This window comes from Pinus tabuliformis, chromosome 9 (assembly GCF_031772625.1).
Source record: "Pinus tabuliformis cultivar Carrire ecotype Pingquan chromosome 9, CPIR1, whole genome shotgun sequence".
NCBI classification, from domain to species: Eukaryota; Viridiplantae; Streptophyta; class Pinopsida; order Pinales; family Pinaceae; genus Pinus; species Pinus tabuliformis.
In genome coordinates this window covers 1,869,775,444-1,869,847,532 of record NC_142307.1, presented here as the reverse complement: position 1 = coordinate 1,869,847,532, position 72,089 = coordinate 1,869,775,444, and positions in this window count along the sequence as shown.

The following is a 72,089-nucleotide window of genomic DNA, read 5'->3' as shown; positions in this document are numbered from 1 at the left end:
AAAAAGGAGGACCAAATTTTCCAGTAGGTCATGGAGTCGGCCTACAAAAATAGACTCAAAAATTTAGATTTGAGTTTTAAATATTTATCATTTTGGAGCCAACTCAATCACCTTTGGAGGCCAACCATAACTCAATTTGCAAACCCATTTTACACTATAAATTCCATAAAATTAGGCTTACTAACCCATTAATCAAATATAATTTGAATATAATTTCTAAATATAACCAATCAAATAGTTTCCTTTCATCATTCAAAATGGAAACCATGAACACACTTTGGGGCTTCAACTTTGAGGTGGCACCTCTCCTCAACCAAGAGGAACCACGACATGTGCCACCTACCATTGGAATCAACACATTGATGAATATACAATGATGATTCTTTTTTTTACAAAGATAGTGAGATTCTCAACCAAATTCTTCATCAAATGTAGGGCAATATGATAACACCATAGATCTCCTTATCGTTCCAGGGCTTGTTGATGAATGAAGCTTCTAATTGATGCTTCCTTAGACAAATATTAAGAGCATTCAAGGATTATGTTAGCATCAATGAAAAAACCATTCAACATATCCATCATGCATTCATTGGGAATGAAATGAAAAATGTAATAAACATATCATTCAAAATCTACTTAAAATGAAAATTGAAACTAAAAATATTCTAACTTATCTCCATAATTTTTTGATATGTAGTATACATTTTTCATTTTTATATGTTTAATTAAATGTATCGATTCAATAGGTAAAACATTGTCTTATGAATTGCCCATTAATTGGAGAACCATATATTTCCTCTTCAAAATTTCTTAAAATAAAGAATTTTCTCCTTGAATTTTATCTATGATAAAAGGGCCTAACCATAGGATAGAAAATTTATTATGTTTACTTGGTTATTTTGTTTTTTTAATCCATTTAAGTACTAAATATTTGTTCAAATATTATGTCTCGAGCTCTCTTATCAAATATTTTTTTCATTTTTTGCTGATGTTTGTTTATCTTGTCAAGAGCTCTTCACAACATTGATAAATGTGAATAATTTGATTTATACCTATTTACAAGTCAATAGGTTCTTCATTAATTTCCTGTAACACTTTCATAGCTATAGAGCCTAAATTTATAGTAATGAACACTTTCATAACTGTTCGGTCCCTATAATACTAGTGATTACCCTATTACTATTGTAGTTATACCCCTTATTAATATTGTTGTGCCCCTATTGCCCCCATATTGTTATTATTGTGCCCCATATAATCCATCTATTGTTATTTTGGTGGCTTTATATTATTATTGTTAGGTCAACTGGATTATATTGTGACTCTTTAGACTCCTATATATAGAAAGGAGGTTTTGTCATTTGAATCATCCAAGAATTGTTCATTTATGTAATGTAAAGGAGGTTTCCCCCTCGAAGAGGCTGAATTCTAAGGCGTCGATCTATCTTTTCTATCTTTTCTTGAGTTGGTTTCATAACATTTGGTATCAAAGCTTTGGATTCTAGGGTTTCGCTGCTCCAAACAGGTCATTGTGGCATTTTCGCTATAACTTTTTTCTACGACGTTTCATAAGTTGCAAAAAAAACCCATTTGAGAATAAACCTCCCTGAACCTTGGGTCCAAATTTCAGAGCTTTTCGCACTATATTTGCAGAGATATGATCTGAAGAAGTTGGTCTTTTTGCAGACTCCTGAATTACATTCCAAACAGGTGACCTGGGGGAAATCGTCATAACTTTCTCTCTAGGGATCGGATTGAAATTTCGTAAGAAGGTACAAAAGAGGACGGACTGTAGTTTCTTGTATGCATTTGTCAGATCCAAAGGTTGAAACAGTGACTCGTGGCATGTCGTACAAGTTCGCTCTACTGAACTAGTCTATAATCAAGTCATTGTGGGAGATTTCTCATAACTCTTCCTTGGAGAGTCCAATTTGGGTCAGACTTATGGCATTAGAAAGAGGGCATAGAGGGCTAGTGCAGGTCAGAAATTTAGAACTAGATGATTGAAAATTATAGAGATACATCAGAGGCAATATCGAGCTCCTACAAAGTGAAAAAAGGTGTGTAGATTTCTTAAAATTTTGCTTAAGCTTGGTTTGAAAATTTATTTTGAATGAATTAAAAGGGCATAATAGAGCATTATTATCAATAACTGATGCCTCGAGGAAAGAAAATGCAAACACCTAGTAAAGAACCTGAAAGCTCTAGCATGACTCATGAAGAAAAAGAAGAAATGTTATATGATATATCAAAATTACAAGAACAAGTGCAACAAGTGTCACTTGCACAAAAAGCAACAGAATCTAAGATGGACGGTTTAAGGAAAGATGTAGAAGCTAAGATGGATGGTTTAAAGAAAGGCGTAGAAGCTAAGATGGATGGCATGGAAGCTAAGGTGAATGGCATGGACGCTAAAATTGATTGCATGGATGATAAGATGGAAGAATTGAAGATAAATATGAATAAGTTGCTACAAGAAATGGTCACTAAGGGTGAAAGGGTACTAAAGGAAACTCATGATGAGAACAAAATAAATGTTAATCATGATCCCATAGATTCTAATGTTGGATCGAAGACTCACCATGTTCCAAAATTCGATATGAGGAAGTTTGATGGCAAGGATCCTGCCACATGGATATTACAGATGGAGCAATTCTTCGATCTCAATAATGTGCAAAACACACAAAAGGTACATATGGCAACTTTATATTTGGAACCAAATCAGTTTGTATGGTATCAATGGCTTTGCTCTCGTAAACAATTTATCACTTGGGCAATTTTTACGGAAGAATTGATAGCACATTATGAGGATACAAAAAGCAACACTTTTTTTAGCCAATTGATAAGTCTCAAACAAAAGGGTTCAATAATGGAGCACATTGAGGAGTTCCAAAAATTGAACATAAGGGTAAAAGATATTCCAGAGGAGCATAGGATTGATGTGTTCATAGGGTCTTTAAAGGATAATATCCAACATGATGTTCGCCTTTGGGAACCTGATTCATTAGAGAAGGCATTCAGGTTAGCAAGAAAAATGGAAAGCAAAATTATGGCAACCAGGAAGCATACCACTCACAACTATAAAGACGGAAGTGTTGTTGCCCCTAGTCTTCCACAACCTATAAGGTTGACACCACAACAATTGGAAGAAAAAAAAGCAAAATGGATTTGTTACAGTTGTGATAGCAAATACACCAAAGGTCATAAGTGTGCTGAGAAGAAATTATTCTACATAGATTGTGAAGAGGAAGAAGAAAAGGAGCAAGAAAGGTCAAAAGAAGAGGATATACTCCAGGAACAAAGCCTAGATGAAGAACAAATAAATCCAACCATATCTTGTAATGCATTGGCAGGAATTACCACTCCTCAAACCATCAAGATAGAAGGACAAATCAAGAAGAAAAAGGTAATAGTGTTGATTGATTCAGGAAGCACCCACAATTTTATTCATTGTAAGGTAGCAAAAGAATTGAATTGCTTCCTATATCCAGCACCAGAGTGTCAAGTGATGATTGCAAATGGAGGAACAACAAATTTCTCTGGAAAGTGCCATAATATCAAGCTATCCATGGGAGAATATGTATTGACTAGCCCAATGCTTTCCATTCCAATGGGAGGTGCTGATGTTGTACTAGGAGTCTAATGGCTACAATCCTTGGGTACAATAGCTTTTAATTTTCAAGAACTTTTCATCAAATTTTCTACGGAAGGAAAGGAAGTTGAATTAAGGGTACTGCAGGGAAACGAGGAAAGATAATCAGCTCTAATGGTATGGCAAAGCTTCTAAAAAAGGAGCAAAGAGGTGTAATTGCACAATTATGTTTGCTAGATGTTTCCACATCAGAATCATCTATTTCTCCAGATCTCCAAAAAGTCTTGGACAATCATTCCAAGATATTTGAGACTCCCAAATGTCTCCCACCTATGCGTGATCATGATCATGCTATTCATCTGATTCCAGGAAGTGTTCCTCCAAATATCAGGCTGTACAGATATCCCTATGTCCAAAAGAGTGAAATTGAACGTATGGTTGCAAAAATGCTAGAGGCTGGTATAATTCAACCAAGTCAAAGTTCTTTCTCTGCTCCAGTAGTATTGGTGCACAAGAAGGATGGATCATGGCGCATATGTCCGGATTATAGGGAGCTCAACAAGCTCACTATTAAAGATAAGTTCCCCATTCCTGTCATTGATGAATTACTGGATTAATTGCATGGATAAATTTACTTCACCAAGTTGGATCTTCGTTCAGGATATCATCAAATCAGAATGAAGACTAAAGACATTTTGAAAACAACATTTAGAACTCATGAGGGTCATTATGAATTTTTGGTCATACCTTTTGGCCTTACCAATGCACCTTCAACATTTCAAGGTTTGATGAATTCAATTTTCAAACCATTCCTTAGAAAATTTGTGTTAGTATTTTTTGATGATATACTAATCTATAGCAAGTCTGGGAAGGATCATGTTGAACATGTTGACAGGGTGCTACAACTATTGGAGAAGAAACAATTATATGCAAAAAGATCCAAATGTTTCTTTGGAGTGTAGGAGGTGGAATATCTGGGTCATATCGTATCTCATGAAGGAGTTAAGGTAGACCCTAGCAAAATTAAAGCCATTAAGGAATGGAAAATCCCCACATCCATAAAGCATCTGCGAGGATTTCTCGAGTTGACAGGGTATTATCGCAAGTTTGTTAAGAATTACGTGAGAATAGCAGCACCTCTAACAACATTATTGAAGAAAGATGCATTTTCATGGACTCCGGAAGCAACAAAGGCCTTTGAACATCTTAAAGAGGCAATGTGCCAAGCACCGGTCTTAGCTACACCGGACTTCACAAAAACCTTTATTGTGGAATGTGATGCTTCAGGAAATGGAATTGGTGCTGTTCTAATGCAAGATGAAAGACCCATTTCTTTTGAAAGTCATCCAATCAAGGGAAAGTTTTTAAGCAAAGCTATTGATGAGAAGGAAATGTTGGCAATACTCCATGCACTTAAGAAATGGCGACCCTACCTAATGGGAAGACACTTCAAGGTAAAGACAGATCATGATAGCCTTAAATACTTTTTAGAACAAAGATGATCCTCTGAAGAGCAACAAAAGTGGGTCACAAAGATGTTGGGTTATGACTTTGAAATCATCTACAAAAAATGGAAGCAAAATGTGGTGGCAGATGCACTCTCAAGAAAAAATGAGGATGTGGAAGCATTGTTGTGCGCCATTTCTATTATCCAACCAGATTGGATAAACGAAGCAAGGGAGGAATGGAAGAATGATGAAGAAGTGTGGGAACTTATTCGGAAGTTACAATAAGATTCCAGTACATCTGATACATTTAGCTGGCAGAATGATTCGTTATGGTACAAAGATCGCTTATACCTCTGTAAGAATTCCCAGATAAAACAAAAGATTCTTATGGAATTGCACACTTCTCCCTTAGGAGGGCATTCATGATTTTTAAAAACTTACCACATGGTTAAGAAGAAATTCTTTTGGGATGGCCTTAAATCAAATATTCAAAATTTTGTGGTGGAATGTTTGGTTTGCCAACACAATAATGTTGAAACAATTTTGACACCGGGTCTATTACAACCTTTATCCATTCCAAGCCAACGTTGGGAGGAGGTTTCAATGGATTTTATCACAGGTTTACCCAAGTCTGAGGGAAAGAGTGTCATCATGGTGGTAGTTGACAGACTTACCAAGTATGCACACTTTTGTGCATTATCACATCCATTTAAAGCCAGTACAGTTTCTACTGCATTTATGGAAACAATTAAAAAGCTACATGGAAACCCAAAGATTATTATAAGTGACAGAGATCCCATTTTCACTGGAAATTTTTGGACAGAATTATTTTGTTGTCTTGGTACTCAGTTAGCTCATAGCTCATCTTATCATCCTCAATCTGATGGGAAAACTGAGATAGTAAACAAATGTTTGGAAGGATATCTTCGTTGCTTTGTATTTGATAAACAGACACAATGGGTCCAATGGTTGCCTCTGGCTGAATGGTGGTATAACACTTCCTTCCATACAGCAACAAAAATGACCCCATTTATGGCACTTTATGGGTATCAACCACCATCCATCACATCATATTTAAGAGAAAATTCAAAGGTTCAGGCAGTTGAACATCACATTGAACATCAACAACAATTCCTCCAACTCTTAAAGGATAACCTCGTGTTGGCACATAATAGAATGAAACAACAGGCAGATCAACATCGCAGTGAAAGAAGTTTTGATGTAGGTGATTGGGTATTCCTACGGCTACAACCATATAAGCAAATGTCCCTCAAGCAAGCTAAGAAGGATAATAAATTATCACCAAAGTATTATGGTCTGTACAAGGTGTTGCAAAAGATTGGTACTATGGCATACAAATTGGAGCTTCCTGCAGCTTCTCGATTGCACCCAGTTTTCCATGTTTCATGTTTAAAGAGGGTTATAGGCGACACGCTCCCAGTTCAAAAAATATTGCCAGAACTTGACGAGGAAGGAAAAATTATATTGGAAACGAAGCAGTCACAGAAACAAGAACTCGACAGCTATGAAATCGATCAATTTCAGAGTATCTTATCAAGTGGAAGAACTTATCCACTGAATATTCCACATGGGAGGATGAGAATTTTATGTAGAAGTATCCAGAACTACTCAAGCGTTGAGGACAACACTTTTTTGAAGGAGAGGGGCATGTTGGGTCCCTATAATACTAGTGATTACCCTATTACTATTGCAGTTATAGCCCTTATTAATATTGTTGTGCCCCTATTGCCCCCATATTGTTATTATTGTGCCCCATAGAATCAATCTATTGTTATTTTTGTGGCTTTATATTATTATTGTTAGGTTGGCTGGATTATATTGTGACTCCTTAGACTCCTATATATAGAAAGGAGGTTTTGTCATTTGAATCATCCAAGAATTGTTCATTTATGTAATGTAAAGGAGGTTGCCCCCTCGAAGAGGTTGAATTCTAAGGCGTTGATCTATCTTTTCTATCTTTTCTTGAGCTAGTTTCATAACAGTAACTATAGAGCCTAAATTTATAGTAATGAAATGCTCAACACCACACACTAGATGAAAAGGAGATGTTCTTATGGATCTTTTAGTTTTGATTCGATCAGTCAGGAGAGAATATTTTAGTTCGACGTGCCAATGTCATTTTCTAGTCCCCAAAGATTTTTTTATGGATTTTCATTATATTTTTATTTGAGGATTCATCCAACCTATTTCATTGTGGATAATAGGAAGTCAAACGTTTAAAGGCGACATTATAATTTTCGCAGAAATTCTACAAAGCTATAGAAGAGAAATTTATTTGTAATTATCCTTTGAGGACAACCAAATTAAGATAAAATATTTTCTTCAAGAAATTTAATTATTGTTTTATCATTCTTTTGTCTTCCAATATTTCCTCAACCCATTTTGTAAAGTAACCAGTAGTAGTCAAAATCCGCTGATGTTGACTACTAGAATAAGGATTTTTTGAAAGGTGCTTTGCTATGTATGGGTTTCAAAGGCAAAGCAAATTGATTTTTCTTACAAACAAAGATATAACATTAATGGGAGGCTCTTACCTTCTTGTTCACATTTATAAAGAATGTTGGCAAATATAAACCATATGTTGTAATTTAATGATTGGTTTCTTTCTAAGCATAATGACATCAACAAAATCTGCTACGGTATCTTGTAACTATGAAATCTATATCGTCTTGTAATACTTAGTTCAAAATAATCCCTACTCGATCTTTCTAATATAATTTATTATTTATTATACAATATTTAACATCTTTTAACTTTGAAGAGTGAGCTTGTGATTTGCTCAAATGAGTTAGATGTTACAAATTCTAAAGGTAGCTAATAATATTTGCATAACAACTACATGAAAGGAATATTTCATTTATGGGTGGAGCATTATGATTAGGAAATAACAACCCTAGAATTTTATCATTTTCTTTCCCTTTGAGGTGAGAAATTAGACTCACATTAGTTATTTGATTAATTCCTAAAGCTTCAAAATTTGTTTTAGTTCAAACTTTTAGATAACCCTTTCCCCTTCACAATTTTTGTGGGATTAAACTATGTTTGGTGTGTTTTATATTCTTTCCACGACTAGTTTCATGTGTGCGAGGGTCACAGGGGTGATGATAGCCTCCCCTGTTTGTTGCTTGGGACACATTAGGGGGGTCAGCATCCCCCCCTTATTCATTGCACCGGGTGCAACAAGGGGGTCATAGGGGGGGCGACATCCCCACTTGTTGAGGGGCTTGAAAGGGGGTAGTAGCCCCCTTACATGAGGTCCGGGGAAACAACCTGAGAATTTTTTTTTAGACCCTATAATAGGTGAGTGGACCTACCTATGGTTTTGTAGATGGGTTTTGCACATGGTTTTGGGCATGATGGTTTTTTTCCCATGATATTTTGTAGATCTGATCAAGGGAACTAAGGATATGTTATAATCCACAGTTAATGGATTGGGGTTATGAATGCTTCGACATGTATATATATATATATATATATATATATATATATATATATATATATATATATATATATATATATATATATATATATATGTATTGTAAAATTGAAAGGAATAGAATGACAAATCAATCTCGTAGTACTAGTTTTCGGATCCAGGGGAAAATATTTTTGTATATTTGTTTTATGTTCTCTCCATTGTTTATTTTTCTGTTTTAAGAATTCATTTGTAGGTAATTTTTGTACAAGATTAAAACCTACAAACTTTGTACCATACACTTGTATTTTTCCTATCCACTTTCCTCATTTCCCTTCCCTTTCATGTTGAATTAAACTTTCTTTTACAACAGGGTTAGGTAAATAAGCAATGGCTTTTGCAAAATATAATCTTTGAAAGCCTTTAAAGACTTAACTAGTGCATATGCTTGTTTTTAAATTTTATTACATTTCAATTCAAGTTATTGTAAAGTTTTACTAAAGACATCTATAGGTTTCTCAAATCCCTATTGGTTTGAAGGAAGACTGTTGAAATTCTATACTCAGATGAAAAATGAAATATAATAAAATAATTAGTATAATATGGACTTATTAAAATAGGAGCCTCTATTAAGGACTTCTTAATCTGAGAGAAGGAATTTTGAGTTGATTCAGTCCATTTCATTAGCTTCACTTTTTTCAACATATTGTAATTTCTTTAATTATTTCAGCAAAGTTCGTAATAAATTGCCTTAAAAATTTTATGCTTCCTAGAAAAGATAAATTTCTTTTTTATTTTTTGGAAGTCAAATATTTTTTATTGATTGAAACCTTTTAAGATATACCTGTACTCCCTGTTTAGAAACTATATGACCAATCATTTTCTCTTTAGTCATTGCAAAGAAATTTTTTTAAGGATTTAAAGAGAGACCATGTCTTTGACATTTATCAAACACTTATTTCAGGTTCTTCAAATGTTTGAATCTAATTTAGAAAACATGGTCATATCATCTAAATAAATAACTAGGAAATGATCTTTCTCATCTACAAAGGTTATAGCCATGGATCATTGGAAGGTTTCTCCAACATTCATTAGACAAAAGGGATTTTTTTAATACATAAAGGTTCCCCAGGGAGTGGTAAAAGTAGATTTATATCAGTAATCTTTTCAAAATTGTTATACTATCATACCCTTAAAAACCATCCATCCTTAAAATATTATGGGATCCAACTACCCTTCGTAAAATGTGAGTCTCTTTTACATAAGGACTCACATTTTAATGAGATTCTATTTAGTTTACTAAAATCAACACACAACCTAATTTCTCCATTTTTCTTGCTTACTAGTATTAAATTATCTACCCACTATTCATATATTATAGGTACAATAATCTTAGCTCTAGTAATTCCTTGACTTCCTTTTCAATTGAAAAAAGTAAAAGAGGATTGACTTGGCATACTTTTTGTTTGAAAAGTTTAATCCCATCTTTTCGAAGAATATGGTTTTCAATCATTCTGCTATCATAAGTTTTCAAATTATCATAACTCTAGGAAAAACATCCATGTGTTCCTTCCAAACAACAATATATTCATTCTTACTTTCTTCCAGCAAGGATTTGGATAAATCTACTAACTTTAAATTTTCAATTGTATTAATATTCACCTTCTCTACATCTTTATATAATGGTTTTAACATGGGACGGGATATAGTATCTTTTTTATCAAATAATTTCTCTAAAGGGACTAAGCCTCTAAGAATATAGTTGTTCTTAAGCTAAACGACATCATGATTAGAAATTGTTATCTTTAAAACAAAGACATCTCATTGTGTTCTTCTTCCTCATTAATGTAAAATATGTGAATTCACTAACCATTTCAACTAACATTTTTATTTGTTCATTATATTTAAATACCTACCAATGCTTGACATTGTCAGGTATTGAAAGTTTATATAAAACCTCAATTTCATATTTTAACCTGGTTTCCTCAAGTGGCCTAAAGGTTGTAGTAGTCATTGTTAAAGAATCAACTAACTTATTTTTATCTATTGAAACAATAGTAAAATTAAATGAAGAAAATAAATTTTCTATCAAATCCCATACTTGTTTTATATATACTCTTAGATGTGGATTTTGGTTTGACATTTTTCAATGACTTGTTTTATAACCAACATAGAATCTCCAAAAATTGGCAGGTTCTGAACATTTGGTTTATGAGCGGCTTTGATGCCTAAAATTAATGCTTTATACTCTGCCACATTATTGGTTGTTTCAAAATTTAACTTGAAAGGTAAAGTTTCTTTTAATTAGATAAATAAAGACCACAACAATACCAAATCCATTTCTAGATGAAGCCCCATGAAAAAAACTTTTTGCAAATTGCACTATCATTATATGCATTAGTTTTAAAATTAAATTTTTTCTCTTTTAAACTTCATTCTTCATTTTCCATTGTCAAAATAAAATTACAAAGATTATCATTCATTTAGTAACCAAGGAAGTTGTTTGGGTTTCACTCATTCCTCAAAATGCAAGCTAACCAAGGCTCCTAATATAGTTTGTGTGTCCTCCAAACATAAATATTGAGGCATAAGAAAAATCCAATTATATTATACATCCTGCTTTAACTCCCCAATATATTTAGCTCTCCAAGATCTTGACCAGAACATACCATAATTGATAAGAAGATCAACGACTACTACGTCCATTATCACACTCTTAACCAAAACCTTTGCTAGAACAACTACTAAATATTCTTGCGGGCAACTATTAGTAAATAAAATGAGCCCAAATATTTATATTCCTTTGGAATATACAATCCTAATTTATCCATTATTTCTTTGGGCCTCTGACTACGTGAAGATACCAAATCAACCAAAACTTGTGCTAGAACAACTACTAAATATTTAATTACTTACAAGCACTTAACTCTTCATAAATAAAATGAAGACAAATATTTATATTCCTTTGTATTATCCAATCCTAATTTATCCATTATTTCTTTGGGCTTTCGACTAAGTGAAGCTACCAAATCTAACATATAATTTTGCAAAGTTATATCATGATTTTTAAAATAATGTAGAAGAGAGGAATTAAATTATCCTATTTTTCCACATATTGCTCTTATGGTGTCCTTCACTTTAATACAAATTTATCCATTTCATTTGTGTATGTGGGAATTTTAACGATCTCAGTGAGTGGAATTGGAATTTTAAATTTATTAAATGCATTTTTTAAGTCAACGTCAAAGTTTTCTTTATTTTTTTACTCAAATTTTTTTTTTTTTTTCTAATGTAACCTTTTTTACCATTCATTTGATTATGGTTATTACCTTTGTATTTACAAAGATTTCTTTTTTTCTTTTTTCATATGTAAACGTCTTTTACCATTAATTTGATTATGGTTATTACCCTTTCTAACTTTTTTCACTTGTTCACTAGCATTACTTCTATTTGTTTAATCTCTTTCTAGGTCTCAAATCATATTTTTTTTGCATTTCAATTTTTGTAGCATCTACAAAATATATGTAGTGTGATACCTAAGAATATGTTCACTCTAGTAAATATTATCTCCAATTCACATATGGACCAATATTAATATGGGAAGAATCATCTTAAATGTTAATTACGTCACTGATTAACACATAGTGAGACTCTTATGGTGTCCTTCGCTTTAATACAAATTTATCCACTTCATTTGTGTGTTGGGAATTTTAAAAATCTCGCTGAGTGGAATTTGAATTTTAAATTTATTAAATGCATTTTGTAAGTCAACATTTTGTTATTTTTTACTCAATTTTTTTTTTTTTTTTTCCTTTTTCATACGTAACCCCTTTTTACCATTCATTCGATTATGGTTGTTATCCTTTGTAACTTTTTTCGCTTGCTCATTAACGTTACTTGTATTTGTTTAATCTCCTTTCTAGGTCTCAAATCATATGTTTTTTGCATTTCAAATTTTATAGAATCTAAAAAATATATGTACTATAATATCTAAGAATCATGTTTACTATAGTAAATATTATCTCGAAACTAATCCTCATTATACTGAGATTGAATTCGACTATTGCCTAGTCAATTTAACTTTGGATAATTATCTTCATCAAGTATCAACTTCAAATTGGATATTTCATCATCATATTCTTTTAATAGGTTTGTGTTGTTGCAAAGAGAAGGTTGAATAGGATGTTCTTCAACTCTTCGATTTCGTTATAAAATTTGAGGATTAAAAGGTCTCCTACATGGACCTTGATTTCTCATACATTCATTAGGATTTCTAATAGGTTGATTCTTAGGCAAAGAAATTCTCTATGGTGCTTGATTAGCAGGGATTGTCTCGATATCTTATTTCCCATTTCAATTTTTTAAATCTTATTAGATAAAAATTTAATGATTTTAGTCATTTATTCAATTTTTTGGTCTTGAGAACATTTAGAGGTTAAATCTTTTGGAGTGTTTTCAATAGACCTCTTTTTGCCATATTTTCTCGTCTTTTAACTTAATATTTCCAAAGGCTAACAAGTCATTACACATAGTGTTGTCATTGATGACAAAAATTGTAATTTATGTCAAATGGGATGTCTGAGACAACAGTAGTGCCACTCATGGGTCAAATAAAGTAGTATGATAGTTGGATATCTTGCATGCCATAATCAGGTGAAGTCAAAGAAAGCTTGAATTTTATTAAGTTTTTGAATTTTTTTTCTTTTTATGTCCTAATAGCCCTAAAAATAACATTGTTGGGTAGTCCACATCGATACCTTTCCAATAGTATGCCCCACTTTGAAAGATTCCTCTCGGATGAGAAGTTATGGTCAGTTGATTAGCATCAATTGAGGGTTCAAAACTATAGTGCAAAATCCCACTAAGATTAACTCATTAAATAGTGCACAACTTCTGGTGGATTCATGGTGGATGATGTCCAGACAAGCATGATGATCAATAGAGATAAAATTTGAGAATCTTGCTTTGATCATATGATGGATAAATACCAACATGTACACAAGTTAATCATAAGCACCCCCACCATAGTGGTCAATCTTGTTGTGGCACATGGCCCAATATGACTAGACATTGGTGAGCCAGTCTTAGTATGACACATGGAATTTTTCAATTAATAGGATATGATGATGTTAGTGACTGACGTGGCCCCTTCAGGGAATATTTCATGGCATGTCCCTATGGAAACATTCAGATGGTCAATCATAAAAAATAAGGTGACAAATAGCATCCTCACGAGCTAACATGTTGGATGATGATATCATTCTGACATCATCATGTAGAAGACCAATGACCTTTAGGACTCAGACACATGCATGGTCATATGGCAGCTTGGGGGCTAGGCCCTGTTGTACTATTCAAAAACCCCCCATTTATTGATTTAATAATTAATATTCTATTGATAAATGGGGAGCCTTTATAAAAAATCCTCCAAAAACTTAACACTTAAGTGCTTTCTTTTAGAATGCTTAGGAATAAATTTTTAAATAATATAAGGTATCAATCCAAATCCCTTATGACTAGCGATTCTCGCTTTATCGCAGATCATCAAATCATGTGTGTTAAAGGTTAATTAAGAATCGAGATTCGCGAATTGCGACAATACGGAATCACTGAAATAAACTTATGGTATCATTAAACTTTCCATTTAAAACTATGACTTATAGTATTTCTTGTAGAATAAAGTGCCTATCGCAATCACATATTGGGATTCATGAAAAGCACAACTAACAAAACCTTTGGAATGTAATAACTGCGATATTGTGACATAACAAAAACTCATTGCATCTTGGCACTTTACTCAAAGGTCAATCTTGTGAACTACGAAAATTTTGCGAAACACGATATGACCCGGACCCGATGGAATTAGTATGTGATAAATGTTATGAACATTGATGAATTCTGACACATAGTAAAAGGTCAAAAGTATGCAATAAATATCCATTCAAGAAAAATGCGCTTTAAACGATAAAAGGTACTTTTATCACATCGCATATCGCAAAATTTTAAACAAATTAGAAATAATGCATCATCGAAAATGCGATATTGCAATTTGCGAAAAATTTTATCGCAATCGCATAATCGGCATTGCTCACTTTAAACTCATTACCTTAAAGTTTTTCCTCACACGTTTGTGATGCGATGACTTAAATGGTTATTAAAGGCCATGATAAAAGATCTTAATGTGTATTTAATGAGTTTTAATGACATTTATGTTTAAAATGGCTCAACGTGATTTGATATATTTCATCTACATTTTCGAATAAAAGCTCCTTTCTTGTCACCTTTCAGAGTTAACTATATCATTGAATTTTCACTATCATTTTTGTTCTATATTTATCAAATAATCTCGATTGCTCCATTTCAGGGAACCTCCAAAGAAAACAACATTGAAAAAGATGGCGAAGAAGGGAAAAGTTACTGCATTTGAGAAATCAGACATGATACCACTTTTCTACGATACCACCTGCAACAAAGATGGAGGAACGACATCATGGGAAGCTATGTATAACCTACTAGAAGAAGAGAAACCCAGGCCACTAGTAACAAAGGCAACGATAGATGCCCAAGAATCATCTAATGCTTTTGAATATGAACTAGCATGTTTATCTTTACATAGAATGACAACAAGACCTAAGATTTTCCCATACATAGAAATGGTAAAATGGGTGATTGATGATGTAGATGTCTCAGACAGAAATTTTAGGACTAAAAAACATGAGGTCATGGGGTCTTTCACATTAGACAATCTGTGCCAGATGTACTAGCTACCAGAGCCTCAAAAGCTCTATAACAAATATTTCCTTGAGCATTTCACCAAAGAGAACGAGGAATCGTCGGATGTTACACAGACTTAGAGGTCGGGCAGAGGCAAATTCAAATGGGACAAATCTTGTATGTACTCGATTGCATCCCTCTCTACTCCACATAATTTCGCAGTTGCGATGATGTGTAGATTATTTGGTAAATCTAGTAGTACCAAATTCTCTATAGAGTGGCTTCCCTTAAGTGATGTAGCAGTTAATGCAATAATGATGAATTGGAGTCAGAATTTATCAGACAATTTATCAATGGCTATTAGGGAATATAAACAAAAGAGAAGTGTTTCCTTAAGAATTTTTCCACCTTTTTATATGAGTGCTTATGTTATGGATGCCATTTGTTTTTGTTCTCAATTTCCAAACGTGGGTTGGTAGTGGACTATATAGAACCCTATCCCCATCCATGCATACCATAAAACCTTGTTGTAATCCCAATTCCATCCCCATTTTTACAAAATATGCTAGGGTATTATGCTAGCTATTGATAAAACCATTTTTGATATAACAGACCCTAGGTTTTCTAAAAAAGCCAAGGTAGACATCTTTCTAGTTGCTAGATGGTCCGGTGAAGAGAAGTTCACTTACATCAGAGTTTTTGGAAGCATTTCTTCTCCACATGTCCTCCCATATTATGTCCCAGAAAAGCTATTGGCTAGAGAGATAGCTTACCAAACAACAGGGAAGGGTGGTTTAACCAAAGGCCTGAGGGAACATAATAAAGCCATTTGGCCAGCCTTCCGATTACGATGTGGCACTTTTGCACTACATGACTATGGGTACATAGTAAAATAACCAGAGATTATTATGTCTCTGAAATTGGCCACAGTTCCAATGAGACAATATGACCCAAATCATGTTGCTAAAGACTTTACCACTATGGTTAAATTCAAATAGTTTACTCATGAAGAGGATGCCTTTGATGACATCTTTCAAGGAGCTGAAATGTTTGCACACATCCTACATTTAGCATCATTACAGTTAAGCCCAAATGATATTAATCCGTTTCATGTGTATAGGAATAAAAGGTCATTGAAGGTCCCATTGGACCTATTACAAATTGAACCAATAAGAGAACCAACTCCTTGTGTAAGCTTGGAGGGAAGTTAAAAAGAAAATTTTGATTAGGAAACCAAAGAGAGGTTGACTCGCGAATCAGAACACTCAGAAAAAACAATCCCACAATGGAAATAGGGAGCCCTAATAAAGATTTTGAGAAAGATATAGGAGGAAATATTGAGGAAACGGTTGAACAGGCCTTGTCTAAGAAGTAGGCAGAGGTTGGTTCCACTTTAGCTCAATAAGGGAAGGTTCCAGTCATTGACCTTGAAAAGGAATGGGAGAAATTCAATAAGAAGCTCCAAATGGGCACAAATATTGAGGAAACATCTGATTTTCAGACCCCCAAACAGACTCGACACAAATCAAATCTAAATACAATAGAACAAGGGGCTAAAAATACTCAAGATATTGTGGTTATTCGTGCTTTTCCTACTTCCGAAATTGTCTTGAGAATTGAAGAGATACATCCATTAGATATATTCTACACTCCTACCCATAAGGCCACAATTAAAAGAAAAAGAAAGAAGGGGAAACTAGACACCACAACTATTGAAACTATAGAGAACAATCCAATGGATGTTGTGTGGAAGGACAAGCTATCACAGATTTTAGGAGCTTATGCCACAACAACCATCAATAAAGCAACGGAAGTCCAAATGTTGCTAAAAGAGAAAGAATAGAAAATTCTTCTACTTGAACATAAATTAGAACAAGAAAAAACTAATTAGCAAGTAGAACAACAGGTAGCTCAGCTTTAGAGGGAATTCGAGAAATTGAGGGTACAAAACTAGGCCAGGTTATCATAAGAGGATTCATAGATTCTCCAAATGAAAGCCATGGTGGATAGGTTTAAAGATAATCCTCAAAATGACGAATTCATCAAAGAAGCAATCAAGCTAAAATCCCTATTAGTACAGCAAGGAGAAATCTTCTGTTAGAAAATATCATAGATTAACCCTTACTGTGAGACAAGTGATAAATTAACAAACCAAGTGATTGATATGAGGTTTGAATATGAAGAAATCCATAAAAAAATTTCTGAATTTATTACGTGGCAGGAGTTAGATGAGAGAAGAAAGGCTAAACTACCAAAAATAGAAGAACCCCACAAAGATATTATGTTTATAGATTGGGGTACGTAGTTAAAACATGCAGAAAGGGCGACACTGACAGTAGCAGGTGTAGAAAACAGTATAATATAAGTCGTTAATGGAAACCTCCACATTGATAACCTTGTCAAAGAGTGGATACTAGGGTTTCTACCAAATATCAAACAACTGGAGCAACAATGGAAAGAGACAACGCAAAACAAGCAGGAAATAATTAAACAGCTAACCAAACTAGATTGGGAGACATACTAGCAGTTTCTAGTAAAACCACATAGTCAGTGGATGACTCTGCGATGTTTAACTACCTCTACACAAAAGATGGTGCCAGCTTTGTCAGATGCCATATTTGCTGGACAGTTAAAATCCACAATCAGCCAACCGCCTCAGCTCAAACCAATGATCGACATTTGCAATCTCAAAGATCAAGTTAGCCAACAAGGTTAGTTCAATTAGAAAGGATATTGCCATTTAGTTTAATTCTATTTTTAGTTTTATTTTTTCCCATTCTGAGGAAGGTTGTTTGAAACCTCCCCTCAGCTCGAACTAATGATCGACATTTTCAATCTCAAAGATCAAGTTATCCGACAAAGTTAGTTCAATTAGAAAGGAGATTGCCATTTAGTTTAATTCTATTTTTAGTTTTATTTTTTCCCACTCTGAGGAAGGTTGTTTGAAACCTCCTCAACTATTTTTGTAACAATCGATTTTTGAGGAATGTATTTTAGTATTTAAACCCCTCTCATGCATTTAGAGAGGGGTCTAGAATTTTATCAAAAACACTTTTCAAGATATTACACTTCTGTATTTTTGGGAAGGTTTTGATGAAATTAATTGAAAAAGATCTATTTTTCTTTGAATGTCGAGTATGCTCTACTAAAATTACACTTCTGTACTCTTAAAGTGTATTTGATTAGATGAAATTGGATCAATATTGTTGAGCCCATGAGAAAAACCTTTTATATATGGTACTTTTATCATATGACTGTGTTTTATTTATGTATTAGCAATACTCTTTCTATTGATTGTCTTATGTATGAAAATATGAGTTATAGTTCTGCATTATTGCACTTTTGTATGATGTTTTAGCTCTCATTCCGTTTTGAATATATGAAAAATTACTATATGCGATATAGTTTTCTTAATTGTTTTGTCTAACTATTTATCCAAAACAATTATCATTAAACGATTTCATTTCTTTTGGTAGTTGAATGATCTTTATTACCAATTTCTTTGAGACATCTTTGTAGATCGCATATCTTAGTTTATTCCTAGGTATATTTATAGTTAGATAATGTTATATTAATATATGTGCATGTGTTTATTATTTAGATTAGGTTATAGTTAGTTGAATCATTCCCTGTTACATCTTATATCATCTCATCAACGTTATAAAATCAATCCTCTCTAAGAAAATAGTCCCATTATCCCTAGTCGGAGCCACTATACCAAACGAAAAAGGATCTTCTTTTAAGTTCTGGAATGGGTGGTTATCCCCCATGTTGTCATAGCGAATCTCAAGGCTTTAACATTTTTTCACTAGAAGGAGGGCCACATCTGTGAATGGCAAGAAAATATAAATTAGAAAGCCATTCTAAGAGTAAAAATCCCTCACCATCACCTCCAACTTCTTGGTCACATTCCAAATCCCCAAATACTAAACATGAAGTTGTGAAGAAAGCTTTACAATCCGCTATTGTTTCTCCAAGGAAATCAGATCAACCATCTTTTGCAGAAACTCCCAAAGTTCAGTCTTTAATTCACAAGTTACAATGGATTTATCTATCTCAAGAAGAATCTGAATTATCCCAAGCTAGTGTTTCTTCTCATTTTCATTCCTCTCGAATATTAACTAAATCACAGAGTGAAAATTGTGGAATACCTCCATTTGAATTTCCTTTGCCTCCTCGAAGGAAAACTAAAAAAATAGAATCAGAAACTCATAGTGGGATTCTTTCATCATCACCAGAAACAACCTCATTCATTCCATCATCTTCATATCAAACCTAATCATCCACCTCATCATCTCAGATTGTGATTTACACAGGTACAATAACACAATCTTACTCTACCCAGTCACCTTCACCCATTGGTACATATTCTTCCACACAAATACCCATAATGGCTCAAAGGCCATGGACAAATCTGGGAGCTATTCAAATGGTAGGACCATTGCATCCATTACCTACTCATCCATTGAAATGGTTGCCAAAATTCAATCCCAATGATGGTCTTGCTTCTGAAGAACGCATAAATAACTTTATCTTGTCCATAAATCCAAATGGGGTTGTTGAAGAAGATGCAGTTGTATGATAATTCCCTTATACTTTACAACAATCAGTAGGATCCTGGTACTTTGTATTACCATCTGGTTCTATTGATAGTTGGAATGCATTTCAGGAATAGTTCCTAAACAAGTTTGGAGATGACTGCTCAAAGACTACTCTCCTTAACGATTTCTCCAACTTGAAGGTAGAATCTAAAGAGTCGATTAAGGACTTCAATTCCCGTTTTAACAAATTATTAAACAAAATTCCAGTGGCATCCAAGCCAAGCACTAAAGTTAAAAATGAATGGTATATTTCTGCTCTTCCCTCGAATACAACTATTTTTGTAGACAAAGCTGCCAAACCAACTTTGGTAGAAAACATGAAAGAAGACAGCTTAGGAAAAACACATCATAGATTTAGAAAGAAAGAATTCATTACAAGAAATAAAATCTAAGAAGGTCACTTTCAAGGATGAATCCAAGAAGAAAGCACCTAAAGATCCTTTCGATCTTGTAGGTCTGCAAAAGGTACTCAAAACCATGTCCAATGTAATGGTAGACATTAAAAAGCAGGTATTTGAGACTTCTTCAAGGAAAGCTTTTAGACCTTACAAAAGAAACCCTTCCTCTGATCCTAAACCTACAAATACAATATCAAATGTTAGATCAGATGTGGAGGAAGAAGGGTTGTCAACAACTAAAGAAAAAACCAATGACAAGGAGATAGTTGAACTACAAGGAATGTGGGATTTCATTCTTCCTTTGTCAGATAATGAAGAATCAGAAAAAGAATTACCTGTCATTACTAGAAGCAAGAAAACTATTGATTTGCCACAAACAAATCAAAAATAGAAATCATCAACTCCTTCTCCCAAAGATAAATCAGTAGGTAAGAAATCTTCTCCCAAATTCAATAAAATGCCTCCTCCTCAATCCAATTCATCACCTCCAGTGAAAACCTTGCTAGTATCTGATGAAATTGAATACAACATCGTCGAATACATGAAAAAGACTAGAGCTAATATCACGTTCCATGAGCTTAGTAAGCTAAAACATCAACAAAATATATTTCTCAAAGAATTAAAAGCAGTCCCCACTTCTCCTCTTCCTGATGCTGTAATTTTTCAGGCTGCTTAAGAAATGGGTAGGCCTCCTAGTAAATCATTAGAGAAAATGAATTCAACTGATATTGCTTTAATTGGTGGTAGATATAAATCCCATACACCTCGCTTTATTTTGACTTTTGAAGTCTTCAATAAGAATTTTCACAATTGTTTAGTAGATTTTGGAGCCTCATCCAACATTTTACCAAAAAATATATGTGTGAAATTGAATGTTGAACCCGAGAAATCTGTTGTTTTCATTGTTCAGTTAGATCAATCTCAAGTCAAGGTCATACAAGAAATCAATTAGGTTACCATCAGACTCTCATCAAACCCGAAAGTATGTCAAGTGATTGACGTTCTTGTGGCCGACATCCCTAAATTCTACAGTTTGATCCTCAGTAGAGATTGGTCTGAAAAGCTTCATGGCTATTTCGCAATAGACTGGTCCCATATGTGGCTTCCTTATAATGGTAAACCAAGTCAAATAAGGGTCAAACGTGAGAATAATTTAAAGTATATCATCACAGAACTGGAAGGAGAGAATGAGCTTATCACATACAGTAGTAATATCATTGGAAATTATTCAGTTGAATCATTTTTAGGCAATTTTAATGCAAATACTTCACCCTTTTTGGAAAATTATGTTGCATCACAAATCGAAAACTATTCTCAAACGGATTCTTCTAAATGTATCAATTTTGTAGATAAACCTGTAGTCAATTCTTTATTTTCGAAATTATTTTTTGATGGATATAAATCTAATGATGGAGCTGGGGTAGGTTGCATATTTTTTAGCCCTGAAAGAGGAAAAACTATGTTGGCATGTAGACTTGAATATGAATGCACAAATAACACTGTATAATATGAAGCATTAGTTCAAGGGTTGTATAAAGCCATTTGCCTTGATATTAAATACCTCCAAGTGTTTGGAGATTTCAAAATTGCAATCAAACATGTGAGGAATACTATTCATTGTTTTTCTGGACATTTGAAACATTATCAATCACTAGTCCATGCTCTCACCTCACATTTCACACATTCAACATTTCCCCAATTCCAAGACTTCAAAATGCAAGTGTCGATCTTTTGACTAATGTTGCATCCAAGCTCATACCACCAGGAGATTATAGTCCTGATTGGTTTTATATAGAATTAATTTTTAGACCTTCTATTCGCGATAACATCACCAATTGGCGAGTTTTTAATAATGATCCAGATAGCATAAATTTTATAACATCTTAAAGCTATTATGTTGACCAAATAATAGATGAAGATTAGCATGATAGCTAGCTTAAGAAGAAAACAAGTGCAAATCCCATACTTAAATATGTGGTTAAGTTGGAATATCTGTATGATCTTAAGGACAGATTCAAGAAACCTACTAAGTCAAAGCTTCAAAGTTGAACCTTAAGGTTTGAGTTAGTTAAGACTAGAAATGACCTTAAGCGTAAAAATATTAATCTGGGCCTTGGTCTTACACCCAATGAGAGATTAGACTTTATTCATTTATTGAAGAGATATAAAAATGTTTTTTCTTGGAATTATGAAGATTGTTGGGAATGGGATCCCCCCAAGGACAATTTTTGGGGCTAAAAGCCCATGTTGTGGGACAAGTTTTGTAATAAAGTTGTAAAGTCTCTGCAATTTGTGGTCACGAATCGCAAAGGTTTCATGAGTCATAAAGGGTTGCTTCCCCTTATTTTTTAAATTGTAAGGTCAGCTATAAAGATCCACCCATGATCCGTGGACCATGGGATTGTATAAAAAGAGCTAAGTGACTAAGCTCTAAGGGGGTCTTAAGTCTTTTACTAGAAGAAAAGTCTTGGAGTCTTGGTAAAAAAGTCTAAGTGTTTCAGGTCTTAACATAGGTAGAGGCTCTGTAGCTGAGTGTACAGAGGCCTAGGGTGGAAGTCCGCAAATTAGTGCACATACCCCTGCAATTGTGTGCACAGGATGGATAGAGTCTGTAATAATCTGAAGATATCAATAAAGAGAAGCATTCTACAAATTCTATGTCTTTATTTCTTGTTAATGCATTTGGTTATATTGCATTTTGGGTTTAATTTACAATGTTTATGTGATGAGCTAATATATGTGATTATATTGGTTAATTGAACACACGTAAGAATATCAATTTACGCGATGCTAATTGTGATTGTTTAGTAAGATAAGTAAACACTTAAGATAACTTTGGAACCTGTATAATATGCTATCATAGCTGTGTGAAAGTACTTGGACCATAGGTTAGGGTTGCGCGAAGGTCAATTGCACTCCTTCGCGGAGTTACTCAAGGGTGGAATAAAGGACTAGATTGACAGAGCCCTAGAACCTAACGACCTACATGAAAGCGGGAATAGAGGGTATAAACCAACATCATGACCATCTTCGAGTGTGGAAACTTGGTTCTAGCACCCCCCCATGCTACTTCGGGTGAGACTTCAGTCCGTGCTCTGCGAGTTGATGCCAAGAGGGGCAGTAGTGTAGGGATTTGTTTGGCTAACTAACAATGAACCTGTGTTAAGCCCCATATAACCAACAAATGGTTCCATTGCCGGGACCTGAATCTACATAAGAGATGTGTGATGTCCTACCATTAGAATCCAAATAAGAAAGAGGTTAAAGATTGTTTAGATGGGAAGATCCACAAATTCGCGGTGTGGGAGAATAGAAATCTGTGACTAACAAGGTAACAGTGGCTAGACAACTACCTATATATAGAAATCCACGAGAACTTTTTTTGTTCCTTTCGAGTTGTGAGTTATACAAGTGGATTGCGAAGCTAGCGGATAGCCAAGGAAGGTGGAGAATTGACGGTCCCAGAGTTAGTATAGAGACTGGAAGCCTCTGAGGATAAGATCACTCATGTTGTCGATCATTGGCTTGATCGCATCATAGGAGGATTTTTTATCGAATTCTCGGTCAATACCTCAGTTAGTTACAATGAGGAAGAGTGGCACTTTTTCAAAGGTCCATGAGGTAAGTACTTGAAGTATTTAAATACCTATATTAAGATGTTATTGTGCGAAAAATAGGTTATGCAACTACCTTGATGTTCAGAGCTATTCTAAGTGGAAAGACCTATAGAAACAAAGGAAGAAATGGTCTTTAGTATAGCCCACTGATCTTACTGCCATTGGGTGATGAAGACGGAGTAGTGCAGGCTTCTCCGTGAAGCGCAGTTTAGTTAATAAAATAGGGATTCCCATAACTGTCACCTCCACCTACACCACACTCATTTCCTTCATGAGTTGTAACATGATGACCATGTTATTGTGCTATAACATGATGACCCGGTCACTGCGTAACCATGTTGAGCTGTAACATGATGACCCGGTCACTATGCTGTGTGTCATCAGAGGTAAGAAATATGGCCACTTATAATGGCTTCAATGATGTAGATGTATTTATGGATGCATTTGGGAGGGAAGTACCAGAGAAGCAGCACTTCTAGGCTTTGGACTGGGAACTGCACGCTATGCCTGCAAGATGGTGGGGTACACACAAGGGTAGCTTTGATGATTGGTGCAAGTGTAGGAAGATGATGAGAACATGCTTTGGGAAACTGAAGGTATGAATGATAGAAAAATATGATGGGAAGGACAATTTGAGCACACACTTGGCAAAATGGGCTAAGGCTTATGGAGCGAAGCCCCAACTGGAATGGGTGAACTTGTTCTATCATACCTTGGATGTCATCCTGATGAACTGTTACTTGGAAACAGAGCTTCACCATGGTATAAGTGAATGGTATATTTTGTGCGAAGGATTCATAATGACGTTTAGCTTTAAAGACGGGTTTGGCTATATTGATGAAGCGCTATAAGAAGTGAAAGCAACAATCTATAGGATACCGCAGGATCCTTTGGATCTGATTCAACCTGATTGGACTACTCAGTTGAGCCACGTGCTGGAATGCTATAACGTGACTACTGAAGAAGAAGATGAGGATCCATGAAAGATTAACATCCCTGAAATAGAGGGTCACCGCGAGGTTGAGGGATCGCAGATTGAGAATCCTGATATAACCACACCACTGAAAACGAAATAGGTAAATATCGGTATGGAGGCAGAGCCCAAATTCGTGAATATTGGATATTAATGGGATGACACGACGATGGATAAGGTCGTTGAACTACTCCACAAATACCAGGATTTGTTCCCTACCTTTATGGAGCTAAAATGGAAAATAGGAGAACTGGGTGTTATGAATATCACATTAAAACCCGATGTGAAGTCGGTTAAGCAAAAACCTTAGCGTCTCAATCTGAAATATAAGGAGAAGGTCTGCTTAGAGCTAGACAAGTTGTTCATGGTAGGCATCATTGAGCCTGTAAAAGAATCTGATTGGGTAAGCCTAATGGCGGTACAAGAAAAGAAGAAAAAGGATGAATTAAGGTATGCATAGAACTCAGGAAGTTGAATGATGCTTGCATACATGATCCTTTCTTGACTCTATTCATTGATGATGAATTAGATAATGTAGGTGGATAGGGAGCGTACTCCTTCACTGATGGGTTCTCTGGGTACCATCAGATCAAAATCGTGCTGGAGGATAGAAGCAAGACGACCTTCACGACTGAGTGGGATGTTTTCAATACACGATAATGCCTTTCAGATTGAAGAATGTGCCTACGATTTTTTCACGCGTAGTCATTGCTACGTTCAAAGAGTTTATTCATAATTTTCTGGAGGTCTACTTTGATGACTAGACTATGTTTAGGCTGATAAAACTCCATGTGATAGGTTTGCACCTGATGCTAGATACTTGTCGAAGGTACCAAATTGCACTCAATTTGAAGAAATGCCTATTTTGTGTTCCTTTTGGGACCCTTTTGGGTCATTTCGTTTGTTGACATGGACTGATGGTAAATCCCATGAAGATCACAATGATAATTAATTTGGAGGCATAGATGAGTGTGAAACAGTTGCGCGCAACCTTAAGACATAATGGGTATTATAGGAAGTTTATCAAGGGCTATGACCAGATCACCACGCCTATGGAAAAGTTGTTGAAAAAGGATGTCACATTCTATTGGAACAAGGACTGTAAGAAAAGCTTGGATGTATTGAAAGAAAAAATGGTCACCGTGTCGATTTTAGTCTTCCTGGATTGGAAGAAGGAGTTTCATGTACATGTTGACACGTCATGTATAGCGTTGGGAGCAGTGCTAACACAGGATGGCGGAGGAGAATTGGACCATCCTATAGCATTCACAAGAAGAAGGTTATCCAAGGCTGAGAAGAACTATTCCACCATTGAGTGTGAAGGGTTAGCCATGGTATATGCGCTACAGAAGTTTAGACACTATTTGTTGGGTGGCCATTTTAAGATGTATACAAATCATTCCGGGTTGAAATACCTGGTTAATAAGCTTGTATTCAGGGGGAGAATCCGTAGATGGTTGTTATTGTTCTAGGAGTATGATTTTGAGGTTATTGTGAAGCATAAACGACTAAACATGGGACCAGACCATCTTTCACACATCGAAACAGGGGAGCAGCCCACTAATTTGGAGGAGGGATTACCTTATGCGTAGCTATTTGTTGTGCGTGTCACGAATGGTAACTTTGAAGAAATCATACACTTCATAACGACAGGAAATACCCCAGAAGGTTACACCATCTAGCAGAAAAAGGAGTTAGTGGTGTGTGCAGTAGACTTTTTGTCATTGTCAGGCATTTGTACAAGGTCTGATAAAATATTGCAACAATATGTACTAGAGTTTGAAAGGAGAAGTATCCTCACAGATGCTCATGGGGGCACTGTGGGAGGTCATTATGTAGGGAGAGTGATTGCGTAGAAGATCCTACATGCAGGGTTGTGGTGGCCAGTCCTTCATCAGGATTCAAAAGCTTACTGCAAGGTGGGTGATGTGTGTCAAAGGACTGGCAGGTCATCACGAAGAGATGAGCTGCCTCTAGATCCACAGATGAAAATATAGCCCTTTGAGAAATGGGCGATAGATTTTGTGGGACCCATTTAGCCCCAAGGGAAGAAGACAGGAGCTCGATACATTATCACCGTAACTGAGTATTTGACTCGATGGGCAAAGGCACAACCTGTGAAGGATTTCATAGGCATGACTGCTACAAAGTTCTTCTTTGAGTATGTACTGATGTGATTTGGGTGTCCAAAGATTCTAATGAATGATTGTGGTATGAACTTTCTAAATGAGACGATTAGCGCGCTAACATAGGAATTTTAGGTATATCACCAGAAGAGCACACCTTATCACCCAGATGCTAACAGGATGGTGGAAGCATGCAATAAAGTGCTAGAGAATGTGCTGACCAAGGTTTGAAACGCTCAATGAAGTGATTGGGACCTATGCATACACGTAGTACTATGGGCCTATCGGACAACATGCAAAAACTTGACCGGATAGACACCCTTTAGGCTTGTATATGGTGTTGAAGTAGTGATACCCATGGAATACATTGTGCCTAGTCTACGCATAGCGACACTAATGGGTATGATGCATCGTGGAGCCCTGGAAGAGAGATTTGCGCAGTTGGCTGAGCTTGAGGAAGAGAGATTTGTAGCTAGATTTCACCAACAAGTCCAAAAGGAGCCTGAAAAAACATGGCATGATCAGCACATTAAGTTGCTCACCTTTAAGGTAAATGACCTAGTTTTGTTATATGACAACAATTTTGATAAATTTCCAGGGAAAATTAGAATGCACTGGTTAGGGCCCTATATCATTAACAAGATTACCGATTGTGGATTAGTTCAGTTGATTAAATTGAATGGAGATCCCTTCCTAGGAAAGGTGAATGGGAACCGATTGAAGCCATGCACTGGTGGTTTGGCCATGTGACTATATGATGGTAGCATAGTCTTAGTGCTCCAAGCAATTAAAAGGAGGTGCAGGATTATAAACTACACTACCTGAGTTAGGGAGATGCACCATTGGAGGATTGTGTGAAGCAAGGAAGTGTCATAGGGTTCATGACAGTGTGAAGGGCACTGAACTACTTAGGGATAAAACACACACGTCAGCCGGAAAGTGACCGTTAAAGTCACTGTTCATGATTTGATGGTATAAATGTAGAAAAATGGAACGGGTAGCCAACATTTAAGACGAAATTTATGCGTAAGATCCTTGAAAATCTACTGCCAATCCGGTATTAATGAATCGAATGTGGGGGGAATGGTTGGATTTAAATTCAAAGTGCCCTATAAATTACAGGTGACTGCCCAATGAAAAACACTTGGAATTTTGAGAATTGAGTTGTTGAGCTCTCAAGCGCACATGAACCGAGAATTCTTCGGGGCTCTGACAGCGAGTTCGACATTTGAACAATTACCGAAGGCAACGCAAGAACTATTGAATAGCATCATGTTGACACCTACAATAGCTATGGACAGCGAAGCAGTGACAACTGAGGAGGCTATGCTAGAGGTTGTTAGGTAGGCAGAGGAAGTTGCTCCAGAGGTTGCTGAAGTATTAGCTGAAGTTCCCAAATCCCCACGGACACCTAAACCGAAGCTGACCCCAACGAAGGAGTGCGTGAAGGATAAGAAGGGCAAGCAACCTGCGATATCGGTGCATGCATCACCGAGAAGAAACCCACTAAAGGACAAGCCCACCGCACAGGAAAAGGATAAAGCTATTAACGTGGAGTCGGAAGAGGAAGAAATCGAAGACATCCCGAATGATGATGAAGACTTGGGGATAGACATGGAGGAAGTTGAAGTCCAGGGCACTTACCCTATCACTCGGTTGCATGAGTACGTCCCTCTGCATAATGGCAAGACCAAGGTGTGAAGGAAATTGATGAGAGAAAGGTCCCCTTGCAAGACCCATTGCTATCAGATGAGATTGCTTTTGAAGGACCACTCTTGGGGTAGGTTCCTCTATTAAATCTCGAAGATTGGGACTTAGCTGACCATGAGAAGTTTTCGCACTTGCCAACCGAGCAGCTAATGCATCGCATTATTGACACAACCACCAGGATGATTGCACTAGAGCTATGGAAGTGGCTCATGGGAGTAGGCAAGGTAGGTGTGCTCAACCTGTTATGGGTGCCGCACTACAACCCCACCCCAATTACAGTATTGGCCATCAAGTAGCTGCTATGCTTGGTGCATGATGGATGTCTATGGCTCGAGGAGCCAATACCCATAACTGACAGATTGATCCATAGGATCACACACTGTCCTACACAGGAGAAAATCTGGCCATGATGTTTGGAAGAAAAGGTGGTGAGGAGGCCCTCATGGAGGCCATGAAGGATAAATTTTAGCTTGTGAAGAAGCCGCATGGATATGCCATCTCAAGTATCAGTGACCCTGTCGTAAAGGTGGCTAAGCAAATTTTGGTAGGAAAGGTGATGAGGAAGTGTCATAGATGAGGTGTCGACACCTGTCATCGTGCTAGTAGCCCAATACGTCGAAGGAGTCTAGTTCAATTGGGTGCACTATCTATGCAGTGAGTTCCTTGTGAATTTCCATGAGGCACAGGAGATCAACAAGACCTTCCACTACGCATGGATCTTGATGTATATTGTGTTGGTAGCATGGGAGCTTCCGAAATATAGTCAATTCCCCTCCCTCGTGCTGGACCTACCAGAAGTAGTGAAGTACGCTTCACTGTGAGTGACCAAGGATGTGCAGTGAATCAAGGACAACAAGGTCTTCTAGATCTTGATGGAGAGGAATATTTTCATGGCTATCAATTGCAAACTGTGGTTGTCACCAACTATGTTTGCCAACCTCCAGGACTACCCGGAGTTCCAGGCAGACTTTCACCATGTGTCGATCAGGGCACATAAGGACCCTGCGCAAACATGGTATGACTTGCCTTACTTGGCAATGGATGACACAATGGATATAGTGCTTGATCGTTGGTTGGAAGAGTGGCGCACTACATCAGACTTGGCGGTGGGGGTGAGCAAGTCTACCGCATAGTGTAAGAAGGAGGAGGCCAAGCTCAAGATGGTGCAGCTGGCTAAGAAGAGGAAGATGGATGTCGTCAACAAGGCCCAGGCAAAGTGTGATGTCACCCAACAAACAAGTGGAATAGAGTGGGGCTCTGACAAAGGCGCGAGGTCGCCTTCACCTGAGATAGAGGAAGAAACAGATGAGAAAACAGAGTAGGACAAAGCAGACCTGCAGACGACATTTTCCCGCATCAAGCGTCCAAGGGAACAAGAGAAAGGAGGGTTGAGGAAGAAATCCGAGGGCACCAAGATGTCACTAGACCTAATCACCCTCATAGAGGGTGATTTGCAGGAAATTGGAGACATGGTGTGGGATATCACCACGGAGGCCCTACAACAGTTTGAGCAGCAACAACAACTAATATTGGGGGCCATCCAGAGAGGTCTATGGGAGTTGCAGACCCATGCATCATAGGCTGGCACGGTTTCCACAAGCCTCACTATTGGCACTTCAGAAGCTGCAAAGATGCTGAGTGCTAAGGTCTCCTGCATGATAGTGCTGCCAAATAGAGCACTGACCATAGAGAATGAATCTGGCAGGCCCATTATTAGCACCCTTAAGGGATTAGGGTTGAACTTGGCAATTCTCCCTAGTGAGGCACTCCACCTATTGTAGGATGGAGTGATTGCAGAGCTGAGGGCCTGTGAACACGGCACTTTATAGGTGATCATCATGCAAAGGATTAACAATGAGTAGATGGTCATATAGCGAGACTCTACCATCACTGCCATGACCGAGGTAACTGACCAAAACAAGTGTATAATTCACGTCGTGGAGGAGGCATGCTGAATGGTCCTAGAGTTGGCCATTTCTACGGAAGAACTGGTCAAGGTGCATGTCCACAAGCTTGCTACAAGGGTGTGCGATGCTCTCATAGAGATGGCTAGGATTCATCTAGAGTTGATCCTATAGATTACAGAATTACAGTTGAAGGCCCAGACTTCAACTCCACCAGAAGTAAAGGAGTAGCGTGCAATTGTTGCCAGAGAAGCAATAGCGGTGGTCAATAGTGTAGTAGCAGACTGCACACAACTTTTTGACCAATCGTTTGAGGTCCTAACGAGACAGCGGGAGGACCCTAATGTACAATGGTTGGAGATAGAAGAATAAGAACTGTAGTAGCACTATGATGAATTAAAAGGTACAATGTGAACCATCACTCTCACTCAGCGATTAGAAAAACTACAAGAGGCCAAGCAGTTGAAAGAACTGGTAGATGCAACACAGCACAAGGAGGAAGTGATGAAGGCACGATTGAAGCCTTGGTTGGATGAGGCTTATGCGGTCATAGCCTCTATTGAAGGAAAGCTTGTGAATCTGCAAGAAACTTAGCAAAAGCTTCAGGCCGATAGTTCAGGAAGAGTGACTGAGTAGATGGTTAAAGAAGTGAAGCAGGCAGCCACACAGTGCACTGCCAAAGTTTCAGTCATACAGGTTGAGCTGGGAGGTCTTCGCACTAAGATCTCCATGCCCACATAGTGACCCGAGGGCGAGTCACGATGCTTGTGTTTGGGGCCTGTTGGGAATGTGATCCCCCTAAGGACAGTTTTTGGGGCTAAAAGCCCATGTTGTGGGATAAGTTTTGTAATAAAGTTGTAAAGTCTCTGCATTTTTTGGTCGTGGAGCGCGAAGGTGTCATGAGTCATAAAGGGTTGTTTGCCCTTATTTTGTAAAGTGTAAAGTTGGTTGTAAAGATCCACTTATGGTCTGCAGACCACAAGATTGTATAAAAAGAGCTAAGTAAGTAAGCACTATGGGGGTCTTAAGTGTTATACTAGAAGACAAGTCTTGGAGTCTTGGTAGTGGAGTCTAAGTGTTTTGGGTCTTAGCATATGTAGAGGGTTTGTAGCTGAGTGCGTAGAGTCCTAAGGCAAAAGTTCGCAGCTGAGTGTGCGAACCCCTATAACTGTGTGCACAGGATGGATAAAGTTTTTAATAATCTCAAGATATCAATAAAGAAGTATTATACAAATTCTGTGTCTTTATTTCTTGTTAATTCATCTGTTTATATTTCGTTTCAGGTTTAATTTACAATGTTTATGAGATGTGCCAATAGATGTGATTATATTGGTTAATTAAATGCAAGTAAGAATATCAGTTTACGTGGTGATAACTGTGATTGTTTAGTAAGATGAGTAAACACTTAAGATAACTTGGGAACATGTACAATATGTTGTCATAGTAGCGCGAAAGTACCTGGACCACAGGTTAGTAGTGCACGAATGCCAATTGCACCCCTTCACGGAGGTACTAAATGGCAGAATAAATGGATAGACTGATAGAGCCCTAGAACTTAATGACTCGCATGAAAGCAGGAACAGAAGGTACAAACTGACATCACGACCATCTCAGTGTGCAGACACTTGGTTCTAGCATTCCCTCATACTGCTTCGGCTGAGACTTCGGTCCATGCTCGGTGGGCTGATGCCAAAGGAGCCAATAGTGTAGGGATTTGTTTGGCTAACTAATGTTGAAGATATATGATACTTACATCATTCAACATACCATTCGTATGATATCTGACGAAAAACCTGTACAATAGAAGTTGAGAAAGATTCACCAAAATTTTGAACATTAGATCAAATATGAATTGAATAAACTTCTCAAATCCAAAATAATTTTTCCTATCAGGCATTCAAGGTGGGTTTCTAACACAGTTCTAGTTACGAAAAAGAATGATGATATTCGAATTTGTATATACTTTTGCAATCTCAAAAAACTTGTCAGAAGGACAACTTTCCATTGCCTCCTATGGAATAGATACTCCAATCAGTTGAAGGCTCAGAGTTAATCTTTTTTTTGGACAGATTTCCAAGTTATAATCAGATTCTTGTACATCCATATGATTGACTAAAGACCACAATTAGAACCAAATGGGGAATATACACTTATCAAAACATTCCATTTGGATTAATCAATGTTGTTGCAACATTTCAAAGAGCTATGGATATGGCTTTCAAAGGTTTTGTAAATAAAATAGTGGTTATTTATTTAGGTGACATAACTGTGTATTAAAAAAAGCACAATAATCATTTAAAAGATTTGAAACAAATCTTTGACCGCTATCAGAGATATGGCATTTCTCTAAATCCAAGGAAATCTTTCTTTTCTCTAAGTGAAGGTAAACTTCTTGGATTTATTTTATCTAAATATGGAATTCACATAGATCCTGATAGGATAAGAGAAATTCTTGAAATGTCTTTTCCTCATAACAAAAATCCTTGCAATCTTTCCTAGGTTAAATAAATTTTAACAAAAGATTTGTCCCTGACTTTTCACGAATTGCTTTACCCCTCCAATCTATGATCAAGAAAAATTTTGTTTTTAAATGGGGACATACTGAGCATGAAGCTTTCAATCTTATCAACCAAGCCATTATAACTTCTCCCTCTTTGGCCAATCTGAATTTTTCTAATCAATTTGTTCTATATACCTTTTTCTGAGACCTCATATGCAGCTATTCTGACACAGGTCAATGATGAGAAAGTCGAAGCACCAATTTCCTTCTTTAGCTCCAATTTTCATGGTGTTGAATTAAATTATTCAGATCTTGAAAAATAGGCTTTTGTGTTTTCAAATCAATAAAACATTTCATACCCTTCCTTCTTAAAACTCACACTAAAGCAATAGTTTCATTCTCTTCAGTGAGAAATTTACTAATGCAAACAGAATTAGGTGAGAAAAGAGAAAATTAGGTAACAACGCTGCAAGAGTATGACATTAATATTAGACCATCTAAAATTGTTAGAGGTCAAGTTTTTTGCAAAATGTTAGATAAAGCATCCAACATACCAGCACTAGAAGATTCAAGTGATGATATACAAAGATGTGAGGTAAGCCTCAATGATACTAAATCTAAATATGCTGATAGCTTCTTTTATTTGAAAAATGGATACAATCCTATGTAGCTCATCTACAAAAGAAAAAGGGCTTTAAGGCTAAAAACTAAGCAATATGAAATCATCAATAATGTTTTGTTTAGGAAGAATTATGTTTTTGTTTTACTTAGGTGCCTTGAAAAGTCTGAGGTAGAAAAGGTTTTGTAGGAACTCCATGATGGACTAGCTGGTGGACATTTTGGAGGAGACAGAACAACACATAAAATCCTACATGCTGGCTATTATTGGCCAACCTTATTCAAAGATGCACACGAATATGTAAGGAAGTGTAAAATTTGTCAAATAGCTGCTGGAAGACAAAGGAAACCTGCATTACCATTACAGCCAGTCAACATTGAACAACCATTTGAGCAATGGGGACTGGACATAATAGGTGAGATCATTCCTCACCCTTCAAAACATCATACATATATTCTTACAACAACGGATTACTTCACTAAGTGGGTGGAAGACATTCCACTTAAGGTACCCAATTCTGAAAACATCGTTGAATTTATTGATCAATTTATTATTAGCAGATTTGGCCTACCAACTACCCTCATGTTTGACAATGCATCCTATTTCACAGGTAATGCTATGACATAATTTTCTCTTAAAATAGGTTTCAAACTTAAATATTCTTCTAACTATTATCCTCAAGGAAATGGTTTAGCCAAATCTACGAATCAAAACCTCATAAGGATCATGAAACGAACTATTGATCAAAGTCAGAAAAATGGCATAAATATTTAACATTTTCTCTATGGGCAAATCAAATAACACAAAAGGCCTCAATAGGCACTTCTCCTTTTAATTTTGTCTATGGGAAAGAGGTTTTTCTTCCTACAAATATAGTTATTCCCTATCTAGCCCTAGTTTAATTTATTGAAGAAACTCCTTCCTCTTCTATGTAGTTAAGGCAATCACAAATCCTCAAGCTCAAAGAAGAAAGAGATAAAGCCAAGATCATACATGAACATCATAACAGTTAGTCAAATTTTCATTTGATGAAAAATTTGTAAGTCCTAAATCCTTTCAACTTGGAGACATAGTATTGAAGAGGGATAAAGCAAACGAGGAAAGAGGTAAACATACCAAATTCCAAAGAATGTGGCTTGGCCCATTTCAGATTGCGGAACAAATCGGCCCATCAATGTTTCTATTGCAAGATTTATCAGGCCAAGGGAGATTCTCTACATGTCAATGGGAAGATTCTGAAGAAATATTTTTCATAGAAGATAACCTCTTCTATCCCTTCTACATTATTGCCTTTAATTTTCCTAGGAAAATAAAATTTAAATGGTATTTACTTTTGGCCTTTCAATAAAAATATCTTCAAATATTTAAATCTTTCACTTGTATGAGTAGATATTGTTAAGAAGATAACTATGGCATTTGAAAAATAGGCTAAGTTCTATTTCTCTGAAATTTACTTGTTTCCACCAAAATCATTTACCCTTTGTGAACCCCCAACTTTATTAAGAGACCTTTGTTCTATTATTAGTCAAGAAAAGTATCCCTAACAAAGAAAAGAATCTCTACAGAAAAGCACCTTTAACTCTAAAATTGTCATCCATAAACTCTTAAGGAGTCAATGATTCTCCCCATCTAGTAAAATTTTCTCTTTTTAGAGTGTAATTCTAAAATATACTAAAACTTAAAAGATAAGAGGTCTCATTATGAGCCGGCTTACCATGTTCATAGGGAAATAATAGAATGACATTACCAATACTGCATATAAAAATAGGGTAATGGCTTGAGATTATTTAATCAAAAGACAAGGGGTCTCATCACGAGCCACCTTATTCAGTTGAATTAAAACTAGTGAATGGCATTGTCACTTTTTGGCTACCAAAAAAAGACAATGAATTTTAAGTTGAAAAAGGAAAATTTCTAGAAGAAAAATTAAACTGTTTAAAAAAGAAAGAGGAGAATAAGTATATGAGTTTGAATCTATCTCTAAAAAATGCACTCTTATCTAAATGAGATACTAAATCGTTGATGGTTAAAAGGTAACCTCGTCGATTTTATGGATGCCTACTAGTAGCGATGGCTCTACCTGTGACAAATGAGTACATCTAAAAGCTAATCTGCAAGAGCCTCCTTGTTGTTGGGAAAAGTATCTAATCAGAATGCCCCTATCCCACTCTAAGGTGTGATAGTGCCTTAGCAACAAACAAGGAAAAACTACTTGAGTATTCTTCTTTATGAAATGTAAATGAAGAGGAAGGATGTAACTAACCTGTGTCTTTCGCTAGTTTATTGATCCAATCGCTCCTCTCTTCAATAGCTCCTAGCTCCCTGCTCCCATACCGGCCCAGCTTCACCGAATTCCTGCAAGATCACAGAAGAGAGAAACTACACGAAGATATAGATTTACATTCATAAAAAGCTTAGGATCAGATTAAGCTAAACATGCAAATATAACAAAACATCATTGATACACAGCATGTAGGAGAAACTCAAATAATTTTATTGATATGATAAGAAAGTCCAAGAGGAGATACAACCAAGTGAGTCTCGATCCAGCATCGACCTCCCAGCAAAGGAATCCCTTCCTCTCCTCCAACAAAGCATAAATCACCCAATGTACTAATCTCAATCTCAAACCAACAACAATTCTCTGCAAAGTACCAAATTCCAGCCTCCTGGATCTCTGGGATGAGGGATCCATATATAGATGTAAGCAGAGAGGATGAGTCAGCTTATGTTTTGACTTGTGTCTTCTCTCTGTCAGTTCTTGCTTCCACTTGGAGACTGAGAGCCTCTTACTCATCACTTGGTCGAATTCAGTGAGGCAAGTGTCATTGGAGAAGATTCTGGAAGCTTCCATTGTCTCTCCACCTCGTTGAATGACTCTACCACTTGTCATTTCCCGCTCAACGCACCTGGGTAGTGCATTCAAGTGCGTTGCAATGCACCTAGACAGTGTATTTGGGTGCTTTGCAACGCAGGCAGCTAGTGGAGCTTCTGAATTGATCCTGATTTGACTAGTTTTGAGCAGTTTTTGGTGGAGAACTTCTGGGAGAAGCTGTCATTGGTTGACCTTGTTCCTTTAGGGGCAAGAACAACACTTTTAGGGACTTTGGATCCCTTGGATTATGGACATTTCATGCTTAGAGCTGTAAGGCACAAAAATGTCTATAACAGTTGCCCCCTAAAGTATGAGGCCGTTTATCGGGTGAAATGCTTTATTAGGAGGATCCGAAGTTCATTCAATGCTGGGAGGAGACCTGTAATAAGATACAATACAATACATTATTTTCATACTGTTTTCATGATCTAGCTGAGGCGGGCATTCCCATGCTCAGCTTTATAAATTCATTTTTATGTACATAGGACAGACAATCGTCTGATGGTAGACTGATGATCCTGCTGAAATCATCATCCTTTTGGTAGGATGATTGTCTGTGCTGCAATGCTGTACATGTCAATGTCTTTATTTTTCTTGAATATATATCGTAGCCCAGATGGATGAAACTAGATCCGGGGTCTTCAATCTCATCCGATCTTCACTCTAAGTACAAGTCAATCCATGTGAGAAATGTTCTGAAGTTGAACATGGAAAGACATCGCTTGATTACCAGTCAATGATGTAAACTGTTAACAAGCGCGAGAGGAATCACCGATAATGATAATGACCCTCAAGGTACTGCAGTACAATTCACGTGGTGTGAATAAAGGACTTGGCGTCGAACACCACGCAAAATCTTTCGGTCGAAGGTCATTGATGTATACCTGTCGCCGGAAGTGAGAAACTTGCCATTAAGGCATGCAAGCTTCAAAGTATTGAAGGGGGTGTTCCCAGATCAACTTCTTGGATAATGAGCCGATGTTGACAAGAATCGATCCATCAAAGGAGGGCCTTAATGAATCCCACATCAGTGACACGGAACGGAGCAAATGATTTTGATGGAGGTGAAAAGGATCTAATGATATATGGTTCAGGGTGGCAGTCATGAAAGAATGAAGTATAATGTATGGTAGTGGATGGGAAATGGTTGACTTCTCTTGAACATATCGGCGACACTTATATGATGGATTGGTAGCATTTACCCCAAAGGTGGATGGTATGGCAAGACCATGGTGATGTGACCGGTGAATGAAACAACCCAACTTGACTCAGGCACGGAGTGGAAGTGTCATGTTCAAGAGCGACTTGCTACCAATAAAGGTTCTTTGAGTTTCTTCCCAATTTTTCCCCAGTCATTGCTAACCAGTACCTCTTTATTTTTTTCAAGCTTGAGGAGGATAACATATGCTTGTTCTATAATTTTCCCTTCGGGCAAACCCATCGCTATGTTTTAACGAGCCTAGCGATAGTGAAACTCGTTCTCGTCTAAAGACAAGTTTGTCGCTATTAATCTTTTTAACGAGTCTAACGACAAAGATAACTCGGTCCTTTTCATTTTTAGAGAGTCTGAAAAGGTACGTAAAGTTAACTCCGGAGTTCCTTTTTCGTCATCTAATCCCTTAAGTCTAAAAAAGTATAAAACAATACAGAAGGGATGAATTTTCGATAGTTTTAACGAGCCGAACAAAACAAGCGCTCGATCTTTTTGTGCAATAATCCCTCAGGTCCAAAAAGATTAAAATCTAGAGGAGGGATAGCATTTCCTGTCGCTTTAACGAGCTGGAAGGCCAAAACTCGGCAATCTTTTCATATTTTATGAGTCAAATGAAAAGAGCTTAAAGAAGACTCGTCTTTTGAGGAACGAGTGATAAAACGGGTAGCAGTTGATTCCAGGTAAGGGTTGGAATTTTCCAAGCACGGCAGTGTCACAAGGATGGCTAGTGAAATCACTCTTCGCAGCTATTCCTCAAAATGGGTAAACAATCAAATGGAGGTGAATGATCGGCCAATGGAAAAGTGGAGGTGACGGTGCAAACACGACCAAGGCTTTAATGGCTGATAATGTTACATTCACGGCGAGTATTTACCGGAGGATAGTTCATTTTTTAACGAGCTTAAACGCGGGTTGAAACACTTGCTCGATCTTATGTTTATTTTTTAACGAGCATGAACTATGTGCTAAAACTGCTCGATGATAAGTTTGCATGCCCCCATCATAATAACGCAAATCGAGGTTCATGCCCCCCAAGCTTCATTGCATCCAACTCGGTGGTTGGAATGAAGGTTTACCTTTGAGATTTGAAAAGGGGATTTGTTTCATTTTTTAATGAGGTTGACACAGTAAAAGAACTATCCTCATGACTCCTTGTTTCATTTTTAACGAGGTTGATACGAGATAAGAACCGTCCTCGGAGTCCAAATCCATTAGATATAGAAGATTTCATATTCCACTGTGGCCACTTCCACCAGATTACTCAGAGGCGGTAGGGCAAAAGTACCCATTAAGGCAAGGTCTTTTAGGAGACCTACTCCGATATTTTGGAGCGAATGATTGCTTCCATGGATCATTGGAATGCTTCCAGTAACTTGAGAACCATTGGGGAGGAAGTTTTGCTGATCGAAGATTGTAATCCCTCCTTGAAAGGGAAATGCAATCTTTTTGAAATAGGTCGACACAACAGCTGCCATGGCATATATCCATGGTCTTCTTAGTAGGATGTTGTAATCAAGATTCCCATCTATGCCTTCAACATCTATTTCTACTGTTTTCCCTCCTAGTTCAACTTTCAAGTTATTTAGGATACCATATGGGGTATATGTCCTTCCGTCGAATGCTTTTAACGTCGTCACAGACCGCGACAAGGTTGGAGATCCTAAAGTTTTCCAGCAACTCATCGACATAATACATGTAGATGCCCCCTCATTAATAATTGTTCGATGAACAGTTTTGTTGAGGGCTTTCACTTGAATAAGGAAAGCTAGTTGGGCTGGTAACTGAGGATCGTATCCTTTGTGGTCAAAGGATACAAGATTAGAATCCTTTGGGTCAACCCCACCAATGGCTGATAATAAAGTTTGCTCTTGAGAGAGGCAATTTTGCGGTACCTCAAGTGTCGACATAGCGGACGGCGATTGGGCCAGGTCCTCTATTATATTATAATTCTGTGCTATTTTTGCACGAGGATTAAATGTCGATTTTTGCACTACTCCCTTTGGCGACTTTATCATTTGTTCAGGAATGATGGGTGTCACAACTTTGGTCAAAGTTGTTGTCGAACTACTAGGTTGTTCATTAGCCTTGTTATTCGACACCTGTGGATTCCCGTAATCTTTATTCCTTGCCAAAGAATCATTTTGCTACTTTGAGATAGACAACATAAGCACTTGGGATCGGGAATCATTTTGATTAGCAACCAGTTTGGTTCCCAGGCTTGGAAACAGATCAGTCAATATTGCTGAGGTTATTGAACTCTTAAAGAGTTTCTTAACTTCAGCTATATGTGGACAATCTCTCGTCCAATGATCCTCATCACATATATGACACCCCGTAAGGGGTTTCCTTTTTCTCCCTTTCTTTTTCTTCTTGCCCCCTGGTTGCTTCAGTTGTTTACCCTTGTCGGTCGACACGGCATTTACTTCAGAGGCAAGAAGTTCCTCATTTGCATTTTGACTAGAAATCTTACAGGCCTTTTTAGATGTAGCCTTTGTCGATTTCGTGTCTGTCGCGCCAATCACGCCATCACCGGCATGAGATTCATTGTTTGATTTAGGAGGAGGAGGAATTGAGAATTCCGGTCTAGGGGCGTCAGGTATTTTGTCGTAGAGCGTGCTAGACTGGGTATAGACCAAGTCCAGATATTGCGCACGAGCGATAACTTGCTCTTCCGTTAAAACTCCCCCCTTTGCCACATCTTCCGTGATGGCAGGAAGTAATGACTTGATAAACCATTCAGCTAATAGCTGATCGGGAACGTATGTTTTTACCATCCTACGACGACGTCGCCACTCATGTATATGATCAGATATGTGAGTGGCCGTTCTCTGCTTGAAGTTGGTAAGAAGTTCTGTTCCCATTTTGTACCTTATCGGTAACTGAAAATGGGTTAAAAAGGTTGTGGCTAGGGTACTGAATTTGTCGAATGAAGCTCTAGGCAATTCGATATACCATTTTGCTGCCGGACCAGTTAACGTCCTCTGAAAAAGGCGAAGCCTAATCGAATCATCGTTTAGGGTGTTTGATGAACACCACAGATGAAATGTCATCACATGATTCGACGGATCTTCACCCGGATTTCCATTAAATTTAGGAATATCTGACGGAAGTTTATGCGGAATCGCTGGCCACCAAGGGGCATAAGCAATTGGATCATTCGTCAGCCGGTTTAGATATGGTAATTCTAGAGTTGCTACAAAGGGCAACTGTTGATTCAGGTTAGGCGAAGCATACCCAGGATAAGATGGAATCGCCTGAGCAATGGGTCTTTGCATACCAGCATAATGTATTTGATGTTGGCAACTTTGACAAGGTTGATGGGCATAACCATTATAATATGGTTGTTGATAACCGCTTTGGAAATGTGATTGCCCATTACTTACAAAGACTTGTTGCTCAGGTCCTTGATATGATTGCTGGAATGGCGGTTGTTGGGATTGAACCAGCCCTGGTTGTTGGACCAATTGCTGTTGTCCAATACTGGATGATTGACCAAGATGAGAAGTCATAGTACTTGTTTGAGCCTGAGTCGCTCCGAATAAGGAGGCACTAACCTGAGGTTTTGATTGAGTCGTTGAGACAAGAGGCTGTTATATTGCAACCTAAGGCTGTTGGGGTTGACATACAACAGGTAGCACTTGTACTTGCGACGCAATCACCATAGTAGGTATAGTGGGAATATTCGACACAGGGTGGACTGGTTGCATTGAATATACAACCCTTGGTTGCTGAGGCAGTATTGGTACCCAACCACTGGATGTAATTCCAGTTTGACCTGAACTTTGTTGTAAACTCCCATATGGTTGTTCTCCGGGAGGGAACAATGAAAAGGCATACTGCCCTCCATATGGTGGCAATCCAGTATTTAAAGGGTAGATTGGCCTTTGAAGACACATTGGATCAATTTGTTGAGTTTCAAAATAAGAAATACCAGATGATAATCTGGATGAAGAAATAGGAACTAACCATGTCATCGAAACAGTCTCTGATTGGACTCCAGCTTGTTGTTGACAATTTGCCGGGACAGATGGTATACCAGCGAACATCGTTGGAGTAGCAGCAGGAGGCTCTGCCGCTGCTGCGTCGGATGACATAGTCCTGGATGTCGACGGTTGTTCAGACATATTTAGTCTATCCAAAAGATTTCCTAGAGATTCTACAAGAACTTGTGATGAAGGGAGACTAACTTCGAAGATCAACGAGGGAAAGGTGATGATTATTCTGTTTAAAATAAATTTTAGACGCTTTGACACAACTTGTTTTTTCATTTTTAAAGAGTCGAGAAAAAACAAAAGATGATTCTAGTCTCCTTCGATTTTTAATGAGCCTGAAGTGACAAGTGCTCAGATGGACCTTTTCTATTAAGGAGTCTGAAAAGGAACGAAAGGGACTGCTCTGGAGATCTAGGTAGAGGGTGTGCCAAACCAATCGCAAAACCGCAGAATACTTTTTAGGATACGGGCGGTCAATCTTCCCGAATGCTATGTTCAGTGCATTGCGATCAGTAGGGCGGCCGACACGGCTTCCTATGGATAAAGGTTTTATGCCTATAGGGGTCTCCCAATATATACTCGACGGTACGTGGGAGCACAATCCGTACTGGCACTTATTGTCTCTCAGGAGGAATCACCCAACCATTAGTGAGGCCAACAGTTACCAGGTTTTACGACGCCGGAACACGTCTCTAGCCTAGACCTCTATGTTGTGCGTTAAGTTACAAAGCGTTGTTAAGTTCATTCAATTTATTTTAGGTTGATCTTTCTTAGAAGTTTTCCTTTTTGGATCACCACGAGATGTAGATACAATTCCTAAATGCAGTCTAAAGATGATAAGCAAGCATTTATCTCTTTTCAACAATGAAAATCCTAGCTACAAGGGGAAAAGAAAGACACAATCTTTTCTCAAAGAGCAAAGAGCATACTGTAAATGCACTTTTCCTAAATCAAACCATACAAACTATCAATATGCAAATGCACAAATGCATGTATTTGTTTTCACTTTCTTAATATTGATGCCTAAAAAGAAAGCTGTTGTACAAATTTGAATTCGATTTCAAGTGAAAATACAAACAAGTTTCTTTTTGAAATAAAAAAGACGATTACGACACTTTATGATTTTGAAGTAAACACTTGTTTCGACACTAGAAATTCACAAATTCAAACCAAAAGACAAAAGTAAAAGTGCAATCAACTGTCAACAACAAACACACTTACTCCTAAGATCAAAACGACACTTAAGACAGGTCTAGATCTAAGGGCAACAGTATGACTAGTTTACTTTTGTAATGGGAAACTGCGAATGATGTAACAAATACACAAAAACAAATATAGTTTCTTTTATACAACTGAGGCGGAATTAAGGCAAAGAAAAGGGGTTTTCAGATAGGTACACACACTGATAACAGGCTGCAAAAATCAGAGATAAAACTGAACAAAATGAGGCAAAGAACCACTGCTGCAGAGGGCAAAGGCTGATCAGCGCACCTGTTGCATAGAGAAACTGAATTGCAACGCAGGTAGCCCTCTTGGGACCTACGTTGAAATGCAGAACCTCTTCACAGAGCCTGCGCTGAAGTAGAAACGAGAATTTTCTCTGGGTTCTGGGTCACGGTTTGCAGTTTAATCTATGGTTTTTGGCCGGATAAAAGCTATCAATAAGGTACAATTAGAGGGATGATTTAAAGGAGGACTAAGAGCTATCACAAAGGGCAATTAGAGCATTTGTGGATCAGCTGTTCAGATCATAAACAGGCCTAGTGAATGGACTAGAGTAGCAGATCTCTACTTTGCATTTGTAAATGGCAAATGCAGTTCGATTCGCCACTCCTAAGTTTATGAGAAGAACAACAATAGAAACACAAATAAACTAACTAGATACGTTCCCCAGTGGAGTCGCCAATTTGTTGTTGGGAAAAGTATCTATTCAGAACGCCCCTATCCCACTCTAAGGTGTGATAGTGCCTTAGCAACAAACAAGGAAAAACTACTTGAGTATTCTTCTTTATGAAATGTAAATGAAGAGGAAGGATGTAACTAACCTGTGTCTTTCGCTAGTTTGTTGATCCAATCGCTCCTCTCTTCAATAGCTCCCAGCTCCCTGCTCCCTTACCGGCCCAGCTTCACCGAATTCCTGCAAGATCACAGAAGAGAGAAACTACACGAAGATATAGATTTACATTCATAAAAAGCTTAGGATCAGATTAAGCTAAACATGCAAATATAACAAAACATCATTGATACACAGCATGTAGGAGAAACTCAAATAATTTTATTGATATGATAAGAAAGTCCAAGAGGAGATACAACCAAGTGAGTCCCGATCCAACATCTACCTCCCAGCAAAGGAATCCCTTCCTCTCCTCCAACAAAGCATAAATCACCCAATGTACTAATCTCAATCTCAAACCAACAACAATTCTCTGCAAAGTACCAAATTCCAGCCCCCCTGGATCTCTGGGATGAGGGATCCATATATAGATGTAAGCAGAGAGGATGAGTTAGCTTATGTTTTGACTTGTGGCTTCTCTCTGTCAGTTCTTGCTTCCACTTGGAGACTGAGAGCCTCTTACTCATCACTTGGTCGAATTCAGTGAGGCAAGTGTCGTTGGAGAAGATTCTGGAAGCTTCCATTGTCTCTCCACCTCGTTGAATGACTCTGCCACTTGTCATTTCCCGCTCAACGCACCTGGGTAGTGCATTCAAGTGCGTTGCAACGCACCTAGACAGTGTATTTGGGTGCTTTGCAACGCAGGCAGCTAGTGGAGCTTCTGAATTGATCCTGATTTGACTAGTTTTGAGCAGTTTTTGGTGGAGAACTTCTGGGAGAAGCTGTCATTGGTTGACCTTATTCCTTTAGGGGCAGGAACAACACTTTTAGGGACTTTGGATCCCTTGGATTATGGACATTTCATGCTTAGAGCTGTAAGGCACAAAAATGTCTATAACACTCCTGCTTTATCTTTAAACCAACTAAAGACAGATATAGGAAAAGGAATTTTCATTTTGAATAGGATATCAAATGGATGGTAATTAGGTGATATTTTCTTTCTTATTCAAAGAAATGTTACTTATCTTAAATTTCATGTAATTCCTATTTTCTGAACTATCTTTATTTTGGATGTTTTAGAAGTTTCAAAAAACTATCAAAGATAACTGGTTCTTCCAGTGAATCGTCAATTGTTGTACTATTCAACAATATCCCCGATTTATTGATTTAATAGTTAATATTCTATTGATAAATGGGGACCCTTTATAAAATATCCTCTAAAAACTTAACACTTAAGTGATTTCTTTTAGAATGCTTAGGAATAAATTTTTAAATAATATAAAATATCAAGCCAAATCTATTACGACTAGCAATTCTTGCTTTATCGCATATCACTGGATGATGTGTATTAAAGGTTAATTAACAACCGTGATTCACGAATTGCAATAAGAAGGGATCACCGCAATAAACTTATGGTATCATTAAACTTTCCATTTAAAACTAAGACTTAAAGTATTTCTTGTAGAATAAACTACTTATTGCGATCACATATCAACATTCATGAAAAGAACAACTAGCAAAGCCTTTGGAATGTGTGAGTTGTGATATTGCGACATAACAAGTCAAAAATCATTGTATCTCAATGCTTTACTCAAAGGAAAATCTTGTTAACTATGAAAATTTTGCGAAACGCGATATGACCCGGACCCGATCGAAGTATGCGATAAATGTTATAAACATTGATTAAGTCTGGCGCATAGTAAAAGGTCACAAGTATGCAATAAAAGTCCATTCAAGAAAAATGTGCTTTAAACGACAAAAGGTACTTTGCTCACATTTCATATTGCAAAATTTTAAACAACTTTGAAACAACACATCATCGAAAATGCGATATTGTGATTTGCAATATTGTGATAATTTTTATCGCAATCGCATAATTGACATTTCACACTTTAAACTCAGCGCCTTAAAGTTTTTCCTCACACGTTTGCAATGCGATGACTTAAATGGTTATTAAAGGCCATGATAAAATATCTTAGTGTGTAATTAATGAATTTTAGTGGCATTTATGTTTGAAATGGCTCGACATGATTTGATATCTTTCATCTGCATTTTCGAATAAAAGCTCCTTTCTTGTCACCTTTCGGAGTTAACTGTATCATTGAATTTTCACTATAATTTCAACTATATGTTTATGTGATAATCTCCATTGCTCCATTTCAGGGAATCTCCAAACAAAACAATGTTGGAAAATATGGTGAAGAAGGGAAAAACTACTACATCTGAGAAATCAGACATGATACCACCTTTTCTCTGATACCACCTGCAACAAAGACGGAGGAGTCACATCATTGGAAGCTATGTATAACCTACTGGAAGAAGCGAAACCCATGAAATTGGTAACAACAGCAACAACTAATGCCCAATAATCATTTGACGCTTCTTACTTTGAAGCAACATGTTTGTGTTTACACATAATAGGATCAAGACCTAAGATTTTGCCATACACAGATATGGTAAAATGGGTGATTGATGATGTAGATGTGTCAGATAGAAATTTTAGGACTAAAGGACATGAGGTCATGTGGTCTTTCACATGAGACAATCTACACTAGATGTACCAGCTACTAGAGCCTCAAAAGCTCTATAACAAAGATTCCCTTGAGAATTTAGCCAAAGAGAATGAGGACCCGTTGGAAGTTACACACACCTGGAGGTCAAGCGGAGGAAAATTCAAATGGGACAAATTCGGTATGTACCCTATTACATCCCTCTCTGCCCCACATAATTTCATAGCTATGATGATGTGTAGATATTTGGTAAAGCTTATAGTACCAAATTCTCTATAGAGTGGCTTCCCTTAATTGATGCAGTAGTTAATGTTATATAATAAAATGACCTCCTCATTAGCTCAGAGGGGAAAGACATGATGGCTGAAGAAATGACCAAGTTCACAAGCCTTGCTTCCAAGCTAACGTTTCCTATACACTAGAAACCTACTTTATAAAGCTTCTCAACAAGCCTAAGGGTGTGTTAGTGACCTAAGTAACTCTACTTTTTACATCGGGAAGAACTTTAGTAACCCTAAAGAGTTTCTAAGGGTCAAAAGAGAGGATTGACTAAGAAATATCCTTATTTATATCCTAAATCAACTCAGAAAAGCAAGGAAACATCAAAGTTCGACCTATTTGGGGGATTACTAATCATAATGGAGTATGAAAATGGGAAATAGCTCAAAAAAATTGCAACATCATTTCTTTTACCTAAGGAAACTCATGGAGAAACTTGATAACCCTAACCTCATATGCTACATAAGTAGAGTTAGGGCTATTGCGTAAGAGGTCAGATCATTTGAAAGGATATCTTACTTGATTGTCGAGTAGAGTCTCGGACTTAAGCATAAGAAGTTGGTAAGAAGAGAGAGAGAGATAAGAGCTGGAGGGGTAAGGGAAGGATGATGCAACCGATGGTTGTAATCACTCTTTTGACATTAATATAGAACTGCAGTTGTATTGTCCACTTCGTGATGTTGGTACTATAATTCATTGATATGTTCATTCAATGTATTTTAGCATGAGTGGCTTAGTTATGTGCAATTAGATGTCTTTGCTATGTTTAGGCATTAATTGTCAAGGTCTTATGTTGTGATTACGCTTGTCTTTTCTATGTGCAGGACTTGATCTAGAGCCATCTCAGGGGACTTTCACCTAGCTACATTCCTCTCTCCAGCAACTCCACACGAAGGCTCAAGGTAAGGATTTCATCTCGCTTTGATAGTTAGTTGTTGAACATGGACATGCATGTATCTTTGTGATAGCTGCAGATAATCTCACAGGCTACCAAGGGTCCTGGGAAGACCCTTGAGGGTTCCTTCATTTTCCATACACCGTGCATTAATCCCTATAGCAGAATTTGTGACTTTGCTCGGGAGTCCACTTTAGTTCTTGGTTTTCCCAGAAAGTTCCTAGATCTCTCCTTCTTCCAAACCTTCCTGTACTTCTTCTTTCCTTTTTTGACCACTCAGGACCTTACAGCGCTCTTCTTTCGTTGCTCAGCCTGGATCTAATCCCCACAACCCTTTCTTGAATTGTTTTTCCTCACTAGCGTAGGTTACCTATGTAAACGAAGCTTTATAAAGCACTGTGACTTCACAACCAAAGTGTTAGTGCCACTAGTAACTCTCTGTGGCCTCTAGTACAGAGTGTTAGTCACCCATTTTTTTTATAAACAATAGTGTCTGTGATCTCAAAGTGTTGGGAAACTTTCTTCTAGACTGATAAGGTATCTGTAGCTGTATTTTGTTTGATAGATCTGTGTCTTGAATAGATTTTTCTTTTATGAAAATAGATTTCCTTCTTAAAGTTTTTATTTTCATAAAAGAAAAAATCAAAATTGTTTATTGTTTTCTGCTTAGCTGGTTAAGTTCTGCATTATTTGGTTTCAGTAGTTGTTAGTGAGCATTGAAAAGTTCTGTCAATGCTAGTGTTGTACTGAATAGGATGCCTCTCCCTTTGTAGAAGCAGCTTATTCATCGAAATTGAAAATTTACAAGCATTATTTTTGCACGATTTGAGTTAGAGTCCCATAAAATCACATATGTCAACACCCCTACCGAAGACTCTAACGAAGCACACTTCAAATATTCCTAATAAAATCAATCAACAACTCTTTCTAGAGTAAACACACATTAGTTTAGGCTAGGATCTTGGGTTAGGGAGTGTGAGTAAACTACCCAAGATCATACACCAAAACTAGTGTCATTAAAGAGAGAAATCCTTCTACACTCATACTACCAGGAACACTCCAGTAAAAGTGGAGGTAAATACGAGACAACATTGGACTGTAAGTGAAGGTAGCCTACCTTTGGTTGCATATCCTTTGGGTATTTTGTGTATCAGTGATCCAGGTGGATATTGGTGGCCACCTGCCAATTCCACTTAGAGCCCCACCACTACTTCTTTCAGTTTTTCAGTTTCCTTAATTGTAGCATAGTTTACTATTTTTAGCAGTTTTTCAGGCCCCAAACTTCTAGAGCCGTTTTGAGGCCCTAAACAATGTTTTTTTGGAAATCTACAGCCAACAATTTACTGTCTAAAATCGTGTTTTTGATTTTAGTCCTCGGAGAGATCTTTCCAACGGGTTATCATGCACATCAAATGGAGATAATATGACCACGTCGCGACCCCGAGAAGTTGGCTGTGCAACTGACCCCAATGGGGCCCATAAACTCTTGGTGTTACATCTCCTCGGGTTAGGGTTTTGGTTGTTTAGGATTTGCTCTTATTGTTCAATAATAAAAAGGCCCTTGAGCCTCATTGGAAGGCAATTCATGGGCATGTAGCCACCACATCTCTTCTCAGAGATAAGCTACCATTGCCCTAGCTGGTTTATGTCCATTTTTGTTTTTAAGCATATTTCAATATTTTACATTAATGAAATGAAGTATTATTTCCACTGAATCTATATGTTTATGGTTATCTCTGTAATTTGTTGTGTTCCTGTTTACATCCAAATCAGTGGTATTAGAGAGGTTTTCTTTTCTCCTCTCTTTCTCTTTGCATGTCCCCAGTGAGGTCAGGATATAAGGATTTAGGGCTTGAATTGGTCAAACCTTTGCAAGACTAGCCTCACAAATCCCTACGACCTCCCATGGTGGATGGAAAGAAAGATGAGGAGGTATGAGATCCTATCAAAATCTTGTTCGAAGAAGCTCCCGAGTGACAAAGAAACACGATGATGGACAACTTTGCCTAGATCCTTTAGTGGTAAACCAGGGGCGATGCATCAGCTTGCAACAGCTACTCTGGAAATACCACACCGTTTAAGGTACAATTTAATTTTGAAATCCCCATGTTCAAGGGTCAGATAAACAAAGATGCCATTGATAAATGGTTAAATTTTCTAGAGGTCTATTTTTATGTTAATGATTTTTCTAGTCTAGAAAAGTTTATTTTCGATCTTCTCAAAGCAACCCCCCATGTTAAGGATTGGTGGGAAACCTACTGCGAGCAGAAGGATGAAAGTATAGGCTCACTATTTTCAACTGCACCCCTTTTGAATTCATTCTGGGATGTCATCAAGGAGTAGTACTACCCTGTTGGAAGCTATGAGGATCAATACATAAAGTGGACCATGCTGCAGCAGGGAAGGGACCAAGACGTGCCGAAGTTTACCAATATTTTCCTTACCCTTGCACAAAGTTGGGTATCAAGGATTCAGAGCATCATTTGGTACTCAAATACCACAACTTCTTGCACAAGTAAATCCAGGAAGAAATAGAATTCCTAAACATATCCTTGCTCAGCACGGCATACCAATATGCTGTCAAGGTTGAGAAAAATTTTAAACAGAAGAAGCGAGACTTTGGATCTGCGAATTCAAAGCAAGGGAAGGGTGCCCCCAAACCGTAGAACAAAGGACAAAGCCAAAGCAAGGTGGCCCAAGACAACTCGCCAAAGCTGCAAGCAAAGAATAGCTCTGCAAAGCCAAAAAAGGACATGGGAAAGTGGTGTGAGTTCCATAAGAGCTCCACTCACAACACAAGTGAGTGTCGGGCCAAGCAGTCACTGGTGGATGAGCTAAAGGTTTCAGAATCAGATGCATATTCTCACTCTGAGTTAGAACCTGATAAGTGGAATGACAAAGGGAAGTAGATTATTGATTTGGAGCCCAACACCACTATTGCCACCACGAATATCTGGAAGGAGGAACCCAAAGATCCAGAGGAGGAGAAGCGTCTCTTCCACTCCCAGATGTGGGTAAAGGGATCCCTGCTACTGTTCATTTTCAATAGTGTGAGCCAAAAGAACCTCATTTTGGCAGAGGTCGTGAAGCAGCTGGGCTTACCGACCACAGAACATCCACAACCATACACCATCAGGTGGCTTAACTAAGCACGGGATCTTCGTGTGAAGTAGCAATGTTGCCTTCCATACAACATCAAGCCCTTCATGGATGAGGTATTATGTGACATTGCTCCCTTTGAAGTTTGTGATGTATTATTTGGAAAACCATACTTCAGGAAGTGACATGCTGTGTATGAATCAAGGCCCCATGCTGTTATTGTGACTTGGGAAATAAGTTGTACAGGATACGGGAGGTAGCACCACCTACCACCATCTCTTTAGTTACTGCAAAACAATGTAGTAAGTTGATTTCCAAAACCGGTAAATTTGTTTTCCTGATGATATGCCCTCAAGGAAAGAAGAAGATGATGGCCACAACCTCTAGATAGGGACCCTCCACATGACAACTGTAGATGGACAAGGTTTTGGAGGAGTACGAGGACATCTTCACCTCATCTGCAGGGGTTCCTCTGCATTGTAAGGTCAAGTACTCCATCAATCTAACCCCAGGTGCACCACTACCCAATGGACCAATCTATCGGTGCTCCGTTCTGGAGAACGATGAAATCAAGAGGTAGATTCAGGAGCTGTTGTAGAAAGGTCACATTCGTCCGAGTTCATCACCCTGTGGGAGCCCGATCATGTTGGTACAGAAGAAGGATGGGACTTGGAGACTCTGTATTGACTATCGGGCGCTGAACAAGATCATTGTCCATAATAGGTACCCGATCCCATGGATTGATGACCTCCTGGACCAACTGAAGGGGGGAAAATATTCCAGCAAGATCGATTTGAAGTGAGGATATCACCAGGTACCAATTGAACCCTTCGATGTGTGGAAGATTTCCTTCAAAGCCAAGGAGGGCCTTTTCTAATGATTGGTTATGCCTTTCAGATTGATGAATGCTTCTACAGCCTTCATGAAGCTAATGGATGACATCTTACAGCCATTCACCAACTCATTTGTAGTGGTATACTTAGATGACATCCTGATCTTTAGCCAGAGTTGGGAAGAGCACCTCCACCACATTCGACAGGTTCCCCAAACACTTCGGAAACACAAGTTATGCACCAATTTGGAGAAATGCACTTTTGGCATGACCCAAGTTCAGTATCTAGGATACATTGTTGATGAACAGGGGGTGCATGTGGATCCAGCCAAGATCTAAGTCATTTGGGATTGGCCATCTCCAACCACTCTGACAGAGCTTCGTAGCTTTCTGGGTCTTGCCAACTTCTACTGTGGGTTCGTGTTGGGATTTTCTCATATCACTTGGCCCTCGAGTCAAGTCACCAAGGGAGGAGTGAAAGCAAAAGTCTTTTGGTCTAAATCTCAACAGAAGCCATTCAAATAGTTGAGAGATCGCCTATGCTCAGCACCAATGCTCACATTACCAAACTTGCAACAACCATTTGAGGTCGAGACAAATGCCTCTCACTATGCTATTGGGGCAGTCCTTACTCAACACGGGCATCTAGTGGATTATCATAGTGAGACACTTTCAGAGATAGTCTAGAAGTATCCCACTTATGACAAAGAGATGTGTTCCATTGTGCAGGCCTACCGACAATGGAAGCATTATATTTTGGGGAAGGAAATGGTCATCCACACAGACCACCGACCCCTGCAGTTCATATAGACCCAACGGAAATTGCAGAATGATTTCCATCAGAAGTGGTCCACATACCTGCAACAGTTCCATTTGAATATCAAGTATAAGAAGGGAAGCACCAATAATGTTTCATATTGCCTCAGTCGACCATCGATCATGGCGTTAACCATTGTGCTCAACTCTTGTGGGCATGAGGCTTTTGATTGGCCACTTCTCTACAAAAGCGACCCAGAATTTGGCAATACATACCAGACACTCTTGTAGGGTTAGCATGTTCCAAATTTTCACCTCTAGGATGCCCTGTTATGCCACATGGGTCACCTTTGTGTTCATTCAAGCGAGCATGCCAAGATGATTTGGGAAGCACACTACAGTTAGGCTACTAGGCATTTTCGGGTTGAGAAAATAGCAGCAATGATGCAGAAGTATTTCTATTGGCTGAATCTTCGACAGGATGTCGGGAAGTACATCATATCATGCACTTCCTGTGCCATTTCCAAATTGACCATCAAGAAGCAAGGCCTCTATAGCCTACTACCTACCCCTAGTTGACCCTGGGAATCCATATACATGGATTACATGTCAGGCCTTCCTTCCACTAAGCATGGAAACGACTATGTTTTTGTGGTCGTCGACAGGTTCTCAAAGATGGCCATTATGGCGGCCTAGAAGAAGAATATCACAACAGAAGCCACTACTAAACTCTTCTTTGAACGAGTGTGGGTACACTTTGGGATCCCATAGTCTATCATCTCAGATTGGGATAGCAGGTTCCTTAGTACATTTTGGTCTAGTCTCTAGTCGATGCTGGACACCAAACTCACTAAGTCCACAGCCTTCCATCCTCAAACTGATGGCTAGACAAAGGTTGTCAATAGGATGATCATACACATTCTACGTATGTACAAATCAAAGCATCCACGCACATGGGATCCGAGCCTCCCCTACATTCAACACAACTACAACCAAGCCCTCCATAGCTCGACTGGCCACAGCCTTTTTCAGGTGGGTTTGGGATTCCAGCCACTATGTCCAATGGATGTGGCCATGCCATTTGCAGCTACTCATGTAGATTCGGCTCATGTCCAGTCCGGAATAGATAAGGCAAACAACTTCATTGTGCACATCCAACATATTTTCCAGTAGGTCCATGACATTCTAGAGAAACCAAATGCCAAGTACAAGTAGCGACATGATCAACATCAGGTGCCATACAAGTTTTAGGTGGACAACAAAGTCTGGTTGCATTTGCAAAAGGAACGCCTGACTGGAGCCTATCGGAAACTCAGAACACTCTGATATGGTCCTTACACCATTACCAAGGCTGTGGGAGACAATGCATTTGAGCTTAGCATTCCCCCATTCCTTTGCCTACACCCAGTGTTCAATGTGAACTGCCTTTGGCCATACTTTCCACCATTACTAGACACATTTGACATTAAAAAATAGGTCACACCCACAGAATTAAATCAAGATTGCATGGAACAAGCTGCAACTGATTGGATCATGGAAACACAGATCAAGCAGACTCGCTAGTAGAATATCCAACTGTATCAAGTTGTCAAAGTAGGCCAACTCCTTCACCAGGGCAAGTGGCTCACTAGGGACCAAGTTCAGTAGAATTTTCCTCATCTCATGGAGGAACTCAATGCAATGGGGACCATTAATTCCTAAGGGGGGAAGAATGATCCAGGTGGATATTGGTAACCACCAGGAAATTCCACTTGGACCCCCACCACTGCTTCTTTCAGTTCTTCACTTTCCTTAATTGTAGCACAATTTACTATTTTTAGTAGTTTTTCGGGCCCTAAACTTACAGAGCCATTTTGAGGCCCTAAACGATGTTTTTTTGGAAATCTAACGCCATTGATTTTTTAATCTAAAATCATCTTTTACATGGTAGTCCTCGGAGAGATATTTCCAACGGGTTATCATGCATGTCAAACGGAGATAATATGACCAAGTCGCAACCCCGGGAAGTTCGTTGTCCAACTGACCCCAACGGGGCCCATAAACTCTTGGTGTTACGTCTCCTCGGGTTATGGTTTTGGTTGTTTAGGGTTTGCTCTTATTGTTCAATAATAAAGAAGCCCTTGGGCCTCATTAGAAGGCAGTTCAGAGGCATGTAACCACCACATCTCTTCTTAGAGATAAGCTACCATCACCCTAGCTGGTTTATTTCCATTTCTGTTTGTAAGCATATTTAAGTATTTTACATTAATGAAATGAAGTATTATTTCTACTATATCTCTATGTTTATGGTTATCTCTATAATTTGTTGCATTCTTGTTTAAATCTCGATCAATTTGGGATCCCTTCAGGGATATCGGAGCTGAGTCGGGGACTCAGGTATGCTGCCCACATAGCATACTATCTGCGACTATGTCCCCCCTGGTAGTGTCTGTGATCTGAGGTATCCTTAGTGGCCATACCTTTAGGGACTAACACAAGGTGACTGGGGTATGTTGCCCTGGTACCTAACACAAATGGACCTACTCTATCTTCAGTTTTTGGGAGGGTGCTCGTCTTCACAAGAGTACTTGGCCCCTCAATTTGAGGTTAAGGTGAAGCTCTAGAGTAACGATAACTATACATTTGGCCAACCCTCCCTGCTATTCATTGTGATACTAGGTTTCATCTCCAGTGATCGGTGCTTATCAAACAGGGTCATTTCCCTCTGCTTGTTGATTGATTTACTTAGTGTATTTTTTATTTTTTAGATGCCTGAGTGTTATCATTAAGACTTTAATAAGCATCACTATAAAATTTAATGATAAAAGTTGTTGGCCACCGTAGCTACATCCAGCCCTCGTCGTCAGCCTGTATGATTGTTAGGCCCTTCCCTACTCACATGAAGGACCCACTGAGCTCCAATGAACCAGATTCCCCGTCTTCGGGAAATCAATCTCCGTGATCTCACACATAATCAATTTGGACATCCAATGATTCAAGCTTACTAGAGGATTTCTTTACTAAAGGATTTCTTCATCCATACAATCCCTCGATCACGAATCCATTGGGCCCACTCTTGGCTCCCATTGCATATATATCTCCTTTGTCTTCAGTTGGAACACTTCCACCCATCCCATTGACGACTAATGGCTCGTGGGATTTTTTGGACACTTTTGGTCCCCCACCACTTCCCCAGTCGACAGTCAATACCACACCTTTGATGGCGAACCCTACTATCCCATTTTTCCCAGGTTCAAACCCTATGGTGACACCCTCCACAAGTGGAACTCAGTCTATTCTAGGTTCTGCCCCTTTAGTGTCAAACCTTGTAACTTTTACAAGTGCTACATATAGCGCTCCTTATAATGCTCAATATAGTAGAGTTAGTGTGGGTCCCTTCAACCAATAATATGGTTGACATCCATTATATAGTTCTAAACCCTAGATTCAAGTATCTGGGGACACTCCTAATATGCATATACTAGTTGGGAATGTAACAGTTCCCCTCTATTTTTAGGCATGCATGGCCAGTCACTGATTGACATGAACACTCTTATGCTAGTCAATAAATTACGATTAGTTCTACGGCAAGCGGGAATCCTCAAGGAGGTCCCAATCAATCCATGGGGGCACCCTACTCACAAACTCAAATGAGTTAAGGGAGCATTTCTTATCCTAGGGGAACTTCTATCCCCCAACCTAACAATCCCTATGGAAATCCACATTACAATACCATACCCCAAGGCACCTACTATACCATGCAACCTATGTATAATATTGGGAACAACACGATGGGAGGACTGCAAGGATCCTCAAGTCATATGTCATCGCCTTGGTCTGATTCGGGGGCATCACACACTCTGCCTTTCTTGGAAATGCTTGATATCCCTAACTTGTACAAACTTACAAATGACCCCATCTATCATAACTTACTTTGGCTGCCAATCCTGCATAAAATACCGACAGACATCCCTAAGTTCGAAGGGAAACAAGGCGAGGATTCAGGTACACACATCACCACCTATCATCTATGGTTTGTTTCTAACTCCATAGTGGATGATAATATCCAGTTATGTCTTTTTCCCCTCACCCTTACTAGAAATGCAGCCAAGTGGTACATTCAATTACCACGCGTGTCAGTTAATACATTTGATGCTCTAGCAATGGAATTCTTAAAGCACTTCCAGCTACCCATCTGCTATAAAATCATGATGGAACTCCTCACTTCATTACATCAAGATGCCGCCACCCACATCTCTGATCATATACATGAATGGAGATGTAGGCAGAGGTTAGTCAAATCTCCCCTCCCAAACTATCTCTTAGCGGATTGGTTCTGCAAGTCTCTAGTCCCCGAAATTGCTAAGGATGTTGCCTTAGGTGGTGCGGTCATAGAAGACCAATCCATTTTTCATGCCCAACACTTAGATCTAATATATTCACAGTATATCACTCTATATGATGTAATTCCCAATGCCCCTCACAACTCCAATGCTCCTGATACTCAGCAACCCAAAGCGCATGGCGATGGGATTATTGGCGCAACCTCCAAGGCTGCTATAAAACAACTCAGTGGTCACATTGCCTAGATGTCATTGGACCCCTCTACCAAATCAACTACTCTTCCTACCACTACAATCAAATTTGTGCAGTCTACACAAAAACCCGGTGGTAAGAACAAGAAGAATAAGAAAAAGATCGCTCCTTCTGAAGAGCAGTCAACAAAGTAGCAAAACCCAAAGTAGAAGGCTGTTGATCCCCCTGATGATGGAAATGATAAACCTGCAATGTTCCCTTTCAAAATCTATGCCAAATACCACATGACCTATTACTACCCATGTCTTCAGGAGTGCACAGATTTCATTGCTAAAAGGGATACTGGCAGGGCCCCTACTGTCCTGAATGATCCATTCCCCGCTCAGCAACAACAACACCTTCTTGCAAACCAACCCCAACCCCTGCAAGGGGGAATGGCATTTCACAACATCCTTTAGTTTGTGAAGGACCCTCTACCATTTACACCTTTGAAACGGTAGATCTACAAACTAGAGCCAAACCATATGGAGCTCCTGTCGCTCATCCAGAGGAACCCTGCTCAAGTCAAAACCCACTGCCGCCTACTAATCTTCATACCGAAAGGCCAATTGTTGACCTTGTGATTTGCCCCAATAAAGGGGAACTTAAATGCACAATGCACAATACATCTGCACATGCCGCCCAAAAGTACAACATTATAGAAGACTTGGCACAAGCATCGTCGGCTATGTCGGTGCTCGAAGTATTACAAATATGTCCAACACAAAGGAAATCTATACTTTTGGCCATTGGTGGTATCGACCCTCAAGATTCCATGCTTGCAATTTTCGACATGGAAAAGTATAAACCTACCCTTTCTCACCAGCTTGCATTTCAGGTGCAAGTATTTTGGAAAGGTAAAGGTATACACAGAGCTATCATTGATGAAGGTATTTCTACCTGTGTAATGTTGGCTCACTTTGGGTTCTCCAACCCTATCCCTGCCATTGAATTCCCTTAAATATTTCAACGATCACACTTTCATCCCAAAAGGTTACCTAGCTAGCTACCCCATCACCTTGTATGGGAAAATGGTAATGATGGACATCGAAGTCATAGATAGAAAGCTCAACTATAATCTCTTGTTGGGTCACAGTTGGACTTACACCATGACTGCCATTGTCTCTATTGTCTTTCACATCATCCTATTTCCATTAGATGGAAAGGTAGTCACAGTGGACCAATTGTCCTTTTGCACCCCTGATTATTCCCCGTTACCAAGCAGCTTTGTACCCTTAGTGGGTGGTGTACCTGACTCTTACATCAATATTGGTATTAGTCTACTGAAGGGCTCTTCCCTGATGGGTTGTTTCCCTCTTCTGCCGCCAGCGGTTCCACAGATGGTCAATATGGTTTCATCCATTCCTCACGAATTAACTGATCCTTGGATCCTACCGGCCCCTTCAGACATTGGCACTTATGAAGAACAAATGCCGCTATCACTAGCTGAATTGGCCTATGAGGCTATTCAATCTGCGTCCGAATCTCTTGTCACTTTGGTCACGGCCAATGGTACCACTACCCCTCCCATAACTGCTCCTTCTTTCAATACCCTCAATTAGGTCCTACCTATGGACGAAGCTATTAGAGAGATCATGAGTTTAGAAGAGTGGCCTTGGGAGAAATCACACCATCGTGTTTCGATATTTGATTCGAACATGATGCCTCTTCAAATCCTGTCACCTAATGCACCTGAAAACGTTTCATCACCATATACGACCAGCCAAACTTTGGACTTGAAAGGAAACATGGGAAATATTTCAAAGACATTTCTCATCGATATTTCTATCATGACAGGCATCATGGAAAACATCCAGGTTGGAGTAGATTGCAATCCTAAGGAAATTGCAAGCTTCACATTCCTTTTTAAGGAATTTCCTGATGCATTTGCTTGGTCTTACGAGGAAATGCCTGACATAGATCTGCCTATTGTCGAGCATGAAATCAATATATATGACAATGCTAAACTCGTATGCCAAAGGCTTTGACTAGTCCACCCCCACAAAATGGCAACCATCAAAACTCAGGTGGGAAAGTTGTTACGTGTTGGTTTTTTCTATCCTGTTCCCTTAATGGAATGGGTTTCCAATCTAGTTCCTATCGATAAGAAATAAGGAACCATCCGCGCATGTGTTGACTATTGAAACTTCAATTACGCGTGTCCAAAGGATAATTATCTAACACCGTTAATTGAACAAATCATCAATGACTCCACCAGTTATGAATCATTTTCATTCATGGATGGATTCTAAGGTTATAGCCAGATTTCTATAAAACCCAAAGACCAGCGCAAAACCACCTTTGTTTGCCCATGGGGAATCTTTGCCTATCGAAAACTCCCATTCGGTTTAAAGAATGTTGGAGAAGCATTTCAAAGGGCCATTGACTATGCATTTCATGATATCAGACCTATCATTCAAGCTTACTTGGATGACCTTCCAGCCCATTCCAAGCAATGAGCACAACACCTAGATCATTTAAGAGCTATCTTTCTTAGGTGCCAATTTTATAACATACATCTAAATCTGCATAGATTTGTTTTCTTTGCTAGGTCTGGAAGCTTACTCAGATTCATTGTCTCCAAGTATGGGATTAGGGTTGATCCCAATAAGGTAAAGGAAATTACTCAATTTCTCGAACCACAATCCATTCTGCAGCTCCAACGTTTGCAAGGGAAAGAAAATTTTTTACGACGGTTCATTGTAAACTACGTTGAGTTGATGAAAGGCTTACTCATTGATCATGTGATGCCATGAAAAAGGTGCTTATATCATCCCCACTCCATAGCACTCCCAATTATGGACGTGACTTTCTTCTATACCTAGAAGCCTTGCCATCCTCACTAGGAATGGTCTTGGTTCAAACTCATGATGACCAGAGTGAACATGTGATGTATTATCTGTCAAAAGGCCTGGCTAGGCCTGAACATATATATTTACATGTGGAAAAGCTATCATTGGCAGTTGTCTTTGCTGGCAATCAGTTCTAACATTACATACTTCTGCAACAGACTATTGTCATTGCCTTGGAGAATCCCATGAGACACATTTTGTCTCGTCAAGTAATTGGAGGGAAATATTCAAAATGGATTGTGAGCCTCCAACAATTTTATTTGGTTTTCACTACTGCCAAGGCAAAAAATTCCTTAGTCTTCGTGGAGCTTTTGTTAGATCTTCCCATTTTCAATCCTAATGAGATAGCCCATGATCCTCTTCCAGATGAAGCTGTCTACATTATCAATATAACTGACCCTTGATATGGTGACATTCTTGTCTACCTCCAAGCACAATGGTTCCATCTCGAGCAATCGTCCGGTGACTGTCGTCACATCTGCCACCAAGCACGACACTATTTAGTGCTTAACGATATGTTATTGTTGGATGTGGAGCATGATTGTTCAGAGGTCTTTGTTGCAGTCGGATGTATACCCCAGGAAGTTTGTACACCCCTCCACGCGGGGGGACTTGTCCCTCCCAAGAGGTTCTGGGGGTGCTGATCCCGCCTGGTTGGGGGGTCTGGGGGCCAGTGGTCCCTCGACGGGGGTTTGGGGGCAGCACCCCTAAAGCTAAAAACAGATGTAAAATTGCCTTGTAGAAGTATAGTAATTTCTAGTTAATCTGGGTTGTTCATTAGGCGGATGATTTGATGGTAGAACTTATGTTTAGTTTAGGGTTTTTTTCCCTAGAAGGCAACCCCTCTCTTCATATGAGGGCATTGTATTGAGGCTGTGTAATAGATGTGTATTCTCCGAGCGAGAAGCAGAGAGGTGAGACTGTGAGAGAAAATAGAGGATATTACAGTAGATCTGTTATAGGTTGTGTCTCTTCATTTTGCTGGATAATATAAAGGAAGGACTGGCTGTTTGAGGTGGACGTAGCCCAAACTAGGTGAACCACGTATATCTGTGTCTCTCTTGTTTTATGTGTTTTCTGTGTTTATATTTCTGCAATATTTTATGTGTTCCATTGCTCTGTAATATATAATTTTCTGACAACTGGTATTAGATCTGAATGTCTATTTGGCTGATAAACTCATAGGAAAGAAGGGTTCCTCGTTCTAGTGGGAGAAATGGTGGAAGATGGTAAGTTTAGGGTCTAGAAATTTAATGGCCAAAACTTCTTGTTGTGGAAGATGCATATGGAAGATTATCTGTATCAGAAAGATCTATACCTACCATTAGGCGGAAAAACAAAGATGACGATAGGTATGACAGATGAAGAATGGAACCTTCTCAATAGAAAGGCACTCGGAACAGTACGGTTGTGCCTCACAGCATTGGTCACCTTCAACATTTTGAAGGAAACAATGACAGAGGGCTTGATTAAGGCGTTGGAGAAACTATATGAAAAACCCTCGGCCTCAAACAAGGTATTTCTTATGAAATGGTTATTTAATATGAAGATGTCAGAAGGTGGATCTATTGCAGACCATTCAAATGATTTTAATATTGTTACAAGTTAGTTATGTTCCATAGGGGTAAACTTTGATGATGAAGTTAGAGCTCTATTATTCTTGTACTCATTACTAGAAAGTTGGAATGGTTTAGTAATGGCCTTTAGTAACTCTGTTTCTGGATCTAGTACTTTAAAGTTTGATGATGTTGTCAGTGCTATGCTTAGTGAGGAAATGCGACGGAAAAGCTTCGATGAGACATCGTGTAATTCTTTGAGTGCAGAGTATAAGAGGAAAGAGCTCAAGATATCACAGTAAATCAAGGAAAGGCATATCCAAGTACAGATTGGGGATAGTGTGCTAGAAATGCGGAAAGAAAGGAAACCTAAAGAAAGACTGTAGATCTTAGAAGGGAAAAGAAGGAGATGCACAACAAGAAAACAATCATGAAGCAAATGTGACAGGTGAGGTGTTACAAGATGCTTTGATTCTTTCTTTCGAAAATATTACTGATCCCTGGGTGTTAGATTCAGGGGCCTCATTCCATGCCACACCTGATAAGAAATACTTTCATGACTATGTTCAAGGAGATTTTGGACAAGTTCGTTTGGGTGATGATAAACATTGTAAAATTGTTGGAATGGGTAAGGTTTTTGTAAAACAGCAGAATGGAAACCAATGGCTACTAAAGGAGTTAAGGCATGTTCCAGATCTAATGAAAAATATGCTTTCAATAGGGCAGTTAGGCGGTGAAGGTTGTGTGACAACTTTCATAGATAAAGCTTTGAAGGTCACCAAAGGAGCCCTGGTAATAGCAAATGGCAAAAGGTTTGGTACATTGTATTTATGCAATGGTATTTCTAACTCTGTTAATGCTTTAACTTCCAAAGGAGCAAATGCAACATTATGGCATCATAGGCTTGGACACATGAGTGAAAAGGGGAAGAAGATTCTTCACTCAAGGAATTTGTTGCCGGGTTTGAAGAATGCTGATTTGGACTTCTGTGAGAATTGCATTTATCTAAAACAGAAGAGAGTCAGATTTCTCAGAGTTGGGAAAGAAAAGAAGAGCGAAAAATTAGAGCTTGTGCATACAGATGTATGGGGACCTGCTCAGGTATCATCTCTCGATGGCTCTTGTTATTATGTTACTTTTATTGATGGTGCAACTAGAAAAACTTGGATTTATTGTATTAAGAATAAATCTGATGTATTTGATACTTTCAAGAAATGGAAAGCTTTGGTTGAGATTGAGACAGGAAAGAAATTGAAGTGTCTTAGATCAAACAATGGAGGTGAATATTGTAACAAAGAGTTTGATAGGTATTGTTCAGAGCATGGAATTCACAGAGAGAAGACAGTTCCAAGAACACCACAAGAAAATGGTGTGTCAGAAAGGAGGAATAGAACAATCATGGAGCATGCAAAGTGCATGAGATTGCATGTAGGATTGCCTTCACAGTTTTGGGCAGATTCTGTAGATACTGTTGTTTATCTAATAAACAGAGGGCTTTCAAGTTCCTTGGATGGTGGTGTTCCAGAGGAAGCATGGATAGGTAAAAAGGTAAACTACTCCTTTTTAAAGCCTTTTGGTTGTGAGGACTTTGTCCATATTGATAAAAAAAATAGAACAAAGCTTGAGGAAAAGTCAAAGAAATGTACCTTTATTGGATATGGTGTTAATGATTTTGGTTATCGCTTATATGATTACGAAAATCACAAAATCATTAGGAGAAGAGATGTAATATTTGATGAAAATGTATTGTATAGGAATTAGTTACAGGAAAAAGAAAACAAGGAATACGCAGTTCTTGATGAAACCACTGAAAAAGTAAAGGTGCTTGAAAATAATAACAATGAACAACCACAACAACAACGACCACCACAACAGCAACAGGCACCCCAAACACCTAAAAGTGGTGTTAGAAGATCTACTAGGATAAGTAGACCCCCTGAACGATACTCTCCTTCATTATATTATTTATTGTTGACTGATTCTGTTGAACCCGAATGTTATGAAGAAGCAATGCAGGTTGAAGGCAGGAAGAAGTGGGAGGTAGCCATGGAAGAAGAGATGGACTCCTTAACCAGACTTGGGACTTCGTTAGGTTGCCTGGAGGAAAAAATACATTGAAGAATAAATGGGTTTACAGGCTGAAGGAAGAAGATGGAGGAAAATAGAGGTACAAAGCTAGACTTGTGGTGAAGGCGTTTGCACAGCAGAAAGGTATTGATTTTGGTGAAATATTTTCTCCTGTTGTTAAAATGACTTCAATCAGAACTATTTTAAGTCTAGTAGCAATTGAATATTTTCATCTTGAGCAATTAGATGTAAAGACAACCTTTCTCCATGGGGATTTAGACGAAGAGATATATATGCAGCAGCCACAAGGATATGAGGTGAAAGGGAAGGAGAAACTAGTGTGCAAGTTGAAGAAGAGATTGTATGGCTTAAAACAGGCTCCAAGGCAGTGGTATCTAAAATTTGACAAGTTTATGTTTGAACAAGGTTATACTAGATGTCACTCTGATCATTGTGTTTATCTGAAAAAGAAAAGTGATGGCAGCTATATTATATTGTTATTGTATGTAGGTGACAAGCTTGTTGCAGGGTCTAACATGCAGGAAATAAATGTGCTCAAAAGAAAATTGGCAAATTCATTTGCAATGAAGGATTTGGGAGCTGCAAAACAAATCCTTGGTATGAGAATCACTAGATATAGGAAAAATCGCAAATTAACATTGTCTCAGAATGTGTACATACAAAAGGTGTTGAAAAGATTAAATATGCACAATGCAAAACTAGTTAGTACACTTTTTGCTAGCCATTTCAAACTCAGTAAGGAAATGTGCCTAAAGGCCCAAGAAGACATGGATTATATGTCTAAAGTTCCATATGCATCAGTAGTTGGAAGCTTAATGTATGCAATGGTCTACACAATGCCTGATATTGCACATGCAGTGGGAGTTGTAAGTAGGTACATGAACAATCTAGGAAAGGAACATTGGATGGTAGTGAAATGGATTCTCAGATATTTGAAAGGTACCACAAATCAAGCATTATGCTTTGGTGGATCAAACTTTTCTCTATAGGGATATGTTGATGCAGATATGGTAGGTGATAGAGATAACAGGAGGAGCACTAAAGGATATGTATTTATTGTTGGTGGAACAACTGTCAGTTGGGTTTCAAAAATCCAAAGCATTGTTTCACTTTCAACAACAGAAGCAGAGTATGTTGCTGCTACAGAGGCTAGTAAAGAAATGACTTGGTTACAAAGGTTTATAGGTGAATTGGGTAAGGAGCATGATATGGGCACATTATACAACGATAACCAAAGTTCCATTCATCTTGCAAAGAACTCAACATTTGATTCCAGGACTAAACACATACAACTCAAGTACCATTTCATACGATCAGTGTTAGAAGATGGAGAGTTGAAGCTAGAAAAGATACACACTAGCCAGAATCCTGCAGATATGCTAACAAAAGTTGTAACCAGGGAGAAACTAAGAATATGCTTAGTTTCAATTGGTCTTCAAGGATGACGATGAAGATGAGAAATAGCCAGGTCAGTGTCCAGCAAATGAAGCAGCAATGGAGTTCCTACAATCATTCTCCAAGTGGGAGATTGTTGGATGTGGAGCATGATTGTTCAGAGGTCGTTGTTTTAGCCGGATGTATACCCCAGGAAGTTTGTACACCCCTCCACGCGGGGGGGACTTGTCCCCTACGCGGGGGTCTAAGGGAGACCGATCCTCCCCAGCTGGGGGGTCCAGGGGCTAGTGGTCCCTTGGAGGGGGTTTGGGGGCAGCATTCCCAAGGCTAAAAACAGATGTAAAATTGCCTAGTAAAAGTATAGTAATTTCTAGTCAATCTGGGCCGTTCATTAGGCGAATGATCTGACGGTAGAACTTATGTTTAGTTTAGGGTTTTTTTCCCTAACAGGAAACCCCTCTCTTCATATGAGGTCATTGTATTGAGGCTGTGTAATAGATGTGTATTCTCCGTGCGAGAAGCAGAGAGGTGAGACTGTGAGAGAAAATAGAGGATATTATAGCAGACTCTTCATTTTGCTGGATAATAGAAAGGAAGGACTGGTTGTTCGGGGTGGTCGTAGCCCAAACTTGGTGAACCATGTATATCTGTGTCTCTCTTGTTTTATGCGTTTTCTGGGTTTATATTTATGCAATATTTTATGTGTTCCATTGCTCCATAATATATAATTTTCTAACAGTTATATCACCATGGTGCAGATACAGTTCTTTGACATTGCTTCACTCATGAAGAGGTGGAACACATTTTAAAATACTACCATGCTGGGGCATGTGGCGGTCATCTTTCTGGAATATCTACTGCACAGAAAATTTTGCGCGCAGGCTACTACTGGCCAACCTTGTTCAAAGATTGTATCAAGGCTATCCGGCAATGCCATCCTTGTCAAGTGTTTAAAAAGAAAATGCACACTCCCCCATCCCTGTTGCATCCAGTTATCTCCGTCAGCCCCTTTGCCAAATGGGGGATAGACTTTTTAACTTGCAACCCCATTTCCTCTGCTGGACACAACTATATTATTGTAGCTTTGGACTTTTTCACGAAATGGGACAAAGCGCTACCCACCTTCTAGGCCAATGGGGAAATCGCGGTGCTATTTGTGTTCAATCAGGTCATCTGTCGCTTCGGTGTACCCCGCATGATCGTTACAGACCATGGGTCTCATTTTCAGAATCACATGATGTATGACTTAACATCGCTGCTAGGTTTTTGCCAGGATCAATAATCCTCCTACTACCCCCAAGCTAATGGTGTCTTAAAAACCATGATCCGTAGGTTAGTATGGAATCATAAAAACCACTGGCATTGAATGTTATATCTTGTGCTATGGGCATACCAAACTTTAAGTTAGACTACTATAGGCTTCAAACCTTTTCAACTGGCTTATGGTCTGGAAGCAGTTTTACCAATCGAGTGTTAGATTCCTTCCTTACAAATCATTGTTGAACCCTTTCCTGGCACTTCTCCCAAAGAAGAGCACCTGCTATACCTAAATCAACTAGATGAAACCCGTTAAGATGACGAATTGGCACTCGAGGCCCACAAGCGACAGGTGAAAGCCCAATATGACGAAAAGGTCAAGCCTTGTTTTTACCAAGAGGGAGATCCTGTTTTACTATATGATCAAAAACATGACCTCTTGGGGGCAGGAATGCTTCAACCCTTATGGATTGGTCCATATGTCATCAAAAAATCCATCTGAAAACGGGCATATGAACTTTAGGACTAGGAATGAGTCCTATTCCTTGAGCCCTGAAACGGGCTCTATTTGAAAAAGTATTATGCCTAGTACTGCACTAGGCATGTGCTTTATAATTTTATGTATTTATAAGTTTTTCTTCTTTTTTGATGTGATTGGATTTTTTTGTATTTATTGAATTATTTGTCTCATACATATTTCTTGTACTAAAGATTCCTTCATTACCGCATACGTAGGATACACGGATGGTGCTAGTTGTCACACACGGCACATTGCATCAGCTGCTTGGGTCATTTATACACCTGAGTTGGAACTGTTTTGTTCCTGGGGGGTCTTTCTTGGTACTGCCACCAACAATATTGCTAAGTACATGTCCGCAATTTCACTTCTCACTGAAGCGTCATCAATGGACATCTCCAATCTGGTGGTCAGGTTAGACTCTCAGTGTGTTGTTATGTAACTGACAACTTGTTATCACATTCGTAATCCAACCTTGTTACACCATTATTTAAGGGTATGACTTTTCGAACGTCAATTTGAAGTTATCACATATGAGCACATTCCTAGAGAATTTAATAAAGTTGTTGATTCATTGAAAAACTATGTGTTAGATTGGCATCTGTCTCATTCACTATAGATACATGTATGAAAAGTAAATATTTACATAGTTAAAAATTTACAAAAACACTTCAAAATATATATATATATATATATATATATATATATATATATATATATATATATATATATATATATATATATATATCGAATCTAGTATTTGACATCAAAATATTCCAAAACTTTGGTGTTTTAAGTACAAAATGGCTACTACGCCTATCTATAAACACCCGCTGGCCATGCCAAGGTGCCTGCTAATAGAGCCTACTACTCATGAAATGATAACACTACTCTAGCTATGTAGGAATTTACAGGGTAAGTTCCTCAGAAAGAACACCAAAAGGACACCGCTCACAACCAGATCACAGATCAATACACCAGTATTTTTGACGTGGTTAAAACCCTCAAAGAGGGAAACAGTCCACGGCCTGAGCCAACGCGGCCAATTCAGGCAATTTATTAATCAAAGAATGAAAATTTACATAAGCTTCTCTCACGCACAGATTACCCGAACAATGACCCTCCATGCGCTTTAAATAGAACTCATGGACCAATCGGGTGTCAAGCCACGGATCAAGTGTCGGTAATACCGAGGAGAGAGTGAGCCGTCAGATCACTACATATTGTGACCGTCGGATTGTAAGTTACAAAATGTACAACGGTAAAGAAACACACTTTACCTAACTCTATACCTAACTCTATACTAGACCAAGTTGAACTTAACTATTTCCTATGTGTCGGAATATCCTAACATCCCCCCTTAAGAACAACTTGGGATAGGATTGAAGGATTTACAAATATGACACAATAGGAGAAGGAAGGAGGCACTAGAGCCTATCCCCCCTTAGTGACAACTTCCTGAACTCCAAGCATATATCGAAGTTTAGTGAACTTCGCCTCTGTGAGAGCCTTTGTGAAGATGTCTGCAACCTGATCATCTGTTGAACAATATTGCACTTCAAGAACATGGTCATGAATGAGCTTTCTGATGAAGTGCATGTGTAGTTCAATGTGTTTGCAGCGTTGATGCTGGACTGGATCTTTGCATAGCTGAATGGCACTTTGATTATCACACCAAAGTGTGGTTGGATGCTGCTGCTCAAAGCCAAACTCTGGTAGGATCTGACGAAGCCACAAGGCTTCCTTACTAGCTTCCACGGCACCACGATACTCTGCTTCTGTTGACGAAAGAGAAATGGCAGCCTGTTTCTTACAAGCCCATGTAATAGGTCCTAAACCAAGAGTGAAGACATAACCGACAGTAGACTTCCGATCATCAGGGTCACCAGCCCAATCAGAATCAGTGAAACCAACTAATAGAGGAGCTGCTTTGGCACTGTAATGAATCCCAAACTGTACTGTACCTCGAACATAACGAAGTATTCTTTTAGCTGCTTTCCAATGACTTTCACGGGGGTTTTGCATAAAACGAGCAACAAGGCCAACAGCAAAGGAAAGGTCAGGACAAGTATGGGTTAAATACAAGAGTTTTCCTACAAGTTGACGGTATAAGGTAGCATCAACTTCAGGAGAAGTACAAGAGACTGAAAGTTTGACTCCAGACTGAAAGGGAGAAGGGGCTGGCTTACAGTCTTCCATGTGAAAATGAAGAAGAATATCACAAGCATACTTGGACTGGGAAAGGGAAATACCCTCCTTGGATTGCAAGACTTGAAGACCGAGAAAATAGTGTAAGTGTCCTAAGTCTGTCATTTCAAATTTCTTTTTAAGGCTGGACTTCACATGGTTTATAAGGTTGGGATCACTACCAGTAAGAATAAGATCATCAACATAAAGAACAAGGATGATAAGAGAGTTGCCCACTTTTTGGTGTAGACAGTATTGTCAGAATAACACCTAGAAAAGCCAGATTCTAAAAGAAAGCTATCCATTTTGGCATACCAAGCCCGAGGAGCTTGCTTGAGACCATAAAGAGATTTCTTAAGTCGACATACAAGGCTGGAGTCTGTTTGGATGAAGCCAATGGGTTGTTCCATATAGATTTCTTCATGCAAGTCCCCATGCAAGAAGGCAGATTTAACATCCATCTGATGGACTTCCCATTTTAAAGAGGCAGCAAGGGAAAGAACAAGGCGGATAGAGTTCATTTTGGCAACAGGGGAGAAGGTTTCAGTGTAGTCAATGCCTTCAACCTATGAAAAGCCCTTAGCAACAAGACGAGCTTTATGTTTATCAACTTTCCCATCTGGTCCATACTTGGTTCTGTAAACCCATTTACATCTAACAAGTTTGCGTCCCTTTGGTAAAGGAACAAGATCCCATGTATCATTTGCCAACAATGAATGATATTCTTCATTCATAGCTGCTTCCCAATCTGGATGGCCTGAAGCTTCTGCAAAGGTGTCAGGATCATAATTTACTGGAGATTGAGCCAGTAAAGAAGAGGCTCTCTCGAACTGAGAACGTGTGTGTCGCTGATCTGTAGGATCACCAGCAAGATCACCTGCTGCATCTCGAGTAGCACGAACCCATTTTGGAAGCTCAGGAGCTGAAGGAGGATCCTGAGATGGTGGGGGAGGATTGTCATCCTCACTTTCATCATCTGAAGAAGAAATGTTTTCAAAAGTAGAAGAGATAGAGAGAGGTGGCACATCCGCCGGACTAGGCTTGCAGGGCGATATATTTTCATCAAATTTTACATCTCTTCTAATGATAACATTTTTGGACTTAAATGGAATAAGTCTATAGCCTTTTACATCTTCAGAATATCCAACAAAAGTACATTTTTCACTCTTAGGTTCTAAAGCTTTATGCTTTTCATCTGGAATATGGGCCCATGCTTCACTTCCAAAAACACGAAAGTGACTTACATCTGGTTTAATTGAACTCCATGCTTCTTCTGGAGTGATATTCTTTAGAACCTTAGTAGGAGTGCGATTTATTATGTAATTTGCACAGTTAATTGCTTCTGCCCAAAAACTAAGACCAAGTCCTTTAGATTGTAGCATACAATTAGCCATTTCCTTTAAGGTGCGATTCTTCCTTTCAGCTACACCATTTTGTTGTGGAGTATATGGAACAGTATGTTGCATTTGAATTCCATTCTCATTGCAATAGTTGATGAATGTGTTTTTAACATATTCTCCGCCATTATCAGATCTTAACTTAAGAATTTGATGTCCAGATTGTTTTTAAACAAAGGCCTTGAAGGCCAAAAAAGTGTTAAATACTTCACTCTTGAGTTTCAAGAAGTATACCCAAGTGCGTCTGGAGAAATCATCAATGAAAGTTAAGAAATACTTGCAGCTAGAGAATGAAGCAACAGGAAGTGGACCACATAAATCACTGTGCACAAGCTGTAAAGGGGCTGAGGCGTGCCAAGAGGCACATTTTTCAAAACTATCCCGATGATGTTTTCCGAGTACACATCCGGAACAAACACCATCTCTGCAAGATACCATAGGAAGACCTGTCACCATATTTTCTTTACATAGATGCTGAAGGGAGCGATAGTTTAAGTGACCAAATCGCTCATGCCAAAGTTTGCTCACTTCATCATTATGAGCAACAAATACTGAGGGAAGATTTGATGACCCAAAGTTGTGAAACTTATACAACCTTGTGGAATCATCAGCAATACTAGTAGCTAGAATCTGTTTAGGATCTCTTAGATCCTTGATTACAACATCATGAGGTGAAAATTCAACAATTTTACCTTCACCTGAATGAGTTATCTGATATATAGATAGAAGGTTGCAGGATAAGGTTGGAACACATAATACATCATTAAACTGACCATTGTCTAGATGAACAGTTCCAGTCCCTACAACATTAAGAGATCTATGATCACCAACATATATATTTTTGGTGTTACAATCATTTAAAGAAGAAAACATGGCTTTGTTTTTGGCCATGTGATAAGAGGCTCCAGAATTAATGAGCCACTCATGAGAATGAGAAGAAGAAGATACATTTAATGCATAACCAGACGGAGATGATTGACAACGACATGTAGAAAGTGCCATTCCTAAAGATGAAGTTGAAGTTGAAGTTGAAGAATGCTCCACATGGATGTTATGTTTCTTCATTGCGGCTTCCAAGGCTTCCATCTTCTTAAAGCATTTAGATTCTAAGTGGCCATCTCGATTACAAAAGTTACAATGTCTATCAGTCTTCTTCCATTTGTTTTTATTGGTCTTATCATTTTGCTGAAATGATCTTTCATTTTGAGGGTGAGTTTGCTTAGGACCCTTGTTTGGTTTAGGACCATTCTTTTTAGGATATGACTTCTTAGGATTCTTTGAATTTGGTTTCTGCTCGGCGGCTAACGCTTTCTTGGAAGAGTTTCCAAGATTAAGAAGACCAAGGTGTAAGAGTTTTTCTTGTTCTCTTATTAAAGAATCACAAAAAGAGTCAAAGGAAGGGGCCTTGTAGTCTTTTCCTTAACAAATGAAAGCTTCCCTTGTAGAATGGAAGGTGGAAACAAATACAGAGTAGGTTGGTCCCAACTTAGTAAGGATGGAATAAATAAGGTTACTATCTTCTTTCTTAACCTTAACACCTTCCAAGAGATATCTAAGGGTCTTGAATTTGGACAAGAAATCTTCAATGCAAGAAAAATTATTAGGATCCAATGTAAGCAACTCATTTTCAAGTTGATGGGCTCTAATTTCATTTTTAATCCCAAAAACTTTAGTGATTTGTTCCAATGCTTCATGAGGAGTATCAAGTTCTGCAATATGGAATCTAAGATCAGGAGAAATAGACATCCCTATCAAACTGCGTGCTTGATCTTGTCTATTTTCCCATTTTGCAGCCTTGTCTTCATCTTTTGGTTTCTTCTCTTGGCCTGTGGCTATTCTGTAGAGACCTTTACTTCTAAGTAAATCTTCCATGTAGGCTATCCATTGGAAGTAGTTAGTGCTGTCAAGAATGACTTGGCATGGAATTTCCATTATTTTTAAAAAACTGAAGCTGAAGATGCTGAAAGTAAGTGTTCCAATGGATAGATCTCGAAAAATTAGGCTGTTTTAAAAAAAATGGCTCTGAAAAAGGCTTCTGGATGAAGAAGTTATGGCTTTTTGAAAAAAATTCGTTGAAGTTGCCGGCAAAGTGCGCGAATGTGCGGGAATGAAAAAAAAACGCCCCCACAAAATGGAGATTTGAACCC